This window comes from Oncorhynchus keta, chromosome 26 (genome assembly GCF_023373465.1).
Source record: "Oncorhynchus keta strain PuntledgeMale-10-30-2019 chromosome 26, Oket_V2, whole genome shotgun sequence".
Taxonomy (NCBI): Eukaryota; Metazoa; Chordata; class Actinopteri; order Salmoniformes; family Salmonidae; genus Oncorhynchus; species Oncorhynchus keta.
In genome coordinates, this window is record NC_068446.1 from 3,360,415 (window position 1) to 3,431,592 (window position 71,178).

The 71,178-nt window shown below is 42.1% G+C and overlaps 5 protein-coding genes and 1 non-coding gene across 13 annotated transcripts in view; 3 read left to right on the forward strand and 3 right to left on the reverse strand.

Moving 5' to 3' along the window:
* LOC118358837 (uridine-cytidine kinase 2-A) overlaps positions 1–16,293 on the reverse strand; it is a 25,464-nt gene extending 9,171 nt beyond the window's left edge. The window contains exons 1-3 of one of the 2 annotated variants that reach the window (XM_035736772.2): positions 16,039–16,293; positions 15,609–15,968; positions 1–57 (exon numbers count right to left, since the gene is read on the reverse strand). The exon at positions 1–57 is cut by the window's left edge and continues 103 nt beyond it. In XM_035736772.2, coding sequence (XP_035592665.1) covers positions 1–57; positions 15,609–15,782 — 231 coding nt within the window. In that variant the 5' untranslated portion in view covers positions 15,783–15,968; positions 16,039–16,293. Of the gene's footprint in view, positions 58–4,073; positions 4,364–15,608; positions 15,969–16,038 lie in introns of those variants that run through there. The other variant, XM_035736773.2, reaches the window with a different exon arrangement.
* Positions 16,294–16,685: 392 nt separating this feature from the next.
* Positions 16,686–25,479, forward strand: LOC118358836 (aldo-keto reductase family 1 member A1-B-like). The gene is made up of 9 exons (XM_035736771.2): positions 16,686–16,845; positions 17,648–17,749; positions 17,911–18,030; positions 21,272–21,423; positions 21,671–21,866; positions 23,769–23,968; positions 24,403–24,475; positions 24,658–24,744; positions 25,062–25,479. Exons 2-9 carry the CDS (start codon positions 17,654–17,656, stop codon positions 25,125–25,127), a joined length of 990 nt encoding a protein of 329 aa, XP_035592664.1. The 5' UTR covers positions 16,686–16,845; positions 17,648–17,653; the 3' UTR covers positions 25,128–25,479.
* Positions 25,480–30,207: 4,728 nt separating this feature from the next.
* LOC118358838 (histone-binding protein N1/N2-like) lies at positions 30,208–44,161 on the forward strand. 4 transcript variants are annotated; one of them, XM_035736775.2, is made up of 15 exons: positions 30,208–30,402; positions 31,774–31,818; positions 31,986–32,099; positions 36,404–36,484; positions 36,786–36,904; positions 37,254–37,625; positions 37,971–38,011; positions 39,121–39,188; positions 39,294–39,367; positions 39,571–39,759; positions 40,216–40,385; positions 42,636–42,740; positions 42,881–42,958; positions 43,385–43,513; positions 43,976–44,161. In XM_035736775.2, the coding sequence occupies exons 1-15, from the start codon at positions 30,344–30,346 to the stop codon at positions 44,012–44,014; spliced, it is 1,683 nt and encodes a 560-aa protein (XP_035592668.1). In that variant the 5' UTR covers positions 30,208–30,343; the 3' UTR covers positions 44,015–44,161. The 4 variants fall into 4 exon arrangements, with proteins under 4 accessions (XP_035592668.1, XP_035592671.1, XP_035592667.1 ...); XM_035736774.2 differs by lacking the exon at positions 30,208–30,402 and adding an exon at positions 30,816–30,850; XM_035736778.2 differs by lacking the exon at positions 37,254–37,625 and having other exon boundaries at positions 30,209–30,402.
* On the forward strand, positions 39,981–40,114 carry LOC118359398 (small nucleolar RNA SNORA16B/SNORA16A family). Its single transcript, XR_004820652.1, has one exon. It is a non-coding gene; the product is annotated as a small nucleolar RNA SNORA16B/SNORA16A family (small nucleolar RNA).
* A 2,383-nt stretch (positions 44,162–46,544) lies between the features above and the next one.
* Positions 46,545–55,615, reverse strand: ccdc17 (coiled-coil domain containing 17). Of its 4 annotated transcripts, none has more exons than XM_052480059.1 (13): positions 55,209–55,615; positions 55,020–55,142; positions 54,698–54,902; positions 53,519–53,663; positions 50,577–50,684; positions 49,944–50,113; positions 49,579–49,728; positions 49,203–49,405; positions 49,031–49,107; positions 48,651–48,866; positions 47,784–48,006; positions 47,461–47,571; positions 46,545–46,859 (listed from the first exon to the last, which is right to left on the reverse strand). In XM_052480059.1, exons 1-13 carry the CDS (start codon positions 55,407–55,409, stop codon positions 46,713–46,715), a joined length of 2,079 nt encoding a protein of 692 aa, XP_052336019.1. In that variant the 5' UTR covers positions 55,410–55,615; the 3' UTR covers positions 46,545–46,712. The 4 variants fall into 4 exon arrangements, with proteins under 4 accessions (XP_052336019.1, XP_052336021.1, XP_052336020.1 ...); XM_052480061.1 differs by having other exon boundaries at positions 49,977–50,113; positions 55,209–55,614; XM_052480060.1 differs by having other exon boundaries at positions 49,606–49,728; positions 55,209–55,614.
* Positions 55,616–62,065: 6,450 nt separating this feature from the next.
* Positions 62,066–71,178, reverse strand: part of LOC118358840 (fibronectin type III domain-containing protein 7-like) — a 15,118-nt gene continuing 6,005 nt past the window's right edge. The window contains exons 12-14 of the mRNA XM_035736784.2: positions 71,104–71,133; positions 70,901–70,938; positions 62,066–62,978 (exon numbers count right to left, since the gene is read on the reverse strand). Coding sequence (XP_035592677.1) covers positions 70,907–70,938; positions 71,104–71,133 — 62 coding nt within the window. The 3' untranslated portion in view covers positions 62,066–62,978; positions 70,901–70,906. The remainder of the gene's footprint in view (positions 62,979–70,900; positions 70,939–71,103; positions 71,134–71,178) is intronic.

Genomic DNA, 71,178 nt, shown 5'->3' on the forward strand with positions numbered 1-71,178 from the left:
GTGATGGTCAATCTTGTTCTGGCCAAGCAGCTCCATGATCTTACCGCAGACAGACGACTGGCCATGGGCAGAGGGAGGAGCGAGAATGACAGTTAAGTCAGTCAGATAGATAACACTATCTGAAGTAAATTGTGACCCATAAAGATGTAAGAGTGGAGTTGTGTTCACTGATCTATGGAGATACTGAATATATTGGTACCAGACTATTACATAGACGTACAGACAGTACAGAAGAAGCCAAATCTGCAGCAATGTGCAATAGCTCTCATTTAAAAATGTTCTTAGATGTTTGCAATACTCTCTGACCTATTTTACAACTAGAATCCTCACTTACTCATAGGGCCTCTCTATGACTTAGGGCCCCTGGGTGTGGTCACCTTGCTGGCTTCTAGTCGACTACGTCACACGTGGCTAACCTCTGCACTTCCTAAACGAACAAGGAGGAAGTGACAGCGTTTTTTTTACATTGGAAAATAAACTAATATTAGTAACTCCAAAAGGGCACTACCCCATCCCTACTGATCTCGCAGTACAGCCCAAAAGACATGTCGCTATGGTTCATTGGGCCAATTCAAGGAAGAGGAGAATGGACCTACAGCAAATAGGATAATAAGATCAGTAATGAGGATCTCACATTATGACAACACTGTTGGATGGAACTTAAAAAAATATAAAAAAAATAGTTCAACACATGAAGTCTTGTAACATTATTTACCACATGAAGTCCGAACCAGACTTGTGTCATTGAGAACAGCAAGGCTGCTACTGACCAAGTCTGAGGCCACACCACAGTAGACAGGATGTCGGTCAGTCAATATCGAGGTGCTATTCTTAGACCACTGCACCTACACGTGTCACCAGCCATGATAATCTAACTGCTTGCTCCAGGCCTAATAGAGGACAGAATAAGAGATGACTGGCAACAGACATTAGGGTCAAGTTGAACTTGCTGTTAGAGAAGGGAAAATGTATTGCAGCAGAAGAGGAAAATGCATGCTAGCAACCGGTGAAAAATGCATTAGTGTCTCCTTGAAAAGTGCTCAGGCAGGGCAAAGATAATACAAGACGATGAAGCAGAACACATTTGTCTGGAGTCGATCCACGTTTATAAATGAGTCTACAGTCAGAGGGAATAGTTCAAGGATGACAAAGGGGCATTACAAGATCTTCATGCAGCCACAATGTTATGTGATGAGACTCACTGTACTTAGTCACCAGTCCGGGTCACACTCAATCCATTTAACTAATAATCCGCAAGTTGGGCCTGGGCCCTACAGACTTCATACACAGCCTAAACTGAAACGGCATTGTCTCTCCAGACTTCCCAGAAAAGTTTGTCAGAAGAAGAAAAAAAAAAAACACTGTCGGATAAACAGGTGGCTCTACTGGTAGTTTCTCGCTTTCGTTTGTTGTGGGGTATGATACCAAGAAATATTACACGCAAAGGAACGTCAAGTGGACCACAATTCATGCTCTAGAACAGCCTTTCATAGAGGATGTGAATTACTCAACTTCTTATCTGCATTTATTTTCTTTCAAAACCTTCTACAAAATAATCTACAAAAAATGACAAAGCAAACAAATGTTAGCAAGATGATTGTCAGGTTAGTGCTTGTGAGGTTTCTGAGAGCTCGAACTCTCCCAATACCAGACCCCTTTGTCGTTTCACATTTCTTCCAAGCCCTTAATTAAAACAGTGATTGCCGAAACTGCTCTTGGTTACAAAAGACCAGGCCAGGTCTCTTACCCAAGCTTGGGTCAGTCAGACATACATTCAAAGTCTGCCTCTTCTATTGCCAACGCTGACTAAACATTCCCCTGCCCCAGTTAAAAATTCTATTGTGTCCAAAAAAGCTCAACTGCAGTTTACCCAGCAATCCTACGTCAGAGGTACATAAAGACAATTGAAAAGCTATGTCATGATCAGTTACAGTGGGTATAGAAAAACGTTTTTAGGGGAGAAAAATCAGGACATTTTTTTCTTCTGCATGGTTAGCGCACTAGCTGTTATGACAAAACACAGCTGAAGGTAAAATAAACGCCGCTTGGAAGGAACAGTAAAATTGTGCCCGACTGACAGTATGCCTACTAGTGATGGGGGATTATTATTTTGGATGACAAAAAGTATCATTTTGACCATATTGCAATATTATTTTTGCGCTGGTTTACTGTGCTCTAGTATTTTTCCTTCATAGCTTATACTCCATCTTATTTTATTTTTTAAAATAGGGAGCCCATTTGTTTTCAGAACTTTTATTTCTCTCGTCACTCTGCAGTAGACATATGGTGAGCAATATGTTTGGAACATCAAATCACAATAAAATTACAGAATCGAATTGCTATATATGGTATTGCAATACATAATGTAAATGAAGCTCTCTCCAGCTCAGTAGGCCTATAGTGTATACAGTTCCACAATATGACCCAAGAAATGGGTTTGACCATAATAAATCCTCCCTTTTCTTATTAAATACTATTCAAAACATGATTTTAAAAAATAACGTATGAAACCTTCAAAAAAGATAGAGGGATACTCATTCAAAACTTTGAGACAGCAGACTACACAATACAGCAGAGGACATAGCTGCAAGGCCATCAGCCATTTCAGGGGACTGTTTAGGACTATCTCAGGTAGACAGTGAAAAACAGAAAAACAAGAGATAACAGTCACTTTCTTCAGAGGGGTGGGGGAGGTGCATTTGAAAGGCCATATGTTTAGACTACCTAACCAGACAGACAATTGTGGATATAAGTGTGCTAGATTATAAAGTGATGTCTGTATTATTCACAATATGACTTTGGCATGGTTGAATTCTTGATTCTGGAGAGAACACGTATTATTTACTGTACCATGATGAACAGTAGCATACATGGAAAAAGCGGCAACACATTGACGTAGACTGAGGCTCACCTCCTTACACGTTATGAGGTAAGATGTGACACATATTAGGCAAGACAGTAGGCTACAGTATGAAGATGGGCTAAAACTGCTTTTCCAATCGAAACTCCAGTTTACACTGAAGGCGATGTCATGGCGACACTGGATAGCTAAACGCATGCGTAGTAACACGTCGTATCGCGCATGTGCAAGCCGTCAACTCAAGACACTCCGGACCGAAGCTGTTTGACAAAAATGAAAATGTTCAGTTTGTCCCTTTGGAGTAATAACATGTTCAGATAAAGACATTACCTCGAATCTACTTCGTGCCTTTTGATTTCTAGAAAACGAACTAAGATTTTTTTTTTTTTACTTCTCTCATTGCCTTTTCAAACCCCAAACCCTGACCAAGTCTGTTTGGCAAGTGTACCCGGAAGTCTCGCGATGTTGCGCCTCTGGGTTTATACATTTTATTTATTTTCCTGTGCGGCGAATTATGCGCAGAGGCAGTTTTCACTGCTTGCCAGGTGTAATCAGCTGGTCCTGTCGACGCATTAGAAAGTGAATATTAACAGTGGGCGGACTGGAGCTCGAGGTCCCTTTTTTATGAATAAGAAAACTACCGATTTCAGCACCCGTTCTGAAATCAGTAGTTTTGTGATAAACTAAAATGGTATATGCTGTTTTAGCTCCAGTCCGCACACACTAGTCGCCGCTCAACTCCATCGTAAATCGCTGAGTTTAGTTGGCTAAGCAAAGTATTGCTTTTCGGTTCTGTCGGTTGTCATAAATGCCCTTTTTGAATTGAATAAACCACAGGAGTAGATTCCTCTCAAATCCTTGTTTCATATAGGTTTGTATTAATATTTAATTATTTGTACACGAATTGATAGGGCTATAGATGTTATAGACAAAGACATGAATGCAAGTTGGATTAAGGTCAGTTCTCTACAGCCACATAAGTGGGTTAAATTATTGCCAAACAGGGCCCATTCCTATACACGCTTTAAAAATGTCAATGTTTTTCCAGAAATTATTAAAAAACAAACTAGCTTTAATGGAACAAATTAATTCATTGGTCTGTCATGACAGGAGCCACGCGGTCAATGAGTTCTCATCTTTCAACCACGTTGACAATTTAGTGTTTCAAATAAAAACATGACATTTCTAATTCATTAAAAATCACAATGCCAACCTTGCCGCTGGCAGTCCCTCCGGCTACCCCGATGAGGAAAGGTTGCCGAATAGCATTCTCGTGTTCGGCTTGACTGTCCACCCTTGTCTCGCTGTCGCCTGCCATGCTTGCTATAAACGCATACAGAAGCACGGAGGTGGTTTTTGCCCCAATTGCGCTCCTCCCCTCTCTTCAGTTGTGCGTTTGCTTTGATGCTATGACTAAGCCTGGATATCAATCCGTTCTTTTGTAAGCTACTTGAAATGTAGAACCTTCACATCAGGTTATGTGTTATTGCAATTCAGTTATCAGACTCTAGGCCCATATATCAGATTTCTGGAAATGTTGTGGCCTACATTTATATCAGCTCAGTTAAAGATGCACTCCCGGATCTTAAAAGGTGACAGGCAAAGGGCTCCATAAATACCTTAACACTTAATAACAATGCTCATGCAGGCTTCATTAAAAAGTCCTCAACAGCATTTTTGTGTATCACAAAACTTTTCATTTCTAGTTTTTGGTGAAGATGTCATTTTCTGGGCATAAAATGCAATGAAGACATCATTATTAGGCAAAAAGAAACAATGCCCTTACTGCAAGCAACACAAGCTACAGACATGGCTTTTGTGAGCCCTTTTCTGGATCAGAAATTAAACAAATTATACTGACACGATGTGAGAAGACACTTGTACATCTGGGGAAAATACATGCATGTCAACAACGATCCCTCATATGCAGATAATGAGATCTGGCTAGTTAGCTAGCTATAGCCAGTCAGTGAATTCCCAATCAATCTGATGTTGTGGCTGCAGTTCAATCAGCCAATACGAGCTAGCTAAAGTTTTGAGTTGATAATAAGTTATTGGATGACACAACACATGTATAAATTGGCTAGCTAATACATTTAGCAGAAATAGCTATTGCTTCCCTAGAATATAACTATAGGCTATAGCTAGCTATAGTCATTGATGCTGTGGCAGCTAACTAACTAACTAACCAAAACGTGGCTAACTACCACATGAAAATAATACAGCTATGGTAATTCTGGTTAGCTAAATGTTACCATATAGCTAGACCCTTTCTGTTAAATGTACTGGTTAGCTTGCTAGCAAATGTTAGCTAGCCCAAATGTGTATAGATTATAGTTAGCTAGCATAGAAATCCCCGGCAATAATCCATGTGCCTACAATAAATACTCAGTTTAATTCACACTTAATAGACAACCAACAAATTTGAATTTGTTTTGTGACAGCAATATTACAGACAAGACAAATTGTAGACTATAGCATGGGATACAACATTACAGTAACATCTAGATAAATACATTAGATACATTGTATATTGTCAAAAGTAGGATATGTCATGTATTTATGTTAGAAATGTGGATCACGTGTAATTATCTATGTAATTAGATAAGGATGTAAGGATAAACATGTATTTAAGCTGTAAATAGTCATCCACCCAAAACAGTTAACATGCATTGATAATAACCACTGACAGGTGGCCACATCAAACATTTATGAGCATGTAGTGCCTTTTGCTTCCAAGAAAACAGAATAAGGTTGTCTCCCACAATGCTTTGGCTCCGACTTGCTCCGACTCCGAGTTGCAGTTGGTGAGGAGCAACAGCAAACATTTCCAGTCGACTGCAGTCGAAATACCCAAATGCAGGACAACGGGATGATTTTGCGGGACTTTCACTGGACAGTGTAGCCTACATTAAATATTTTTTTTGGGGAAGCACCCCCCATCCCAGACACAGAAAAACTGCACTGAACAAGCTAATGGAAGCGCGCCTACAGGCTACTCCTTTGCCCTGCGAAAAATGTGGTCATGTAGGAAATATGGGAGTAATACTAGTCCAAGGAAACAGTTCTGGTTGGTCTCAGGGAATGTAAAACAGTTAGGAAGGCAGTCTTTGAAAACCAGCCTGAGTGAAGTAGCAGCAAACATGTTAAATTAGCATTGAATGAGCATGGAGAGCCTCACAAGTTTGACGAAATCCACCCTATCTTTTCAGTTTAATCACATTATATATTTTTTTCAGTCTAATACAGCTATTTATTTACTTTTGTAAATCTTCCATAGAAGCATGCTTTTTTAACTGTCCTCTCCAAAGTTTAGCTGGAATTTAGACCGAAAGGATTTTACAAATGATTGGGACATTGGCCTATGTATCGCTTGGCGGAATATCAGATCTCAACGATTGGGGAAGTGTTTAACATCACCAGTACCACATCCTTATGATATATATATCTATTCAAAAAGGCAACGTGACTGTAAACAGAGATCTGTATAAAATGACGAAATGCTATTTTCTCCGCCCTGACAATGGGAGTCGTTATCCGACAGGCGGGAAGGCAGGCGAAAACTTTAGGTCCAAAATTAGCTAAAAGAAACGCATTGGGCTTATTTTGAACACATTTTGGCGAGTGAAACCTCTCGCTTCACCTCATCCTCTCTGCAAAACAGACATGAGCCTGAATGAAATACGGAACAAATCTACCTTTTTTTGGAAATTAGTGGTGTTTTTTTTTTAAATAAAAATGTATTGATTGAATTGATTAGACAATTTAAAAAAAGTATAATACATAAGGGCGCTCCAGCTGGTGACGCCTCCACATACAATTTAAGAAAATCATTAAGGACTTCATCACGCCATCCAAAAAAACATGGCGGAAGAATTTAAAATGTTAATATCTTCAGCTGTCAGTGATGAAAAACAAATTGGCCTTAATTCAATGGATGTTTTGTGCACAAAGGTAATGACTAAAGTGTCTTATTATGAAGTTTCAAATCTGTCTTCTCTATGTGGCCATGTATGGAAATTGTCTTTCTGGGCCAGGTGTCAGTTAAACTGGAGTACCGAAGCATAACTGTAGGAGCAGTCGAAACCATGCTTCTAGACCGGAACCCTGTGTCATTGGTCATACAAATCAAATCAAAGTTTATTTGCCACGTGCGCCGAATACAACAGGTGTAGTAGACCTTACAGTGAAATTCTTACTTACAGGCTCTAACCAATAGTGCAAAAAAAAAGGTATTAGGTGAACAATAGGTAAGTAAAGAAATATGCAGTCGACATCACCGAGGTATAATAAAAAACTGGAGACTGCGTCCAAGATGTCTGACCATTGTTTTCAAGGTAATCTACTAACATTCACATATGCCGATTCATGGACCGTCTATATCCGGGTTACATCTGGTTTATATGGACCAACATCACATGCGCACAAGCACACAGGAAGTAGTGGCGACAGCAACACTTCATCCAAAAAACATGGCAGACATTGTATGAATATAACACACAGGAAGTAGTGGCGACAGCAACACTTCATCCAAAAAACATGGCAGACATTGTATGAATATAACACACAGGAAGTAGTGGCGACAGCAACACTTCATCAAAAAACATGGCAGACATTGTATGAATATAACACACAGGAAGTAGTGGCGACAGCAACACTTCATCCAAAAAACATGGCAGACATTGTATGAATATAACACACAGGAAGTAGTGGCGACAGCAACACTTCATCCAAAAAACATGGCAGACATTGTATGAATATAACACACAGGAAGTAGTGGCGACAGCAACACTTCATCCAAAAAACATGGCAGACATTGTATGAATATAACACACAGGAAGTAGTGGCGACAGCAACACTTCATCCAAAAAACATGGCAGACATTGTATGAATATAAAATGTTAATATCTTCAGCTGCGAGTGATGGAAAACAAAAATCGGCCTCAGCTACAATTATTTGAATAATGAAATGTATGTCTTGTGCATATGTTTTATTTGCATATTTCCATTAGGGACCGCCTCATCTGTGAAGTGCGGGTGTGCAGAAATTAAATTCGACCTTGCACTCCTAGGAAACTTTGGCAAAGCATCAAGTCTATAAAACGTAGTGCACTGTCTTGGTAACAGATTCTAGTTTTGTGAACATAAAAATGTATTGAGATCAGATTAGGTGCATACATCGCCACCTACTATACTGGTGTGTGAGGCCATTCACAGCCTACCTACATTAAATTATTTCAAACAATAATTCAAAACTAACAACTATTAGCACTCTCTAAAAAAACTAACACCACATTTCACCATTTAACCAACGGTCTGAGAGGACATAACACTGTCATTCAACACCCCCTGCAGCTGTTTTGCTATAAATCCTTGCAATCCCAAGTACTTCTCTGGCACTACAACCTCTATTTTCTGTTAGTTTCGATCCATTTCTGCAGATCAATTGACAACCGTGGCTATAAATGCTACAATGCCCACCTTACAGAAGCACATATTCATCCCATCACTCTCTTGGTCTCTGCCTACTCACAGGAATCCTCTCAGGATCCCTCACCCTGTACCCACCTTCCTCTGCCACTCTTCACTGCTTCAGCATACAACACTTTCTATACTACTCTAATCCGGCAACCTCGGTCTGCCTTTCTCTCACCGGACACCTTCAATCTGCAGCCCCATGGGCACCTCCACAACTAGCACACATAACTTTCGCCACCAATATAACACATTCCACATACTTCTCATATCTAGGCATCTGCCTCATACACACTGCTGCAACATGTCCATAAACTTGATACTTAAACCACCCGTGGCTGCGGCCCTGCCCAGTCATGTGAAATCCATAGATTTGGGCAAAATTAATTCATTTCAATTGACTGATTTCCTTATATGAACTGTAACTCAGTAAAATCGTTGAAATTGTTGCATGTTGAGTTTATATTTTTGTTCTATATAGACTCAGCCGCAGGACAATTTATTCTTGAGCGGATGGTCTGGGGCGAAGACACAATTACAAATAATTGTAGACAACAATTTGACTACAAGAAGCCCAAACAGATATAATTGTCACGCCTACTCCCGCTCCCCCTCTCTGGTGCTCGAGGGCACCAGGTGGGCCCTCATTACGCACACCTGGTTCCATCATTACGCGCATTAGCTCTCCATTGGAGTCACCTGGACTCCTTCACTTTGTTGATTGCCTACTCTAAATCTGTCTTATCCTCAGTTTGATCCTTGTGTCAGCGTTAATATTGTTTTGTTCCCCCTGTCCAGACGCAGTCAGTGTTTCGTTTCATGTCCGTTATTCATTAAATGTTCACTCCCTGTACTTGCTTCTCATCTGTCCTCACAATAATGTTTGACTAAAACATAATCATTTCAAACCTTGCTTACATTTGTACACGGTCACATAGCTCTCTCTATTATGTGTGGGAATACGTTGGAACAAATGTCTTATATTAAAATCACTTGGAGCTGATTTTCTGGAGTTTTTAGTCTATTATGTCCAACAATAAAAAAATACACATTGTTGTTTTTTTTCTCAGAAAAATTAGGGGGCCAAATAAAACCGCCAGTTGGGGCACACTGCTTTACAGCCATGACCATGTAACGAAAGACAGACAACACACTTTGAAAACGGTGACCAATGTTGGTCAACAACTGGACAAGTGATCCACACTATTTTCTCAGATTTCCTCTCAGTTTGCACTGTGCAGTTGATAACCAAAGGAATAAACGCTACAAAGTCCACAGTCTTAACATGCAACATGTCAGGATCCCTGTTGACATGAAACTTCATCTTGTATCGCTACTCCTACTACAGTATCATTACTTCTTCAACTTCCTGCCTTTCTTCCACTCTTCTCAATTCCTCCGGACAGGAGGAATTCTATACAGCCCTTATTCTTGCCACCTCCCGTCTCCTTCACCCTAACAGGACACTTCAGAAATGTGGGTGTGTCTCCCGAGTAGCGCAGCGTTCTAAGGCACTGCATTGCAGTGTTCGATCCCAGGCTGGGAGGGTTTGGTCTGCCGGGGTTTCCTTGTGCCATGGCGCTCTAGCAACTCCTTGTGGCGGGCTGGGCCGGCTGCCTGCAAGCTGACACTGGTCGCCAGCTGGACGGTGTCCCTTCCGACACATTGGTGCGGCTGGCTTCCGGGTTAAGCGAGCAGTGTGTCAAGAAGCAGTGCAGCTTGGCAGGGTCGTGTTTTGGAGGATGCATGGCTTTCGAGCTTCGCCTCTCCCGAGTCCGTAGGGGAGTTGCAGCGATCAGACAAGACTGTAACTACCAATTGGATATCACAAAATTGAGGAGAAAAAGGGGTAAAAGCTCAAATAAAAATAAAGAAAGGAATGCGGGTGCATGTTCACCACCACAATTGCAGCATTTAGGCTCAGCTGGCATATAATACTCCTACATACACTTGACACATGCCCAAATCATTTACATTCATCACACTGCATGGGTTTGGGCACTCACAGGTAATCTCATATAACCCAAATACACGTGAGAAGGGAGACCCTTCATCTAAAAAAACAAGATCGATCCAAAGATTTACTAGTTTCCACTACCACTTTACTTCTCTTTTTACAATAATATCGCCACTGTAATCCAATTCTTCTCCCTCTCATCTACACTTGACACGCAATCTGAAACAGAACATCCGCTTCCGCCATTTTCCCAAAGCACCCCCCTCAAAACATCTGAGATGACCGGCTAGCTAGCCTTGCACAGAATAGAGATCCTATTAAATTACTAAAGGGGCTATGTCATGAACCCCAAAAAGCTACATATTGGGGCGAAAATGGTAGCCATCTTGGTCAAGGAGAAATCCAAAAACCTGTCTAATGGCGAACGTGCATAAAGATGGCAGAATTCACTTTGTTATGTAGCACTATATTGGATCACTCCAATATGGTATCCGTCCGCGCGGCAGGATACATTCTGAGTAAGAATTTCCGATTAGTCCCGTACACTGGGTAGTGCTGCGGCGGACCCCCTTTTAAATTGCTGCCATCGCACTACTTCAACCTTTTCTATGATGATTCCAGAGTGGATTCGCTTGATAAGAGGTTATGTTAGTGTATAAGCGCAGAAATAAACCTGCAGCTATTCAGTAGCAAATTATCAGTGGTAGTTGTATCTATCATTTCTATTTATCTGACATACACACTCTTTCAAACATGATTATTTGGTAATGTTATCAGGGGTAGTAACTAGCATAATTTATTTGACTTTCTTTCACACACACACACCTCATTGGCTAGGTTAGCTAGCTAGCTAACTAGCCACATCTAGCACAAGCTCACTACTAAACTGACCTGGCAATCCTACTATCATGGACACTTGTCTCCAAGCAGCATTTTGTTGTGTTTATGTCCCTGTAGCGGTCGGCAGTTGTGTCAAAAAGACACGGTTTTGAGGATACTGAGAAAATTATTCTCTGCTCCATGTGTCCCAACCGCATGTGACCATCTGCAAAAGATACCTGCATCAGTATAGTTGCCTAGTTACGCAAAATGTTATGCAGCAGTGATGCATGACGCAGTAGGTGTGTTCAAAGCGTTAGGAGAATTTACAGAGCAGGTTAGAATAATTAGGCTTGAGCAAATGGTTGGGTTTGCTAAAATGCAAAAACATTTCAACTTTTGGCTTAAAATCTGCAATATGTAACTTTTTGAGCAACCAGAGTAAATTCACATAGACTTTTGAGTTATACATCTGTAATTCTCGTTGAAAGCAAGTCTAAGAAGCAGTAGATATGTTATGTGCACTATTTCTTTGCTTCCCAGTCTTAAGTTTCATTTTTGCATCTTTTACTTTCAGTTTTGGACACCAGCTTCAAACAGCTGAAAATACAATATTTGGGGTTTATTGAAAGTATTGTAATGACCTGACTAGATCACAAAGGAACAATTTTCCAGACAGAGGGTTGAGTTTACGAATTGACGGTTTCTTAACCCAACTTTACACAGGCTACTGTTTGGCCGTAGCCCACGCCAAATAAACGAAAGATACCCCACAAACCAACCGTGACCTTCTCTTGTGAAGCCCAGACGTAAGAGAGAGAGAACAAAGGCTAAACCTGGTCTTAACTTCCAATGCTCCATCCCCCTGCCCAACCCCCCTCCACGCCACTCAGCCAACCACCAGGATGCCCGGCATCAGAACATCCCAGGCATTCCCGTGATTGGCAGATAGCAGGTTGATTGGCATGTCGGACCCCGCGAACACTGGGTACTGGTAAGTACAACACAACCACCTACTAGCCTAACACAACACTGTGCGGGTCGCAACAGTATATTTCACAACGGTTTAGATGGTACAATGATTCTTTACAGTCTCAATGCTTGTTATGTCACATAAATTGAAATGAAGCAAACTATTAGAATTTTAGCAACCAGGAAATTAGTGATTTCTGCATAGTGCATCTTAAATTAGGCAAAATCGGGGATCCCTTCTAGCGATTTCTGCATAGTGCATCTTAAATTAGGCAAAATCGGGGATCCCTTCTAGTGATTTCTGCATAGTGCATCTTAAATTAGGCAAAATCGGGGATCCCTTCTAGCGATTTCTGCATAGTGCATCTTAAATTAGGCAAAATCGGGGATCCCTTCTAGCCATAACCAGAGTAAGATGCCACCACTATTTCGATGTATTTTCCTGTACTAGAGGAAATGCACGTTTAGGTTCCACCTCCTGAAGAACGAGGTTACCACAAGCATGAAGTAAAAATGAGCTATATCGTCAAAATGTATGCAAACAAAAATGTAAGGGTATGGTTTATGACTGACTTTTTATGACTTCGGAAGAATGATGAAGGTTACTTCACAGGAGGTTTGTGGATCTTAATTGGTATAGACGGGCTCGTGGTAATGACTGGAGCGGAATTAGTGGAATGGTATCAAATACATCAAGCACATGGTTTGATACCATTCCACTTGCTCGGTTCCAGTCTTTATTATGAGCCATCCTCCCCTCAGCAGCCTCCACTGCTAGTTATACATATTCACAAATTGAGTGTGGGAATCTCCACATGGAGTCAAGTAGGGCACTGACAGCTATCACTGTAGCGAGCTAGCATTAACCTTATCTAGCTAGTTATCTGCCATCTGGCTAGTCTTATCTAGCTAACCTTATCTGGCTAGTTATCTGGCTAGTCTTATCTGGATATCTTATCTGGCTAACCTTATCTGGCTAGTCTTATCTGGCTAACCTTATCTGGCTAACCTTATCTGGCTAACCTTATCTGGCTGGTCTTATCTGGCTAGTCTTATCTAACCTTATCTGGCTAGTTATCTGGCTAGTCTTATCTGGCTAGTCTTATCTGGATAGTCTTATCTGGCTAACCTTATCTGGCTAACTTATCTGGCTAACCTTATCTAGCTAGTTATCTGGCTAACCTTATCTGGCTAGTTATCTGTCTAACCTTATCTGGCTAGTTATCTGGCTAACCTTATCTGGCTAGTTATCTGGCTAACCTTATCTGGCTAGTTATCTGGCTAGTTATCTGGCTAACTATCTGGTTAGTTATCTGTTGTTGCTATTTTTTTTTTTACTACACCATATTCCAAAGATTAGCCAGCTTGATCTATGGCTGGCTCTGGAGCTGGATTTAGGGAAAACTTCACCACAGATGGAAACCACTGGCCTTGCCAGAAGATACCAACTCTACCGGTACGCTTGTTTACACTGAGCTGCACTGGGGTCGGAATGCAATCATGGTTACATTAAGACACCATCAAATTTGGAGTATAGTGGCATATCCCATCCCTGCATTGAGGTATGTATTCCAACCAATATCTCGCACCGGCTCCACGGTGTCACAATGTAACCATGATTGCATTCCAACCCCAATGTAAAATGCAATTTTATGGACAATGGTGGATGGTTCTTAAAATAATCTTTGTGTTAGGGGGCTCTTAAAAGAGCAGTTTCACTCCACGGCATACTGCCAATGGACTTCACCTTCTGGCGATGAGAAGTAGGTGGTCAGCTTCTCCCTCACCTGGAGTTCCTGTCTACGGGCGTTGTTAGACATCGGGTAGGTGACCATTTGGCGTTCCCATCTCCATCCCAAACGGCTCCTGAAATTACCTCCGCAGGTAGTTGTAGACAACACATGTGGCCTTCACGCAGGCATTGACATTTGAGAGGCTGAGACCAAGCACTCTCCGATACATTCTCCACCGGGCTGCCAGAATCCCAAAGGCGCATTCAACAACTAACCTTGCCCCGGACAGTAGTTTGTTAAAGATCCTTACAGGCTTTGGCAATGGCAGCTGGCGTACAGTGTAGGGCCTCATGAGGTTGGGTCTCGAAGGGAAGGCCTCGTCATCGACGAAGACGTGGGGAACAGGTCCCAGGTCTTCAGCCCCAGGGAGTGATGCAGGTGGTGGAATCTCCAGGGTGCCATCCTGAAGTGCCTGGCTGAAGGCAGAGTCCCGGAGGGTCCCGCCATCACTTCCCTTGCCGTAAGCACCAACATCGACAACACGGAAATAGTAGATTGCATCTACAACAGCCAAGAGTACAACTGAATATGTACCCTTGTAGTTGTAGAACTGCGAACCCGAGCACAGTGGAGCCAGGATTACTACATGTTTCCCGTCAATGGAGCCAAGACAGCAGCGATGGCCCTCCAGTCTTCCTCCTTGGGGACAGGCATGTATTCACCAACCAGACAGTCCCAAATGGCTTGTGCCACCGTGGACCGTTCAACTCGGAAGCTGAATCCCACTGGTACTGTAAGAGTACCCTGTCGACAAGAATCTAAAATATAATGATCAATATTGTGTGTAACTTGAATTCCACCCACATATTATATCCATTTACCTCCCTTATCTCACCTCATTTGCTCACATCGTATATAGACTTGTTTCTACTGTATTATTGACTGTATGTTTGTTTTTACTCCATGCGTAACTCTGTGTCGTTGTATGTGTCGAACTGCTTTGCTTTATCTTGGCCAGGTCGCAATTGTAAATGAGAACTTGTCCTCAACTTGCCAACCTGGTTAAATAAAAGGTGAAATATATATATATTTTTTAATTATATCTCGTCATATAGCTACCTCATTACTCATTACTGCTCTACTAATTATATTGTAATACTCATCAACCATCATTAACAATTCCATGAAACAGTACAATTCAGTCTACGACTATATCAATAAACTGTAGCACAGGGAACTCTACTCTTAGAAAGAATGGTACTGTCTACTTAAAAAGGGTTCTCAGGCTGTCCCCATAGGAGAACCCTTTTAGGTTCCAGGTTGTACCCTTTTGGGTTCCAAGTAGAACCCTATTGGGTTCCATGTATAACCTTTTCCCCAAAGGGTTCTACCTGGAACTATAAAGGGTTATCCTATGGAAAAAGCAGAAGGACACTTTTGGAACCTTTTTCTCTAAGAGTGTATGTGAGTCCAATAAGAATGTAATGAATGACTGTAACTGTCTTGAACAACAACGGGTCCTGGAGAAGACTAGTCTACCTTCATCGGGGCAGAAGGCACCTCAACTTTTATTTTAATTGGGTAACATTGCATAATTAAAAAAGGATTTATAAACCAACTTTGGGAAAAGTTAGTGTCCTAATGAACATTCTGTGAACGGATATCTGACGTCAAATAGGGACTATTAACTGGAGAGGCCTTTAGCTAGCTAGGTTGCACATAAAAACTATGTATCAAATATCAATCGATTATGGTATCGAATGCTTTAAAAATGTACTTGAATTTAGCTTACCGGAGACAAATCGTCAGGGCTGATGGACTCCCGGGCGATCCTGGCTCCAACCATCTGGAGCAGGTGATCGAACTGGCTTCGGTCCAGACGAAAGTAATGTCGGAATTCCTCTCCAGTCGAAGGTCTTGAATGAGACCGTGGAACTCCCCCGGCTGCTTTCGGGACTTTAACCATCTCTAGACCTCTGCTTTCGGCGGGGCTGGTCACGGCCCAACAGGCGCGATCAAGACCAACTTCCTCAACGTTGGTCTCACTGTTGACTATTTATTATTGCATTTCGCTCCAAAACTGCATTTTGGAGGGAAATTATATTATAGGCTCTCATAATTAATTTGTGGATGTCATCGAATAAATTATATACTTGGCAAATAAATTAATAAAACATTTAAATAAATTATACAGTCAAACTGTTTTTATTATGTTATCCCACATTTGTTTACTGGATGTGTGCATCAAAAATTCAACATTCACATTTTGCTGCTTTCTGTCAAGTAAATCCACGCATACAATTTGATGCATACGTTCGATAAATCCATGCTGCAAGGCCAACGCAGGTTCCATTGGAAATGAATGTACTTCTGGTGTATCAAAACGCAAAACACAGTCGGTGTGTTCGAAGCGTAAAACGAAAAGTCAAATTTGAAGTTATTTGGACACATATTGGATCCCTTCTAGCAAAGACAAAAGTTGGATCCCGTCTACCCATGACCACTTCCTGTTCCTTGCACAGCGGAGACAAATGAGCCCTATCTGTGGACAGTCTACGATCATTCTTTATGCCGCATTCAAATCAACTGGGAACTCGAAAAACGGGGGAAAAAATAATTCCAATTGGTAAAATCGTTTTAATGGTCATACAACTCGGAAATCCAAGTCGGGAACTCTGGCCTCTTTCGAGAGCTCCAACTCTCCGTCCTGAAGGTCACTGACGTCATGATTTGACCTCGTTTTTCCGAGTTCAAATCAGTGATCTTCAGGTTGGAAAATCGGAGCTCTAAGAAAGAGGCTCGAGTTGGATGACAGTTCAAATCAAATTTCCCAGTCGGATCTCGCTTTTTGTGAATTCCCAGTTTTTTTGAACGCGGCATTATAACTCAGTGTAAAAAATGCGATCAAACCCCGGAAACGGAAATCTTAGCAAAATGAATTCAGATTATTTAAACAGCTAATTATTTTATATTTGTGACCGGGCCGTTGAAGATTATATAGGTTGTTTTACAGATTGATACCTGTAACAGTAAGTGGGAACTGTTTGAATACAGCTGCTTGTCGTTTTGTTATGGCATTGTATTGTTTTTTTGATATAAATTACTGTAGGTGGAAGTGGGTAGAAAATCTGCAAATAAAATATAATTGGAATAGATTCTTTTCTCAATCGTGTCAAATGTAATGTAACACAGGTGAGATGATTAAAGAGATACATTACGTTAAACGTAATGTAGGCGAAGGGAATGTAAGTGAAATTAAAAATGACACCGAAAACATCATCATGTACTGACATTTGGGTTGCTTATTCCAGTATTCATGGTTATTGCACAATGCAGTGCCATTGCGTGTCCGTTTGTTGGAGGATTGCCTAATAACTGGCATTGTAAATCTGACAGACCGCAACAGTTATACAGTTGTCCACCCTACCTCGTTTATTGCAAGTTGATTGCAGACAGGCTTTGTTTAACTGCAGCCGGCTTCCGATTGCACACCTTGATTTTTAAGAGTCGCCATGTCTACTGGGAAAGTGGAGCGATTATTGGACTAATTTCACTGTGACTTTAGTTCCATCTATTAGAAGCGGGTCTTATTTCGAGTATGGAGTATTAGCTAAGAAAAGGTGCAATAGGCTAGCCTATTGTAGCCAGTGATTCTAGATGACTAAACTCAACTGCATGGCGAATGAAGTAGTTCTAGACCAGTGATAAGGTACTGGTTAGGTTTTCAACATGATCATGGAGAGGACACAATAATAGCTACTTAACACTATTGAGATGCTCAATGTGAATATCCCAACGGCTGTGGCATCTGTCTTCTGCCCTGTCTTTCAGGTACACATGGCAGTGGCAGGTAAAAATGACTTTGCAGTTCTCAACACCGGGCGGAAAATGCCTCTCATCGGTCTAGGAACATGGAAGAGCGAACCTGGCAAGGTAGGTGCCTCACACGTGATTGATTAACCATTCATCTTTTGGTTCAAATATTTAACCCGGCTAATTTAGGTTTTTATCAAAATGGAGTGTACTATCAATATGGGCTTGCTGTTGGGGTCTTTGTAACAATGGCTGTCGTCTTGGGTTGTGCTGTATTCCAGGTAAAACAGGCAGTGGTGTGGGCTTTGCAGGCTGGCTACCGTCACATCGACTGTGCTGCCATCTATGGCAACGAGGTGGAGATTGGCGAGGCTCTGCAGGAGACACTTGGCCCTGACAAAGTAAGCCAACAGCAAGGAACATGGTAGCTCTGGTCCAGGGCGTTACATGCGGGTTGAGTCGTCTTCTTATTTAATGGTTGTTGAAGAAGGCTCAATCGAACACTTAACACCCTGGCCCAGAGCTACGAGTATGGTATCTAAGGCTTATCAATGTGGATACCATAGACATCATCGGGAGATACTGAGAAGGACAGAGATGTGCTAGTCCAGTGGTAGCTGCTGATTGGCTGAATACCCCGGGGTGTGAGGTGGTTGGAGTTGTCAACAAAGCAGCATGACAGAATAATGGTGCCAAGTTTTCAAACTACTGGTAGTTTGAGAAGATCTATAAATCGATCTGTGCATTTGAACAACAGCATAAATACACATATTTCACTTTGAATGTCAAACTGAATGACAACTGCAGCATTTGCTGCCACAGTTTTGAACAGATTAGATTATACTATTTAGAATGAACAGCATTCAGATCCCTTGAATTTTTCCACATTTTTTAAAGTTAGTCTTATTCTAAAATGGATTTGTTTTTTTTCTCCCAGGATGCACCTGAGCTCAATTGAGTCTCATAAGCAAAGGGTCTAAATACTTATGTAAATAAAGTATATAATTATTTTTTATACATTTGCACAAATTTATAAACTGTTTTTGCTTTGTCATTATGGGGTATTGTGTGTATATTGCTGAGATTTATTTATTTAATCCATTTTAGAATAAGCCTGTAATGTAACAAAATTTGGAAATGTCAAGGGGTCTGAATACTTTCTGAAGGCACTGTACATATCAAATTGTATTAGTCACATATGCCGAATACAACAGCTGTCGTAGACCTTAAAGTGAAATGCTTACTTACGAGCCCCTAACCAACACGTTTCAAAAAGTACAGTTGAGTATAAGAGATAATAGTTACAAGTAATTAAAGAGCAGCAGTGAAATAACAATAGTGAGACTATATACAGGGGGGTACCGATACAGAGTCAATGTGCAGGGGGCACTGGTTATTTGAGTTAGTATGTACATGTAGGTAGAGTTGTTAAAGTGACTGCATAGATGACAACAGAGAGTAGCAGTGGTGTGAGGGGGGGCACTCGTTCACACTACCCTCTGTAGTCCGACCGCAAGGCACCCGATGGTGCAGCTGTAGAACCTTTTTGAGGATCTGAGCACCCATGCCGAATCTTTTCGGTCTCCTGAGGGGGAATAGGTTTTGTCGTGCCCTCTTCACGGCTGTCTTGGTATGCTTGGCCCATGTTAGTTTGTTGGTAATCTGAACACCAAGGAACTTGAAGCTCTCAACCTGCTCCACTGCAGCCCTGTTGATGAGAACGGGGGTGTGCTCGGTCCTCTTTTTCCTGTCGTCCACAACCATCTCCTTTGTCTTGATCGTGTTGAGGGAGAGGTTGTTGTCCTGGCACCACACGGCCAGGTCTCTGACCTCCTCCTTATAGGCTGTCTTGTCGTTGTCGATGATCAGACCTACCACTTGTGTCATCGGCAAATTGAATGCGTTTGAGTCGTGCCTGGCCATGCAGTCATGCATGAACAGGGAGTACAGGAGGGGACTGAGCACGTACCCCTGAGGAACCCCTGTGTTGAGGATCAGCATGGTGGATGTGTTGTTACCTAACCTTACCACCTGGGGGTGGCCCATCAGGAAGTACAGGATCCAGTTGCAGAGGGAGGTGTTTAGTCCCAGGGTCCTTAGCTTATTGATGAGCTTTGAGGGCACTATGGTGTTGAACGCTGAGCTGTAGTCGTATGTATGTATGTATGTATGTATGTATGTATGTATGTATGTATGTATGTATCAGCGCGCTGCTGCTTCCAAACACACACACGCGTGTGTACCGAAGTATGTGAACACCCCTTCAAAATGGGTTGATTCGCTATTGCATTTGCTGACAGGTGACTTTTAACGTGGCACTGTCATAGGATGCCACCTTTCCAGCAAGTCATTTCATCAAAGTAGTGCCCTGCTAGAGCTGCCCCGGGCAACTGTAAGTGCTGTTATTGTGAAGTGGAAACGTCTAGGAGCAACAACGGCTCAGCCACAAAGTGGTAGGCCACACAAGCTCACAGAACGGGATCGGCGAGTTCTGAAGCGCGTAGCGCGTAAAAATCGTTGACATCAGCAAACCCCTCACCCACAGGACTCCCTACACGCCGTCTGCCCGGTTAAGTTGAAACTGGGATTCATCCGTGAAGATGCGTGCCAGTGGCCATCGAAGGTGAGCATTTTCCCACGGAAGTTGATTACGACACCAAACTGCAGTCAGTTCAAGACCCTGCGGAGGACGATGAGCATGCAGATGAGCTTCTCTGAAATGGTTTCTGACAGTTTGTGCAGAAATTCTTCATTTGTGCAAACCCACAGTTTCATCAGTTGTCCAGGTGGCTGATCTTAGACGATCCCGCAAGTGAAGAAGCCAGATGTGGAGGTCTTGGGCTGGTGTGCTGATGCGTGGTCTGCAGTTGAGGCCGGTTGGACGTACTGCCAAATTCTCTAAAACGGCATTGAAGGCGGCTTATGGTAGAGAAATTAACATTTTAAATTCTCTGGCAAGTGCTCTGGGGGACATTCCTGCCGTCAGCATGACAATTGCACGTTCCCTTAACTTGAGGCATCTGTGGCACTGTGTTGTGTGACAAAACGGCACAGTTTAGAGTGGCCTTTTGTTGTCCTCAGCACGAGGTGCACTTGTGTAATGATCATGCTGTTTTATCAGCTTCTTGATATGCCACAGATGTTTTTTTGTGCACATGGAAAATGTCTGATCTTTTATTTCAGCTCATGAAAAATGGGACCAACACTTGTTACATGTTACATGCATAACTACAAAGGTATGATCTTTGTCCCCATGTGCAGTTGCAAACTGTAGTCTGGCCTTTTTTAAGGCGGTTTTATAGCAGCCTTTCAGGTTATGTTGATATAGGACTCGTTTTACTGTGGATATAGATACTTTTGTACCTGTTTCCTACAGCATCTTCACAAGGTCCATTCCATTGTGTAGTGCTCACAGTAGATGTCCAAATCAACTTGCCAAAACTATAGTTAACAAGAAATATATGTTCTAACGACTCCAACGTAATTTATGTACATTTCTGACTTCAACTGTATGGATGTATGTATATTTATTTTATGTTTATTTTTTGGGACTTGTCACACAAGTTATCCATTGTGCTACTAGCCCAACGATAGGGTCAAGTAAAGGGGTGTGTTTCTGTTTACACCTGTCTCTGTTTACAGGCCCTGAGGCGAGAGGATGTGTATATCACCTCCAAGCTGTGGAACACACAGCATCACCCAGAGGATGTTGAGCCCGCTCTGCTGAAGACACTGAAGGAGCTGAGGCTGGAGTACCTGGATCTCTACCTCATCCACTGGCCCTACGCTTTCCAGTGAGTAGCCTCCATCATGGGTTCTGGAGAGGCACTAGCCTCACTGAACATGATACAGTAAAACATTTATAGGATTGCCAGACACTAGCAGAATTTCCTTTTTTAAATTAATTTCAATCTGGGTATTAAACTTGCTATAATAATTTTAATGATCAATTCACATTACAGGGGTTGTGTAACAAACTGTATGGGCATCCTACTGTTCAGTGGTAATTGTGCCCGTACTTCTCCTTTACCGTTCCCACAGACAAGGTGACGCTCCTTTCCCCAAGTCAGAGGACGGCACCCTGCTGTATGACGACATCGACTACAAGCTGACTTGGGCTGCCATGGAGAAGCTGGTGGGAAAGGGCATGATCAGGGCTATCGGCCTGTCCAACTTCAACAGCAGACAGATAGACGACGTGCTGTCTGTAGCCAACATCAAACCCACTGTGCTCCAGGTAAGGAGAAGATGTGTTGACTGTGCGTACATTGTACCTAGCTAACCAGGATTTCCATTATGAAAATGCAATTTAATTTACCGGGACAGTTGAGAAATGTACCAGACCATATACATTGGGTACGTAACCTGATTAGGGTCTCCACCCACCGTGCTCAGAATGATAGAAATCACATTTGATATAATTCATCTTAACAGAACATGTAAGTCGAGGATGAGGTCCTTACTGCACATGTTGAAGATGGTATAACTGTCCATTTTACTTTTCCTCAGCCAACAAGATGAGTAACAAACAGAAAAATCACTAGCCTACTGTATGCTTAGGCGGCGCACAACTTTCACGTTTGGGGAAGCAATTTTTCATCCATCTAAACTGGAGGAGGAAATTATTGTCCAAAAACTTAAGAGGCACTGACCCAACAATAACGAGTGAGTGCACACTCACCGGAGATATAGCCGATGCTCTCAGTTGGTGCCAATGAGATGGGCTATAGGTCTACTGTTGTTCGCTCAATTAAGTTGAGAATTTTTATTACTAAAAGACATGTCTTTTCATTGTCTCCTCTTTACAGCAATAGCCATTTACTTTCCAAACTGTCTGGCTACTGGACAATGAAAGAGAAATTAAAAACAAAAGAACATGAGAGAAATAGGCTACTGGTTTCAATGGCATATGGAAGTCTATATAAAATAATTGCCTCCACGGATATGCTAAGATTTTGCCTAGGCTACTTTGAAGCAAGGTAAAACATGCCTCCTAATATTTTGTAAAACATTCAAGTTTCAAACAATTTAAGTAGCTATATGTTTTAAAAAATGCATACTGCCACCAGCTCATCCAAAGAGGTGTGATGCGCTGATGAAGCCTGCCTTCCGTTGACTATGCATTTGAGTGGCGAATGGGAAGAATGCCTCAATTAGCGGCTGAGAAATACAAATATTAGCTATTTTTAACACACAATTTCAATTAGAATTATTGCGCTTAAAACCATGTCTGACAGATTTTCTGCTTGAAGGCTGTATCTGTATGCTGTGCATAAGATGCATAACGAATAAATATTCCACAAAAGTATGCAAATGAACCCATAGACCAATAAGCATGACTGGTCAAATGTTTTTCCATCAACTGGTGTTCCAATCAATGAATAGGCTAAAAAGCATTAAATGGCTGAAAGCCGGCTGTTTTCAGCTAACGGAAACCCTGCTAGCTACCTACCTGAAGATCAGTTGAGAAACTATTTTTGTTTATTTAACTAGGCATGTCAGTTCAGAATTACAGTTAAGAACAAATTCTTATTTACAATGACGGCCTAACCTGGCTAATAATTGTAACTGTAGACCCCTACCCTAACCCGGACGACGCTGGGCCAATTGTGCGCCGCCCTATGGGACTCCCGATCACGGCCAATTGTGATACAGCCCGGGATCGAACCAGGGTCTGTAGTGACACTCTGGAGCAAGGAGTCAAATCTAGAATGTTCTGATCTGTAATCAGGTGCGCTATCCATTGTGCCACTAGCCCGCTGAAAGGGGTGGCGTTTGTATGTTTGTCACTACCACAACCAGTCTTCTCACAGTCCATCGCTCCTCCAATATCCTTGCATACAAACCTCCCCCTACTGTTTCTTCGTGTCCCTGTCAGAAATACAGCAAGTGTTTGTTTGTTGACAGTTAAATATTAGAATATACAAGTTTGTTTTTGTTTGGTTTGAGTTTTTCTAGGTAGGGAGGTCTTGATATGTGGCATGTGCTGTGTGTACATTATTCCTCCTTACCTAAAGATCAGTTGGTAAAATATTGAAAAAGTTTAAAAGCTGGACAGGAGTTAAACGTAGAATATTCTGATCCATAGTCATCCATTGCTAGCCCGCTGACAGTTGTGGTTTCTGTTTCTATTATTCAGGTGGAAAGCCATCCATATCTGGCTCAGGTGTTGTTGCTGCAACACTGCCGGGACAGGGGCCTGGTGATGACAGCGTACAGCCCACTGGGGTCACCGGATCGGGCATGGAAGCATCCTGACGAGCCCGTCCTCCTGGATGAACCAGCCATCGGCACCTTGGCCAAGAAGTACAACAAGTCCCCAGCACAAATTATCATTAGGTGAGTAATGTTATATAATGTTCTAGCCTAGTACTCTTTACTCAATGATAACCCAGCATCCCCATCCCCAGAGGTGATGAACCCATCCTCTTGCATCTGTACAGTGAAACAGGTGTAAAATAAATAAACAAACAAAACCACACACCTTGCCTTGACCCAATCTGCGTGCTAGTGGCACAATGGATGACAGTGTGTCTGATTACGGATCAAAAGATTCTAGATTCGACTCCTGTTTAAATCGTAACTTTTTTTCAAAATCCCAATTTCTCTTTTAGGTAGGCAGAATAAATGTATCAGTACGATATATCAAGACCTCCTGAATTTAGCACAATAATTCCTCAAATAAATTAATAAAACACTCATATGGTGATTAGATCTTGCTTTTCATGTAACCTATTTGATCTCAGACCAAACCATGTACATATTGTCTCTAGATGGCAGACGCAGCGAGGAGTGGTGACGATCCCTAAAAGTGTGACTGAGGCTCGGATCAAAGAGAATATCCAGGTGGGTTATTCTGTTTGACGATCTATAATTGTAAATTGCTGCACGATTCAGTTTACTGCTGCAAGAAACCACAGCTCCTATTACTACTATTTCTACCCATCAAAACTGTTTTCATAATTCCCATCGTGTAATTATTTGATTACTGAGTGGACTCTTAATCTAAAATGCGTGTGTATCCTCAGGTGTTTGACTTTACCCTTGCAGCAGAAGAGATGAAGTGTATAACAGCATTGAACAAAGGCTGGCGCTACATTGTACCAACCATCACAGTGAGTGACTTTAGAGCTCCCTCTACTGGTACATGTGTACAATGGATGTGAGACTAGAGAATGTTATTGAAGTTCTATGGGTTATGTGATAGCCAGCTCACAAAGATTAAATGTTTCATAGACGGCTAATGCTATATATGCTGTATGTAATCAGTTGGTTGAATTAAGCAACCAAAATGTAGTGTCTCTGTTGATATTCTACCATAGCAGTTGTCAGTGGGCTAGTGGGGCAATGGATGACACGTCTGACTACGGATCAGAAGATTCTATGTCCGACTGCTGGCAAGCTTGTGACATTTTTCCAATTGTTGTTGCAGGTTGATGGGAAGCCTGTCCCCAGGGATGCAGGACATCCACACTACCCCTTTATTGACCCCTACTGAGTAAATCCCCAACTGCTGCCCACTTGTGCCTTGGGAACCCCCTCCCCTTCCTCAACCCCATCCTAGGCTGTGTCCCAATTCAATTAAATAGCTTCATTTTGTCATAATCCTCCTGAGTGACAACTGATTTGAGAAGTTTTATTTTTTAGGGGAAAGAAGGTTGGTAGAAAAAAGTCCAGCTCCTGCCAGATCAGTCGTCATGGTGGCGGGGAAACATTTAACATTTACATTTAAGTCATTTAGCAGACGCTCTTATCCAGAGCGACTTACAAATTGTAAAGAGTGCTTTAGAGTGTATTAGGACATAGCATCTGTGTTCTTCGTAATAAAAATGTTTTGTTACTGCCCTTGATTTATTTGCTTCGACTGATTGGTAATTAAAATGCATCTTCACTTGGAGGGAAAACTAGTCTAAACAATAGTGTAAATACCAAACTAATTTACTTTCTGACTCAGGCTACACAAAAGCTCTGATGTGAAATGTTTATGGAAATGCAGTGTTATAAACCATTTTACAGCTGTGTTTTGTAATGTATTTATCCCATCTTTCACCAAGCACAGTACCTGCATCCCACTAACTCAACATGTGTAAATAACAATGTATATGTAGAGACTAGTATACAGCTGCAGCAGTTTTATGCTCTTGTCCTAGACAGACAGATATCCCAGCTAGACAGACGGATATCCTGTTGGACTTCCTGTTGCACACAACAAACCCGGACCACCTGGATGGAAAGAAGGATTCTGATTATGAGTTGTTTTGATTAAATTTACTAATCGTGCTAGGTGGGGAGCTTTTTATATAAATGTTGCACGTTCAAAAGTACATTTTGATTATTCCTATCTACCTAAAGACCAGTTGGGAAGTGAAAAATGTATTAGATAGCCAGGAGTCCAACCTACAATCTAATGATCCGTAGTCAGCCGTGTAAAATTACGTTGTCAGGGGCGCCAACATGGGATCAATATCATGTCAAATGTAAATCACTATCCACAAACACCCTTTGATTTGTAAATCGAGGGCCTTAAGTAAAATGAATGCCATAGAGATATGTGCAAACATGACATATGGCAAACCTGCAACTCCATATTTGGAAGCGCTTAGGTCACCTGACTTTTGGAATGAATTTGACAAGAAGAAAAGATAACGCCTAGACGAAGTTCTCACACAATTGTTTCTATCCCGATAGAAAGTGTTAGGGTTGCGTCAATTCGAATCTGGTATCAGGATAAATATGACATTGCGTCACCGATTGTATACAATTAATTTTTTATTAACTAAGCAATAAGTGGTAAATGCAATTTTTGTATATACGGGCTCTCTGTCCCACCTCACAGGGCAAACCGAGAACTGAACCGTTCCTGACAAAGATATTATAATATACTCTGAACAGAGGTAGTTCCTGCTTCCGAGCCGGCCTGTCACAGAGTAGAGACTGGGTGTGGTTTAGACTCACCCAGCCTATCGTTGATTGTTGGGAGTGTAACCGGTGTGAAATGGCTAGCTAGTTAGCGGTGCGGAAATGCCCTTGACCACAGAGTGAATTGCACACTGCAGTCAGGGGTACTTGGCTGTGCACACCAATAGCGTTTCAATCGGTGACGTCACTCGCTCTGAGACCTTGGAAATAGGTGTTTCCTTACTATTAAATGATAGTTAAGTTTGAGGTTAAAGATCTGCTTTCACACTTTTGGTAAAGGGCTTGTGGAGAAAAATGTTATTGCAAAAACTGGGAGCTCTTTAAATTTGAGGTGTCCAAATACCTTAGAAAATATGGTAGTAATCTTGCTAAGACCAGAAGAGCCGAGGAGGAAAAGGTGATCATTAAGATAACTTCCCTTTCTCAGAGGTCCCCAGTCGGCCTCTCGGGGAGGAGAATATGGAACTAATTGAGTTACAAAAATAAACTGGATAATATATATCGATTAAAAGCAGAAGGAGCCTTTATTAGATCTAGGGGGAAAATGGATTGAGGAGGGAGAACAGAATTCATCCTAATTCTTTAGACTTCAGAAATGTTCTTCTAAAAATAACACAATCCATAAGTTAAACATCGATGGTGTCATTACAGATGACCAAAAATGAATGGCTAAATACTGTAGCAGTTTTTACAGAAAGTTGTATAGCTCTACGTACTGTCAGGAATCCACAGATATGATTTTTTAACTCACTGAATAATGTTAACTCTATCAGTGATATAGAATCTAAACAGTGTGATGAACCCATCAAAGTTGAAGAGATTATAGAGTCTATCAAACATCTAAAGAACAATAAATCACCAGGTGTTGATGGAATTCCATCAGAATTTTACAAATTATTTTCTGAATAAGTAGCTCCCTATTTGAAGTCTTTTTTTAGAGAGTATTAAAAACAATGTTCTCCCTCACAATGAGTCAGGGGTTAATAACACTGATACCTGTAAGCCTAAAAAATAAGTGCTGCTCATCGATAACTGGCATCCAATTTGTCTTCTTAATTAATAATGACTATATGATATTAGCCTTACTACTTGCAAAAATAATTAAAGTCCTGAATGCAATCATTGATGAAACACAGTCTGGCTTTATGAGGAACAGACATATTTCTAACAATGTCAGACTAGTATTAGACATACTTGACTACTCAGACCTAATAACCGAGACTAGCTTCATATTATTTTTAGATTTTTATAAAGCATTTGACACAGTAGAGCATCAGTTCCTCTTCTACTCCCTTGAGAGACTTGGCTTTGGGGATTTTTTCTGTAAGGCTCTATACAATGGTAACAGCTCTATCAAATTGAAATATGGCACCTCACCTAGATTTGAGTTAAAGAGAGGAATTAGGCAAGGTTGTCCTATCTCTCCATACCTGTTTTTATTAATCACCAAACTTCTTACAAATTCTTTAAATAATAGTCCTGTACAAGGTATTTCCATAGCTGGTAAATAAATTATTATAAGCCAGCTGGCTGACAATACTACACTTTTTCTGAAAGACCCTAACCAAATTCCCATATCGATCAATCGATCAATGTAATAAATGTGAACTCATGGCTGTCAAAGATTGTGTGACACCTTCATATTATGATATTCCAGTAAAAGAAGAACTTACATATTTAGGCATAACCACTACAAAGGATCAGAAGTCTAGAGGCTTACTCAATTTTAATCCTCTCATTAAAAAAGCCCAGAAGAAGCCAAATCATTGGCTACAGGGGGACTTATCTTTAAAAGGAAGAGTCCTAATAACCAAGGCTGAAGGTATGTCTAGACTAACATATGGTGCTCTATCTTTATATCTCGACAGTAAAATAAGCAAGGAGATAGACCAGATGCTTTTCAACTTTCTGTGGAGAAACCGTAAACATTACATTAGGAAAACTGTTGTAATGAACACTTATGAGAATGGTGGGCTGAATTTTCTGGACTTTACTACCTTAAATAATACTTTTAAGATCAATTGGATAAAACAATTCCTAAGAAGACCCACTTCTATGTGGAATTGTATTCCTCATCATGTCTTCTCTACTTTTGGTGGCCTTAACTTCATGTTGGTTTGCAATTATAATATTGGCAAAGTTCCAGTGAAACTTTCTGCTTTTCATCGGCAGGTTTTCTTGTCATGGTCCTTAATTTATAAGCATAATTTTTCTCCACACAGATATTATAAAAATTTAATAGTCGGGATATATTGTATAAAAAAAAAACTTTGTTTTTAGAATATTGGTTCCGAATTACTATCCTATTGGTGAGACAACTCTACCTTCCGTAGACCCTGTTGACTCATCAGTAGGAAATATTTGTTTCTCTTTTGGTCCATTCAACAACAGAGCGATATGAACCTTGTTTCTGCAGGAACGGTGTATCTATCTATATCTTATGTCATGCCTTATTGGAATGGATTTATTTATAATATCTGTTGGAAAAGAAGTTTGGATGTTGGTTCACACATACCTACCTACTTGTTAAGAAAATGAAGGAAGTTTCCTTTAAAATGATTCATAAATATTATCCTGCCAACCACTACATGAAGAAGTTTATGGAAAACATTAACTCAAATTGCTCCTTTTGTAATGACCGCCCAGAAACAGTGTTGCATCTTTTTTGGCATTGTATTCATGTAAGAAAACTGTGGCAAGACATCAGTAGATTTATAATTGAACACATTTATGAAGATCTTAAACTATTGTGGAGAGATGCACTGCTTGGATTCTTGACCTATGATAGAAATAAGATGAAACATTTTCATGTAATTAATTTCATTATTCTTTTGGCCAAATTTCATATTCACAAATGTAAATGTACAAAAAAACAAAAACAAATGTTCTTAACTAACAAAAATAAATTGAACTATATTTTAAGACAATTTAAATACTCTACTAACAAAAAAGCTGTTAGAATTATAAGTGTATGTATGTCCCTTAAGGTCCTTGTATAATGTGATATTGTACCCCCTAGCCCAATTGTCCATAGTATATTATTCATATATACTTGTGTTTCCACATGTACTTCCTGTATTGATTTGTTGTTAATAAAAAATAAAAGGTGTTTCCCTACTCTGCAAGGGCCGCGTCTTTTTTTGGAGCGATGGGTAACGATGCTTCGAGGGTGACTTTTCGATGTGTTTAGAGGGTCCCTGGTTCAAGCGAGGAGAGGGACGGAAGCAATACGGTTACAAAGTCTGACCCCATAACCTACACCACCCCTCTTCCTTTTGCATGCCTCTCCAGGGGAAAGTCCCATACAGGGGAAGAAATGCACCCTTTTTAAACAAAGCCCTCTCTACATGCAATGGATTGATTTCATTTTTTTTTATTACCAGTTGAACGGCATTCTAGAACGTTACATTCGCAGGTAGCCTATTGGTTAGAGCGTCGAGCCAGTAAACCGGAAGGTTGCTTAATCGAATGCCCGAGCTGACAAGGTAAAAATATGTCGTTTATGCCCCTGAACAAGGCAGTTAACCCACTGTTCATAGGAAGTCGTTGTAAATAAGAATTTGTTTTCTTAACTGACTTGCCTGCTTAAATTAAAGAAAATAAAAATTGTATCATGTTACTTTCCCTTTAATATTTTCTCCCGCGTTTAATCAAGTTGAAAGGTCAACGGAAGTGTGCACGCACGGTTGTCAGCAAACGCGCCAACAAAGAATAGTGTCAGTGAAATAAAAAAAAACTGACATTTTCCTATAAAACCTGTTCATTTAGCTAGCTACACAGTTTACACTACGTTGTATGCCGAGTCAGTCACGTAACATGACAGAGGAAACAGCAGTTGCTTCAAGCTCAGGAAGGTGAGACATTTTGTAGGACATTTGTTTGTGTGCCTTCGCCTATTTCCCCTGGTGTGTTAGCTAGAAGCTAGCTCACCTGTGTTTTGATTAACTACCTACAGTATCTAGCTAATCACCCGTGTCTTTAATCCGTTGTGTACTAGCGAGTTAGCCGAAACGTGTTCATGTTCCCATTCAATACACAATGCAATATATAGCAAGCTAACTATAAGTTCCGCTCCAACACCCGACCAGCTACTTAAAGGTGCGTTCGTAAATTCGCTGTAGTTATACTGTAATTTCGGAACAGTTTCGTCAGTGCCGGACCGAGCGCAGAATAACTGATGAATTTAACACCCGTTGACTATAGCCGGTGTCAGTACACGTCGTCAAAAAGCTTAATTAAATTGCTGCCAGCAACACGGTTAGTAGCCAGCACTCGGGATAACATGGAACCAGCTCTACTAGGGTGAGTAAGAAGGTCAGAAAGCACGGATCTACTCCTCGGCTAGAGGAGCGTCTATTTGTGCGCTTCCAATAGCGAAATACTGTGAATTTTACAAACGGACAACATGACAATGCTCTGAATTTACGAACGCCCACAGCGCACTCCCGATTGACTTTACGAACACACCCTTAGTTAGCACAATTGATGCTATTCGTGGGTGGTTAACCGTACGCAGCTAATATTCGTTAACTGCGTTACACTATCCTCTAGCTAACGGTACCGATTATTAGCTAGCTACCTCGAATTGAACGTGACGATCTGTTGCACTTGCTAGCTAACGTTAGTTTTCTTCGCCAAGGTAGCTAGTTAGAGCTAACTAGTTAGCCCAAAATTGTTAGCTAATTGGCTAGTGAACTAGCTAGCAAAGCGTGAAGCAATTCGCCTACTTCCTGGTACTCAAATGCACGTGCTTGCTGGCGTGACATAGCTATGATGCTAACTAGAAACATTTTCCCAAAGCTTTCTATAGCTGAACGAACGCCACTTTTTTTTTTTTTGCAATCCAGCTCACCAGTTCAATTCAACGTTATTGTCAAGACACGCCAGTGTCAATTTGCAAAACGTTTTTTTTTTTTTTTTTACACTAACGTTACCTGGATGGCTCTTATCTCCTAGAAGCAACACTTCCGTTCGAAACAGGATATAATAATAGTCACTGGCATACTGAGACTACCAGGGGGGCGGGGTGTCTGACTAAATTAATAAAGTCGCGTTGCTCGAAGGACATTTTAACCCCTCCTGCACTTGGAGGTTTAACCCTAGCCTCATGACCTCTGCTAAAACTATTTAGTGTTCACAATAATGTAAATGTACCTAAACGTACTTGACTAGACAATATTTTGTAGCCTTTATTCTATAATTGACTGCATGTGTCACTGTTTCAGCATGGATGAAAAGCCTGGGTCATCAAGTACTATGGCAGCAGACAGGTGAGGAACTGTGCTTTTTGATTTTGCTGGTTTGAATTTATACAGCTTTTATGGTAAGGTTCCTCTTGTACCTTTTTTAGTCTCAACTCCACACTGATTTATCATGCAATAGGTTTGTTTGAGTGAAGTACAAAATATGTATTGTGGCTGTCTTGTCTGTACCACAGCTCTGTCGATGTGATGGCGGAGGCAAAGAAGCTTATCGGCGCAGGGAACAGGCACCTGGTGATGGGAGATGTTGTTTCTGCAGTCCATGTGTTCCAGGAGGCTTGTGGCATGCTGTGAGTACTGAGAACAAATGGCTTGGATCCAGGGCAGTCACCCGAGTTTCATAACATTCGTAACTCAGTCCTGAAGACCAGGGGTTTGTGGGTCTTAGGGAAAAAAAAGCCTTTTCTAAAATAATTTTCTTTAATCTGTCATTTTACATGACTGCAGACATTACAATATGTTTTGTTTTTATACCACGCAAATTATCAAAATGACAAGCTCCTCCTGACATTTGCATACTGAGATCAATAAATGACCCATGCCTTAAGTGTAGCCAATAGCATGGGCCAATGAAGAGTGGATACACTGATGTTAGGCCTATAATATGAGGAGGAAATTATAGTCCACCAACTTTCCAGTGGCACTCACCTGTTCAAACAGATTTTTCCCTAAATTGTGTTTTGAAATATTGCCAAACAGCTTCTAGCCGCAGTGTCTCTTATGCTGGTGTAGTATTTTCAATGATTTAATTTATTAATGGACAGGTGTAGCCTAATTATATCATTATTTTGCAAATGTATTTCAATTTATCTCCAGCACCCCTTTCTGCAACATTGTTTTCAATTAAGGCCAAATAAGTTAATCAACACTTATTAATTCAATCAATTGCGGTCAGTAACCCCATATGAGGTTGTGTAGGTAGGCCTACTGTTAAAATAATCAGCAAGTATCCTAGTAGCCTACAATTATGAGAATTAATTCAGTAAGTCAATGAAGCGTGGTTTCAGTTATTGTTATTGAAACAATGTAGGTCTTTTGGAACAATGCAAACATATCAAATTACTTGAGCTTATGTACAAATGTTTATTTGCATCAATAGGCTAACTGACTGAAAAGTATCAATGTTCAGGGAAGCTCATCAGGTAGGCTATAAGACTGGAGGTTGACCGAATCGGAATGGCTGATTAATTAGGGCAGATTTCAAGTTTTCATAACAATCGGAAATCTGTATTTTTGTACGCCTATTTATATATATTTTTGTACACCTTTTATTTAACTAGGCAAGTCCAGTTAAGAACACATTCTTATTTTCAATGATGGCCTAGGAACGGTGGGTTAACTGCCTCGTTCAGGGGCAGAACGACAGATTTTCACCTTGTCAGCTCGTGGGATCCAATCTTGCAACCTTACAGTTAACTAGTCCAACGCAATAATGACCTGCCCCTCTCGTTGCACTCCACAAGGAGACAGCCTGTTACGCGAATTCAGTAAGCCAAGGTAAGTTGCTAGCTAGCATTAAACTTATCTTATAAAAAAACAATCATAATCACTAGTTAACTACACATTGTTGATATTATCTAGCGTGTCCTGTGTTGCATATAATCTGACTGAGCATACAAGTATCTGACTGAGAGGTGGTGCGCAGAAGCAGGCGTGTAAACTTTAATTCAAACCAGCAGTGCGTTTTGCCAGCAGCTCTTTGTTGTGCGTCAAGCATTGTGCTGTTTATGACTTACAAGCCTATCAACTCCCGAGATGAGGCTGGTGTAACTGAAGTGAAATGGCTGGCTAGTTAGCGCTCGCTAATAGCGTTTCAAACGTCACTCGCTCTGAGCCTTCTAGTAGTTGTTCCCCTTGCTCTGCATGGGTAACGCTGCTTCGATGGTGTCTGTTGTCGATGTGTTGCTGGTTCGAGCCCAGGAAAGGGCGAGGAGCGGGACGGAAGCTATACTGTTACACCGGCAATACTAAAGTGCCTATAAGAACATCTAATAGTCAAAGGTTAATGAAATACAAATGGTATAGAGGGGAAATAGTCCTATAACTACAACTTAAAACTTCTTACCTGGGAATATTGAAGACTCATGTTAAAAGGAACCACCAGCTTTCATATGTTCTCATGTTCTGAGCAAGGAACTGAAACGGTAGCTTTTTTACATGGCACATATTGCACTTTTACTTCTCCCAACACTTTGTTTTTGCATTATGTAAACCAAATTAATTATGTTTTATTTATTTTGGGCTAAATTGATTTTATTGATGTATTCGATTAAGTTAAAATAAGTGTTCATTCAGTATTGTTGTAATTGTCATTATTATAAATACATTTTAAAAATCGGCCGATTTTTAATTGGTATCGGCTTTTTGTCCTCCAATAATCTGTATCGGCGTTAAAATCATAATCGATCGACTTCTACTATAGACCTAGTGTGTGTGTGGAGAAGATATGCATTGCTTTCAATTGCTATAATCAAATTTATTTATTCTGATATCTAAAAGTGCTGTACAGAAACCCAGCCTAAAACCCCAAACGGCAAGCAAGACAGGTATAGAAGCAGTGTTCAGGAAAACTCTGTAGAAGGGCCAAAGCCTGGTTCCTCTCTAGGTTATGAGGGGTGGCCAGTCCTCTTCTGGCTGTGTCGGGTGGCGATTATAATAGAACATGTTCATAAATGACCAGCATGGTCAAATAATAATACTCACAGTAGTTGTCGAGGGTGCAACAGGTCAGCACCTCGGGAGTAACTGTTAGTTGGCTTTTCATAGCTGATCACTGAGAGTATCTCTACCGCTCCTGCTGTCTCTAGAGAGTTGAAAACAGCAGGTCTGGGACAGGTAGCAGGTCTGGGACAGGTAGCAGGTCCGGTGAACAGGTCAGTGTTCCATAGCCGCTGGCAGAACAGTTGAAACTGGAGCAGCAGCACAATCAGGTGGACCGGGGACAGCAAGGAGTCATCATGCCAGGTAGTCCTGAGGCATGGTCCTAGGGCTCAGGTCCTCCGAGAGATAAAGAGAAATAATTAGAGAGCATACTTAGTCACACAGGACACCGGATAAGACAGGAGAAATACTCCAGATATGACTGACCCTAGCCCCCCCCGACACAAACTACTGCAGCATAAATACTGGAGGCTGAGGGGTATAATCATCAGAATAATGAGAATGATCAGAATAATGATCAGAAGCGCTCACCTTCAATTTATCTAATGTTTTCCAGCCTAATTATAACCAAACATTGACAGATTCAGTGGTGTAAAACATCTGACATTGATGCTGGTCTCAGAGCAGCGCAATGCCGTTGTCCCATCAAAGCGGTGCTGGAATTATCAGTTGACCACACATGGCAGTTGCGTTACATTTATTATAACCAGTGGTATTCTTTTAGCCTGCCAGAGCATTATTATTAAGCAATCATTCTGAATGAACCATATAAAAAAATAATTTTAGAATATAGGCTACATACAATGCATCATGCATGATTGCCTACACATACTGTGACTAATCCTAAAACACAATTAGGCCTACCTTATTATAAATCGGGCCTTCACTGTCAGTTGATAACTATTCATGTTGTACAGATGAAATGCCCATGCTGCATGCATGCCAACTATTTGATAACAATCAGTTTCATGGTGTTAGGTTCTACATTTTCAGAGTAAATAACTCACGGACCCTAGACCCTTAACCAAGTTTAATTATTCCCAAAGGGTCTTTACAGCTGTAATTCAGGCAGACATGTTCTCACCATCGTATATATATATATTACACCTCATCCCCCTCCTTCGCCTAATCCACAGATGTCCATCCATTTCCCCTAAAGCAATCCTGTGACCACCTCCTGTCCACCCAACACATTCCAAAGCCATCTGTCTTTCTACAGAGACCCATTCCCTTCTGACATAAAACCCAGTCTTTTTCACTTCTTATACACTATGTGTCTGATCTGTCATGACTTTGATCTCTCAATGGTCAAAGTTTACCCGACTCCCAACAATGGGAATATGTGTTTCGACCTTCTTGAATGATGTACGGGTGGCTAACCAGCTGAGCTAATCCACTTTTTACAGCAGATGGAGTTAATCACAGCCACATCATGATTGGGGGGGTGCAATATTTCAGCACAATCATCCTAAATTGTCATAATAAGTTACATGGTGTTTCTGGTATAACAGTAGCCTGACACGATCACGCTGTTATATTCGGTTTGTTATGTAGGATACTAATTCATCATGAAGTGATCTTGTGAGACACTGCTCCATCCTGAGACGTGGCGGAGCACCGGGAGCACTACACCCCTGATTTATAACTGTTGAATAACTTCGAGTTTAACGTAACCACATCTCTATGAACTAAGTGGCACATTCAGTTGACTACAATTTATTTACACCATTGCAGCAGTGCCAAAGATTTGGGCCTGACACAAAATGATTTGGTGCTAAAGCCCTCGAAAGCCAGGTCCTGGTGAAGTCATGCTTGGATTGACTGGATTTGTAATGCTCTGAGGGTCATGTATTGATTGTGATATTTCAAGGAATTATTTAATTTATTCTTTACCTGACCTCAACCAGCTAATCTGACATCTCTTGTCCTTCAGGGCTGCGAGGTATGGGGACACCGCAGATGAGTGTGGAGAGGCCTTCTTTCTGTGTGGGAAGTCTCTACTGGAGCTTGCCAGGTAAGTGGGAGAATGATACTGTATGGGTCTTTGACACATTTTTCTAGTTACATTTTAGCAGACTTTATCCAAAGTGACTGGAAGAACTGTTGAGAATGAGTGACTTGTGTATTCACTATACATGGGGTATGTCCGGGTTTGGCTGGTGTAGGCAGTCATTGTAAATAATTTGTTCTTAACCTTTTTATTTAACTAGGCAAGTCAGTTGTGGCCCATGTGGGATTCAAACCCACAAGCATGCTGTTACCAGGACAATGCTCTGAGTTATGAATATTTGAATTAAATGGCTGTGGCATTTCAGGGTGGAGAACACTGTCCTAGGTAATGCTCTTGAGGGAGTCCCTGAGGAGTCCTCTGAGGAGGAAGGAGAGGGAGAGAAGCTGGACAACTCAAAGATTGAGAGTGCTGACAACTTGGAAGGTGAGGAGTAGCCCATCTTAACCTGACCATCACTGTTTATGGCTGCTTGTCACTCAACTCCTAGCTAGCTAGGACAATTGACTTGTGCTGGAGCAAAAACTAACAATTGTTAATTTTTTTTCATTGGCATTAGTAGGTGTCTTCAACATGATATCAAGTATTTACATGCCCCCTGTCAATGGGCTTATCTAACGTGGGAATAGGGAATGACCCAGTCAGCTCTGTTCAGTGAGGGGGAAAAAGGCTGGTTCATGCGATGGTCACAGATTGATCATTTATTTTGACATGCACTCTTTTTGGGGAGAATGATTTAACATAAGTTTTAATGCCCCATGTATCTCTGGTGTAGACAAAACAAGGGATGAGCTTCGAGTGCAGGTTTATGATGTGATAGCAGAGAAAAAAACTGATGGGGAGGTTGGCAAAACTGAGCCAAAGGAGGAAGGGAAGAGTGAATCTGAGGCAGTGGCAGAGGGGAAGAAAGAAACCATGGAAACGGAAGCAAAGGAAGAGGACGCTGCCAAGCCTCCTGCCAAGAACGGGCGTGATGAGAAGTCTAAGCCTCTTGTGGATGGGGTGGAGGAGACTCTTTTTGCTCCTGAAGATGAAGCTAGAAAAGATAAGGAGGCTGGGCAAGAGGAAGCTCTGAAGAAGATTGGCGTGAAGGCTTCTGAAGCGCGGAATGGAGAGGAGGCTGCAGAGGAGAAGATGGAGGAAGAGGGTGAAGTTAAACTTATGTCCTGTGTAGGAATCTGTTTGGGTGCACAAAGTGGATTGGGACTAAAAGACTATAAGAATGGCTGTTAAACAAATAGTTGTTGAACCTGCAGTAGGGCTGTAAAGGGATTGTAAACTCAAGTCTCACTTCTCTTGCTAATGGAAGTTTAAGCTGCACTGTTGGGAATGGCCGCCGTCACATTATTACTGGAATCACAAGCTCTTCCTCTTCCACTTGTCTTTCCTAGTGAACTATCAAACTCTGGTTTTGTACAGTGTCTTTGGTTTTCCTGAAGTGAAGGACTGCTGCAGTTTAGGCTTACTGTATTCTCTTGGCCTCCACTCTTAGATGATGACGACGATGAAGGGGAAGGCACTGGTGAAGACAAAGTAAGTTATCCTTTAACCTCACTAGGGGGTGAGGCCAGGGGGTTGGCTAGCATCCCACCTGGCCAACATCCAGTGAAATTGCAGAGCACCACAAACAGAAATACTCATAAAAATTAATCAAACTTACGAGTGTTATACATCGGTTTAAAGATGAACTTCTTGTTAATCCAACCACTGTCAGATTTCAAAAAGGCTTTACGGCGAAAGCATACCATACGATTATCTGAGAACAGCGCCCAGCAGACAAATCATTACAGTTAACAGCCAAGTAGAGGAGTAACAAAAGTCAGAAATAGCGATAAAATGTATCACTTATCTTTGCTCTTCATATGGTGGCACTCCGAAGACTCCATGTGACAACAATAGATGTTTGTTGTGTTCGATAGTGTCCCTGTTTATGTCCAAAAACCTCAATTTTGTTCAGCAATCCTTTGGAACAAAGCGCAGTCACAGACAGACGAAAAATCTAAAAAGTACCATGAAAGTTCGTAAACATGTCAAACGATGTTTTGTCATAAATAATCAATAATATTTAAACTGGACGACAGCTTCGTCAATAGAAAAGGAGAAACAAGAAAGGCGCGTTCCCGATCGTGCACTGGACTCGTGTCTGGAAATTTCCACTGTCCGCTCATTGAACGTGCTGTATCGCCCTCATTTTTCAGAGTGAAAGCCCGAAACGATGCCTGAAGACTGGCCACGTGTAGAGGAAGCCATGGAGATCGTAAACTGGGTCTTAAGTGGTTATGGTTGATAGGCTTTCAATGGAAAAACAGCCTTTCAAAATAATAGTACTTCCTGGATGGATTTTCCTCAGGTTTTCGCCTGCCATATCAGTTCTGTTATACTCACAGACATTATTTTGACAGTTTTGAGAACTGTTTTTTTTTTTTTTTTCTATACAAATCTACTAATTATATGCATATCCTAGCTTCTGGGCCTGAGTAGCAGGCAGTTTACTTTAGGTGCACTTTTCATCCCAAATTCCGAATGCTGCCCCCTACCCTAGTGAAGTTAAACAAAGTCCCTTTGTCACAATGTACTTATTTTGTATGAAAATATTTCACGAACATCTAACCTTTTTGTTTGCTTCTTCCCATCTCTTGTAGGAGGAGGAAGTGGGTAACCTGCAGCTGGCTTGGGAAATGCTGGAGGTCGCTAAGGTCATCTACAAAAGGTAAACAAACGCTCCCTGTAGAAAGCTACCATGAAACTGTTTTGGGTATACATTATTCCAATGGACTACCTTTTCACCTGTTTCCCTCTCTCCTTATACAAACAGAAAGGAGAACAAGGAGGACCAGTTGATGGCTGCCCAGGCCTATCTGAAGCTGGGAGAAGTTGGAGCTGAATCTGGTATGATCTCCATTTGCTTTTTTCTTTTATTTTTGGCTCAATGCAAAATGTTTTGCTACGGCTTGCCCTACTGAAAACGCACGTAGTTAATGTTGACTTTATACATCTCATTTCTGATCACCTTGCCCTTCCCTCAGGTGTTAGACCCTTGCGCCACACACTACAGATGTTTGTTTCATATTCACGTGCCTTCCCTCTTCTAGGTAACTACTCTGCAGCTGTGGAGGACTTCCAGGACTGCCTGTCCTTGCAGCTGAAGCACTTGCCCCCCCACAGCCGCCTGGTGGCCGAGACCCACTACCAACTGGGCATGACCTACTGCATCACAGGCCAATACAGCCAGGCCATCCAGCACTACAGCAGCTCAGTCAAAGTCATTGAGAGCCGCCTGGGTAAGGTGGATAAATAAAATGATACATGCCACGTATCTATGCATTTTAGTATTTGAACCTCCAACCTAGCCGTCGCCATGTTACCAATTTGGCCTTACAGGATGGATGGCGGGAGTGGGGTCTAGGGGACTCCCCTCTGACCTTCTCCGATGGGTTTTAAGGAGGAGAGAGAGAACGTGACGAGTATGCAGTTGAGATTTTCCCTAAGTTTTAAGGAACTGACTGGCCCTCATCGATGCCGATTTGGCATACTCTCAGCGGCGTCTGTTAACAAAGGAGCTAAAAGCGTCTTTTACCGACAACCGCTGATTAGATCTCTTGTAGCTTATCAGCAACAGTTTGGGAAAGAACAACTTTTTGCGCTTGATTCGAAGCTACCTGCAGTCACTACTGCACTAGGTATGACTTGTCAACCTCTGACCTGTCACTTACAAACCTTGTTTTTCTGGTTTCTAGCCATGCTCCAGGAGGTGATAGACAAGGCGGAAGGTGAAGACGGAGCCAAAGAGAAGATAGAGCTGGAGGACCTGAAGCAGCTGCTGCCTGAAGTCGCTGAGAAGGTAGAGGATGCCAAGGAGAGCCAGAGTATGGCAGGATCAGCCTCTGTGGCCATACAGCAGACATTGGTGAGTCCCTGTGGGATATTGGCTCATCTCAGGGTTGTGTTTATTAGTCACCAAACAGACTGAAACTGGCAGGAACTTGTCCCAGTAAATGCTCCTTTTAACCCTCCTGTTGTGTTAGTTTCATGTTAACTTCTTACGTCTCAAATCCCTCTAACGGGGTCGGTATGACAACAGCTAGTGAAAGTGCAGGGCGCCAAATTCAAACAAATCTCATTAATTAATATTCCTCAAACGTACAAGTATTTTAAAGAAACTTAGTGTCCGATTTTCCAAAAGACTTTACGACGAAAAGCACACCGAACGATTGTTAGGTCAGCACCTAGTCACAGAAAAACACTGCAATTGTTCCAGCCAAAGAGAGAAAATGAATCGCAAACCTTTGGTCTTCATCAGATGACACTCATAGGACTTCATGTTACACAATACATGTATGTTTTGTTCGATAAAGTTCATATTTATATCCAAAAATCTGTTTACATTGGTGTGTTATGTTCAGTAATGTTTTTCTTCCAAAACATCTGGTTTTGCAGAGCCCCCTCAATTTACAGAAATACTCATAATAAACATTGATAAAAGATACAACTGTTATGCATGGCATTATATAGATCCACTTCTCCTTAATGCAACCGCTGTGTCAGATTTCCAAAACTTTGAAAAAAGCACACCACGCAATAATCTGAGTACAGCGCTCAGACACAAAAACAAGCCATGTTGTGGTGACAACAGAAGTCAGAAATAGCATTATAAATATTCACTTACCTTTGATCTTCATCAGAATGCACTCCCAGGAATCCCAGTTCCACAAATGTTTGTTTTGTCCAAATACCTCCCTTTTTTGTTCGTGTTCAGTTCACAAATCCAAATTCATGAGGCGGGAGCACTAGGTCCAGACAAGGTCAAAAAGTTCCATTACAGTTCGTAGAAACATGTCAAACGATGTATAGAATCAATCTTTAGGATGTTTTTAACATATCTTCAGTAGTGTTTCAACCAGAGAATTCCTTTGTCTTTAGAAATGCAATGCAATGGAATGCAGCTAACTCTCATGGGTGTGCGTGAGACTGAGCTCATGGCACTCGTGCCAGACACCTGGTTGAAACTGCTCTCATTCTCTCCCCCCTTCAGTAGAAGCCTCAAACAAGGTTCGAAAGGCTGTTGACATCCAGTGGAAGCCTTAGGAAGTGCAATTTGACCCCATAGACACTGTATATTCGATAGGGGATGACTTGCGCCCAGCCATAAATTAATTAATTCTGTGTTCTCGGTCCAAAATGACCACCCCATTATAGCTGATTCTAAATCTATACTAATACATGTTATCACCTGATGTTGTGTTCTTTTTTTTATCAACTTAAAGTTGAGTTTTGAACTTCTATTTGCTATTTATGGCCTGTAGGCCTCATTGACCTGAGCTCACAACTTGTTTTTGAGATGATGATTAAAAAAAGCGGTGTATGGATTATTTTCACTGTAACAAATACTCAGATGAACCTTCTAATATTTATCACAGGCTGCTTTGTGTCAAAGTTTGACAAGGACTCTCGCCTCACCCGTGTCATGATCAAGAGCCTCACATACAGTACATTGTTTGGTCATTGTGCTACCACAGAATGAATTGTGAGCACGGCCTCAATCTTTATATACCAGAGCTGTGAGAAGTTCTATATAATGTTGTTCCCGTGTGGGAAAGATCCCCAATAAAATAGGTTCCCATGGGGGTTGCCATGGAAACCAAGAAGGGGAGTGCGGTGTGTGTGTGTGTGCGTGCGCTCAAACACACATTGCATGTAGTGGTCTGAAAGAGGAAGTGTGTCCATCTGATGAATGGGAATGTGCCTGAACTCAATGTTATACTATAATTGTAGTCTCACCCATTCATTTCTAATGACCGGGAACACCACAGGTGTACAGAAGTTAAATAAAACACCCAAAATGTAATGAAAATCATCATGTATTTTGTGTGTTCATATGCCCCTGTGTGGACAAAGTCATTGTAAATCGGTCCAATTTGACCAGAACGCAGCAGGAGGGTTAATTTACTGTTGTAGAGTGTTTTGATAAATGTTCTAATGAATGACTTAGTATAGCAGGTCTAATAAATGTTTATCACCAAGCAAGGAACAAGTTCAGTCCACTTCTCAATTGCTAATGAGAAGAGAAGTTGCCATGACTATTTGGCCAGCTTGTTTATGCCATTGATCTGTGGATGTACTGTCTTTTCTTCTACCGATAATGTCTGATCTCTTCCAGGCTGGAGCTTCTACTTTGTCAGCATTCCCATCCTCTTCCTCATCAGCGTTTGCAGAAAATGGTGGACCTTCATCTTCCTGTTCATCAGCATTTGGAACCAGTCAGGTAACTACAGTCTGTACATTTTTTTTTTTTTTATTGCACCTGGAATGAAACCTCGTGCTAATTCAAACAAATGACTTGGATGTCATTTAACTTCAGTAAGCAGCAGCTCTCATGACCAATTCCCTTGTCCTGCGTTTTAGATTTCTGTCAGATCGGCAGCCGATGGTGCATCACCCTCCAAATCTGCATCAGACATTTCCCACCTGGTCAGGAAAAAGGTGAGATCCCTCCCCACCACCGCTGCGTGCTACCACACCCAATCCCAGCCTAACAGGTGGGGAGGCTGCGCATACCCTGGTCTATACATCAATGTTGTACCCCTCCTTTGTCAAATCGGTTCATGCCCCCATTCCTAGTATGCTCATGTTGCATGAATTTCTTGCTTGCTCTTCGTTGCAAGGGTGACTCTTTCTCTCTCTTTTTAATGGCGTCTTAACTACTTCGCTTTCCATTTTAATCTCTCCTTTTGCGGTTGAGCGTTATGCATGTTTAGTACATGTTTTGATCGGGCTTGAATTCTGATGGCTGTGTGTGTATAGTTGTGATTGTGTAGCGGTGACTTTTGTGATTTGTGTGGGTAATGTTAGAGTAGATTGTGAGGGAGGTCATGTTGAGAAGTGACTTTGGTTTGTATTCCTGAACAGAGGAAAACAACTGAGAAGAGCCCCGTAAAGGACACTGATGCTAAAAAGACCAAGCAGGAAACTACAGTTAATGGCAGCGGCGATTCCGGCTCTGGCAGTAATGGAGTCCAGGAGAAAGGGGCACAGGAGGCGAGTTGATAGGTTTTATAACTCATTCTCAGAAGGGTTCGGTGCAGCAGAGGAAGTTTGTATTGGTGGCATCATGTGAAAGGGGGACCTTGAATTGTCATTTTTAAACATTTGAACAGACTGGAGTGCTATGACATAACAGACTGGAGTGCTATGACATAACAGACTGGAGTGCTATGACATAACAGACTGGAGTGCTATGACATAACAGACTGGAGTGCTATGACATAACAGACTGGAGTGCTATGACATGGCAGACTGGAGTGCTATGACATATTTGACCAAGACTCATACAGGGGGTTTAAGTTCTCAAACTGATTAATCTCTACAGTGTTAATGGACCCCTGATAAGAATGGCAGGTTTGTATATGTGGATTAAAGCAGAGTCCAGGCATTTAACATTCTAATCTACTTCTGCTGTCAGATTGGATGACACTTCCCCCTTGTTATTTATTTGTATAGCCCGGCAAGCTGTCCGCCTCTGTGGAATCCTCGGTGTGAAGTAACTTCCTCTCCCTGATCTTCCAGCCAGCAGAGCAGGCCTGCCCCTTACGCCCATTTACACTTTTGTTTCTGTAAATATGACAATTTTTCACATTTGTTTGTCTAGTTTTTGTATACTTGTTGTAATAAAAGTTCATTAGAGTATTTGCAAATGTGAATCACTTGTATTTGGAATTAATTCCACTTTTGCCACAGCTAATGGAGATGAGGCATCTTTTGTCTGATCTCCACTAGCTGTGCTGTTTGGCCACGGCATCACTGTAGGGCTCAAAGGGATTCCTCAGGCTAACAAGCTGATGTAGACACCCAAATATGAGAATGTTATCCATGGAATGGTTGCCCACCTTAAAGACAATATTTAACTGGGGCAATATGTGTGAGGTTTACCAGAGTAGTGAGAGCCATGCCCCCCCCCCAGACTGTTAGGAGCTCCCCCCTCTTGGCCAGGTTCCTTGGGTTAAATGCAAGAGGTGTTCCCCGACCTGACCTGGACCCAGTACCTCCTCCCACGGAGGAGCCTCTTTGTGTGACCATCGCACTCCAGGAAACGCTGCTCTCTGCTGACTAGTGGTAGATGCACAGAATCAGAACCATGTCCTTGCCAGGTGAGAGCCCACCAAGATAAATCTGAGGGGCGGGGAGAAAGGAGCTCTGTATGAAACAGTCAACCAAGTGCGATTCTAAGTAGGTACTGGCACATTGCTAAAAATGAAGTCGCAATAAGTGATGGAGTAGCTTGCTGTGGAAGTGCAGCAGTGGAATACTGAGTCCCCGCAACAGGGAGGGAAGAGTCACTGCCTGCCTGATAAGACAGATCTACTGTCTTACTAGTAGACAGGTTTTTAGAAATGTTTGCAAATAAAAACCTTATTTACAAAAGTATTTAGACCCTCTTGCTATGAGACTCAAAATTGAGATCAGGTGCATTGTGTTTCCATTGATAATCCTTGATGTTTCTAAAGCTTGACTGGAGTCCACCTGTGGTAAATTCTATTGATTGGACATGCTTTTGGAAAGGCACACACCTGTCTATATAAGGTCACACAGTTGACCGTGCACGTCAGAGCACAAACCAAGCCATGAGGTGAAATAATTGTCCGTAGCCCTCTTGAGACAGGATTGTGTCGAGGCACCGATCTGGGGAAGGGTACCAACAAATGTCTGCAGCATCGAAGGTCCCCAAGAACACTTAAATGGAAGACGTTCGGCACAACTAAAACTCTTCCCAGACCTGTCCACCTTGCCAAACTTGGCGATCGAGGGAGAAGGGCCTTGGTCAGGGAGGTGACCAAGAACCCGATGGTCACTCTGACAGGGCTCTAGAGTTCCTCTGTGGAGATGGGAGAACCTTCCAGAAGGACAACCAAGAGACAAACACCTTTGCTCACCTTTCCAGTCTTTTTGGCTGTAGCCAATCAAATGCTTCCTTCTCCCTGACGGGACACTCAACCCTTCTACCTCCTTGTCCTCCAAAAAGAACGGATTGATCTCACTGAAACCCAAGTGCAGTAACCGAGCAAGGTTGGTTGGTGTGCATTGTGGAAATATATTAGATTCCAGAAATTATATTGAACAAAAATATGGATGCCATGTGTAAAGTATTGGTTTCATGAGCTGATCTAAAATATCCCAGAAATGTTCCATATGTCAAACTGTGTTTTGATCACTGTTAGCATTTCTCTTTTGTCAAGATAGGCCACACCTGACAGGTGTGGCCTATCAAGAAACTGATTAAACAGCATGATCATAACACAGGTGCACAGGACAATAAAAGGCCACTCTAAAATGTAGTCTTGCCACAACATAATACCACAGATGTATCAAGTTTTGAGGGAGCGTGCGATTGGCAGTCTGATTGCGGGAATGTCATTGTATGCCGCAGCATTAAAATTTCCCTTCACTTGAATTAAGGGGCCTTGCCTGAACCATGAATAACAGCCCCAGACCATTATTCCTCTTCCACCAAACTTTTGTCCGTCAGACTGCCAGATGGTGATTCACCACTCCAGAGCCCAATGGCGGAGAGCTTTACACCATTCCAGCCAAAGCTTGGCTTTGTGCATGTTGATCTTAGGCTTGTGTGCGGCTGCTCGGCCATGGGAACCCATTTAATGAAGCTCCCAACGAACAGTTCTTGTGCTGACGTTGCTCCCAGAGGCAGTTTGGAACTCAGTGAGTATTAAAACCCGAGGACAGACGATTTTTACGCGCTTCAGCACTTGGCGGTCTTGTTCTGTGAGCTTGTGTGGTCTACCACTTCACAATAACAGCATTTACAGTTGACAGGGGCAGAAATTTAACAAACTGACTTGGAAGGGTGACCTATGCCGGTGCCACGTTGAAAGTCACTGAGCTCTTCAGTAAGCAAATGTTTTTAGCCATGGAGATTGCATGTCTGTGTGCTCGATTTTACACACCTGTCAGGAATGGGTGTGGCTGAAATAGCCAAACCCGCATACCTTTGTGTAGTGTGTGTTAACGGTCTTCATCATAATACCATCATTGAAAACAGTGGAGAAAAAAAGAGTCATGGGTTTTTTTTGTGTCTTTATTTGCACATTGTAAATGAACAACACATCCAGACAACTTACAACAATCAAAGGTCAAATGAAGTAACGTGTGCTCTCTCTCCTAAATAATCGCAGTGATTATTGTACTTATTTCCATGCACTAAAATCATCAGCGTCATCATCAATCACCTCTGATTGGGTTCCTCCATGGGGGGAGGGTCTTCGTGATCAGTGTAGGGAAGGAGAGAAAAAAGGTTATTGGCTGCGGAGGGCTGTAACGTTGACAAGGAAAGGGGTCTACTTCCTTGAAGAGTTGCAGGGATATTGGACACCTGTAATGACAGAGTACACACAACTATCAACAAAATAAACTCTGAAGCTTTATGTAGGACTGAACACACCAGGTCAGGATCTACAGCATGTTTTAAATGCGTATGTAGTATGCGTATTTAATTTTTTGATTTTTAAATTTTACCTTTATTTAACCAGGCAAGTCAGTTAAGAACACATTCTTATTTTCAATGACGGCCTGGGAACAGTGGGTTAACTGCCTGTTCAGGGGCAGAACGACAGATTTGTACCTTGTCAGCTCAGGGGTTTGAACTCGCAACCTTCTGGTTACTAGTCCAACTCTCTAACCACTAGGCTACGCTGCCGCCCCGCTTATGTAAATGTGATATTTCCATTTATTTTTACAACCCTGTTTTTGCTTTGTCATTATGGGGTATTGTGTGTAGATTTGAGAGGGGAAAGAAAATCATTTTAATACATTTTAGAATATGGCTGTAACCTAACAAAATGTGGAAAAAGTCAAGGGGTCTGAATACTTTCCCGAAGGTAAGTCACCACACAACTGGCAAACAGAGTCATGTTGAAACCGTACAATGATGTAGTCAGAGAAGGGTGATTTTCGGAGAATATAATGAAATGTACCATGGAGGGGTACGTATAGTGGCTGGTGTTGCTTGGGTCAATCTTGGCGAGGGACTGCACATCCCGGTCCCGAGCATTGACCACCCGTAAACACAGCTCCATGTTGCCCACCTAGAAAACACAGACACACGACTTCGACGTCTGATCCCTTCGTGTGTGTTTCATCATGTGTCATTGCATCTCGCATGGCTTTCGCACCTCATGACTTTTGACTCATGAATTGTATGTCATCCTCAACAGATATTGTCATTTTTAAGACATTATGTATAATGGATTTTCAATCCAACTTCATTCTAACCAGTGAGACGGGTGTCTGCCCTCACCTGGGGGACTGAGTTGAGCTGGACTGGACTGAGGGATGGTCGGATGGGGAGGGCACGTACTGGCACTCTCCAGTATCCGCTCTGAACCTGATTGTGCTGGTCGAAGAGCTCCAGCCGTGCCCAGCCCCGGGACACCATCCTCTGGACCTCCTGCCCGTAGGCGTCCAGACCTCCGGCAGCTTGAAGCTCAACCACCAGAGACAGGGAGGGAGACGGCTGCATCCTGAAGGTAGAGAGTTTTTGTATTTTATTATTATTAATATTTATATATATACATATACACACACACACACTACCGTTCAAAAGTTGGGGGTCACTTAGAAATGTCCTTTTTTTTGTCCATTTAAAATACTATCAAATTGATCAGAAATACAGTGTAGACATTGTTAATGTTGTAAATTACTATGTTGTAAATGATCCACTAGAACGCGATGGGACATGGACATCCCGGCAGACCAAACCCTCCCCTAATCCGGACGACGCTGGGCCAATTATGGGCCGCCTCATGGGTCTCCCGGTCGCGGCTGGCTACAGACCCGGGATCAAACCCGGGTCTGTAGTGATGCCTCTAGCACTGCGATGCACTGCCTTAGACCTCTGCGCCACTCGGGAGGCAGAGAGTTTTGTCTTAGACAAATGTGAAAGAGTGCATTTTCATTCCACCCCAAGTTGTAGTGAACATGCAACCTTCTGAACAACACCACACACAACTCAAAGGAAACCTTAGCTAACAGAGCACGAGACAAGTCTGTCACTCAGTGAGGGACAATTGCCTTTTGATCTCAGGGAAGGTCACCGATAGACTCCAGCCAACATGCTATGGACGAGTTTCACATGTACTTTTTCTTCTCCGGGTGCGTTGCTTACCTGGGCATAGGCTGTTTGACTGCCAGGAGGGCATAGTTCCCAGGGGGCACAGTTTGACTGTAGGGCTGACCCCCTCCAGGCTGGCACTGTGTAGGGGGCAATGGGGTAGGCCGCCCCACCTCTTGGCCTCCAGAGTAGAGACCAGCCACCGGACGCAGAACCCTCAGCGTGGCATCTACCCCAAGCATCAAGTCATAAAAGACAGCAAAACCAGCCCTGCAAATCAACAGGGTTTAGACTAGTTTAGAGGTACTTCATACCTGCATATCTGAGTTAGTTATATAAATGTGTCTCTAATAATGTATGTGAAGGTAATGTTTTATTTGAATCATAGAAAACTGAAATAGCCAACATAGATGTGCAAGTCATAATGGACTCACGCAGGGTCATAGGGCGCAGGCCCAAGGGAGTTGAGTACATGCCTTTCCTTCAGCGCGGAATGGGGCCTGGGCTGGATCTGCAACAAGAACATATGGAGGATGTACAATATGGGCCTAATGTCGTCAAAGAAAACCAGATAGATAAACAGCAATATTAACATAATAGCTTTACCAGGGCTGGAGGGGCATATATCTGGGCAAGGGGATGCATGGCTGGTGGGGCAGGGAATGGAGGGGGTGGGGGCAGCCTCCTGTCCCTAGGGCCCTCTCTGACTCGCTCTACTTCCCTGCGAAGGCTCTCAAGCTCAGCCTGAATGCTGGCCATGTAGTGGGTGTGTTCTCTTTGGATCTGATGGAGCTCAGACCTCACTGTAACTGGATCAGAGGAATATAGAATCCCATCGAATTAGAATGACTCCACAAGCATTGAAATGGATAGTAATTCTACACATCCCATGGTAGTCACTGTGAATGTGGTTACTCCTAACTGCCATTGTTTATCGGCGATGTTGCTTGTCTATGTATATAATTATGTGCGTGTTAATCACAGAGATGAGATGGAGAGGACAACCCACTGTCTTCCCGGCGCTGTTTGTCTCTGGCCAACTGGATTCTGAAGATCTCTTCCTCCAGTCTCTGGTTCTCTTGCTCCACAGCCAGCACCTCTGAGTTCCCAGCCTGCTGAGGAGGCTTCGTCCCTGGGCAGAGAGAGCGGGAGAGAAGGGGTGGTTAGAGAGGCACCAAAGTTAAGAGGAGACAGTACTTTTTTTCTTTAAAAAACAAACAGTATACAGTTATTTGTCTCTTAAAGATAACAGAAAGACAAATAGGTGCAGGCACAGGCATAAACATGCACAACAGAAACAAATCACTCAAGGTGGCACTAAAGCACCAAATGTGACATCCTCCATACCCCAATGAAGGACCATGCAGGACTGACACTCACTCTTCCTCCTGCCATTGTTCTCAGCCGCAGATTGGGCCTGTTGCTCCAGAGTGTGGGCCTCTGCCTGCATGTCATGCATCTGGGCCAGGACAGCCGGCTCAGAACCACCTGACTGCATGTAGTCCAGCCTCAGAGCTCTGTCACACCAACAGACACAGTCAAACACAGACATAGATACAGATATGTTGCAGGATAGTAATACCGTACATTGTTACTACTAACACTACAGCAACTATTTAACCAGGTTAGCCATTGAGAACACATTTTCTTGTAGAATAATGACCTGACGTCTACTTACTTGCTCTATGATTACAGCTTCTAATATCACCAACAATGGTGCTAATAGCTTTAGATGCACTATTGTAAAGTGACTATTCTACTGGATGTCATAAGGTGAATGCACCAATTTGTAAGTCGCTCTGGATAAGAGCGTCTGCTAAATGATCCATTTAGCTGACAACTTAAGTCATGGTGCATACATTCTAATAATAATGGCGTTACAAGCGCCATGCTCTACCAACTGAGCCACAGAAGGACCAATAATGTGTACTTTTTGTACTATGAGGTGTAGCTACACTAAGACATACAAATATGACTTACCTTATTTGGGTGGAGAGGGGTCCATCCACAGAGGATATTAGGTCAAAGTTGGCATTATGTCCCTTCCTGTGGTCAGGGTTGGGTGAGTCAAACGTGACCTCTTTGACCCTATGAAAAGCACAGAAGATATTAGGTCAAAGTTGGCATTATGTCCCTTCCTGTGGTCAGGGTTGGGTGAGTCAAACGTGACCTCTTTGACCCTATGAAAAGCACAGAAGAACATCTTTGTTTGTTGCTTTTTTTCTTCTAGTTTATAACCATGTCTATTTATAACTTATAACTCATCACTTACAGTTGAAGTCGGAAGATTACATACCCGTTTTTCAGCCACTGCACAAATTTCTTGTCAACAAAATCATTTTGGCAAGTCGGTTAGGACATCTACTTTGTGCAAAACACAAGTATTTTTTTTATTTTTTTATTTCCAGACAGATTAATTAACTGGATCACAATTCCAATTGGTCAGAAGTTTACTTGCACTAAGTTGACTGTGACTTTAAACAGCTTGGACAATTCCAGAAAATGATGTCATGGCTTTAAAAGCTTCTGATAGGCTAATTTACATAATTTAAGTCAATTGGAGGTGTACCTGTGGATGTATTTTAAGGCCTACCTTCAAACTCAGTACCTTCACACTCAGTGCCTCTTTGCTTGACATCATGGGAAAATGAAAAGAAATCAGCCAAGACCTCAGGAAAAAAATTGTAGACCTCCACAAGTCTGGTTCATATTTGGGAGCAATTTCCAAACGCCTGAAGGTACCACGTTCATCTGTACAAACAATAGTACGCAAGTATAAACACCATGGGACCACCTAGCCGTCATACCGCACAGGAAGGAGACACGTTCTGTCCCCTAGAGATGAACGTACTTTGGTGCGAAAAGTACAAATCAATCCCAGAACAACAGCAAAGGACCTCGTGAAGATGCTGGAGGAAACAGGTACAGAAATATCCATATCCACAGTAAAACGAGTTCTATATCGACAACCTGAAAGGCCGCTCAGCAAGGAAGAAGCCACTCCTCCAAAACCGCCATTAAAAAAAACAGACTATGGTTTGCAACTGCACACGTGGACAAAGATGGTACTTTTTGGAGAAATGTTCTCTGTTCTGATGAAACAAAAATAGAACTGTTTGGCCATAATGACCATTGTTATGTTTGGAGGAAAAAGGGGGAGACTTGCAAGCTGAAGAACACCATCCCAACCGTGAAGCACAGGGGTGGCAGCATCATGCTGTGGGGGTGCTTTGCTGCAGGAGGGACTGGTGCACTTCACAAAATAGATGGCTCATGAGGATGGAAAATTATGTGCATATATTGAAGCAACATCTCAAGACATCAGTCAGGAAGTTAAAGCTTGGTCGCAAATGGGTCTTCCAAATGGACAATGACCTCAAGGATACTTCCAAAGTTATGGCAAAACGACTTAAGGACAATGAAGTCAAGGTATTGGAGTGGCCATCACAAAGCCCTGACCTCAATCCCATAGAACATTTGTGGGCAGAACTGAAAAACTGAAAAGGCGTGTGCGAGCAAGGTGGCCTACAAACCTGACTCAGTTACACCAGCTCTGTCAGGAGGAATGGGCCAAAATTCACCCAACTTATTGTGGGAAGCTTGTGAAAGGCTACCTGAAACGTTTGACCCAAGTTAAACAGTTTATAGGCAATGCTACCAAATACTAATTGAGTATGTAAACATCTGACCCACTGGGAATGTGATGAAAGAAATAAAAGCTGAAATAAATAATTCTCTCTACTATTATTCTGATATTTTAAATTCTTAAAAATAAAGTGGTGATCCTAACTGACCTAAGACAGGACATTTTTATTATGATTGATGTAAACTTCCGACTTCAACTGTACAGTCATGGCCCAAAGTTTTGAGACTGACACAAATATTAATTTTCACAAAGTTTGCTGCCTCAGTTTGTATGATGGCAATTTGCATATACTCCAGAATGTTATGAAGAGTGATCAGATGAATTGCAATTAATTGCAAAGTCCCTCTTTGCCATGCAAATTAATTGAATCCCCCCAAAACATTTCCACTGCATTTCAGCCCTGCCACAAAAGGACCAGCTGACATCATATCAGTGATTCTCTCATTAACACAGGTGTGAGTGTTGACGAGGACAAGGCTGGAGATCACTCTGTCACACTGATTGAGTTTGAATAACAGACTGGAAGCTTCAAAAGGAGGGTGGTGCTTGGAATCATTGACCTTCCTCTGTCAATCATGGTTACCTGCAAGGAAACACGTGCCGTCATCATTGCTTTGCACAAAAAGGGCTTCACAGGCAAGGATATTGCTGCCAGTAAGATTGCACCTAAATCAACCATTTATCGGATCATCAAGAACTTCAAGGAGAGCGGTTAAATTGATGTGAAGAAGGCTTCAGGGCATCTCTTAAAGTTGATTCAGCTGCAGAATCGGGGCACCACCAGTACAGAGCTTGCTCAGGAATGGCTGCAGGCAGGTGTTAGTGCATCTGCACGCACAATGAGGCGAAGACTTGGCCTGGTGTCAAGAAGGGCAACAAAGAAGCCACTTCTCTCCAGGAAAAACGGCAGGGACAGACTGATATTCTGCACAAGGTACAGGGACTGGACTGCTGAGGACTGGGGTAAAGGGTTTTGTGGCCCATAAGTTAATTGACAGCATGCCAGGGTGGATTGCAGAGGTCTTGAAAAAGAAGGGTCAACACTGCAAATATTGACTCTTTGCATTAACTTCATGTAATTGTCAATAAAAGCATTTGACACTTATGAAATGCCTGTAATTATACCTCAGTATCCATAGTAACATCTGACAAAAATATCTAAAGACACTGAGGCAGCAAACTTTGTGGAAATTAATATTTGTGTCATTCTCAAAACTTTTGGCCACGACTGTATGTGTGTGTGAGATGGTCATTTGCTGCCGTCTAGTGGACTCACCCAGGCTGCAGGGTAGTGATGTGGTCTTTGAGCTGCTGTAGAGCCTCTTCGTTTCTCTCCTCCCGATCCCTCAGCTCCAGCAGCAAGGTCTCCAGTTGGGCCGTGCTACCCTGCCCTGCCAGGGCCCCAAGCTGCCATGCAATGTCTGACACACACACACACACACATACTAAATGTAATCCATTACAGTTACTAGTTAACTGTCCAAAATTGTAATCAGTCATTTAATTTTGGGATTACCCAAATTCAGTTACTTAATTTGAATACTTTACTTTTGGATTACTTTCCCCTTAAGAAAAACACAAATTAACCATCAAGCACATTGGTGTGTCATAATAGTGGTCTCTGACTTGTGGTCAGACACATTGTATATAGACTCCCCTGTTTTACTGTGTTATTGACTTGTTAATTGTTTACTCCATGTGTAACTCTGTGTTGTCTGTTCACACTGCTATGCTTTATCTTGGCCAGGTCGCAGTTGCAAATGAGAACTTGTTCTCAACTAGCCTACCTGGTTAAATAAAGGTGAAATAAATAAAAAAAATTAAGACTCTCAGGTAGAATAAACTTAACTTGAATGTCATTGAGAAAACAGAAAAGTATCAATGTATTTTTTTGTTGCAAATATCCTTTCTGTATAAAAAAATGATACAAGAAGTAATCTATTTTTTTTTTACCCCCTTTTTCTCCCCCTCTTCCGATCTTGTCTTATCGCTGCAACTCCCCAATGGGCTCCAGAGGCAAAGGTCGTGTCATTTGTCCTCCGAAACATGACCGGCCTAACCGTGCTTCTTAACCCGCTTAACCCGGAAGCACCGATGTGTGGAACACTGTTCACCCTGATGACCAAGGTCAGCCTGCAGACGCCCAGCCCAGCACAATGAGTCGCCCGGCCAAACCCTCCCTTAACCCGGACAATTGTGTGCCGCCCTATGGGACTCCCAATCACAGCCAGTTGGATCATACCTAGGTCTGTGTTGACGCCTCTAGCACTGCGATGCAGTGCCTTAGACCGGCTACGCCACTCGGGAGGCAGTAATCTAGTTTTTTTGTATTGTATCTGTAAAGTTACATGTAACTGATCACACTAGCCAATTTAACCTTTTCTACATGAAAATCTGTATAAGAGATTCCTTCCTCCATACCTCTTTGTGTTGGAGGATCTCTATGGCCCCTTACCCTCTCTCTGTTGCTCCAGGAGGTGGTTGTGGGTCTGTATCTCTGCCAGCTCCTGGTTGTGCTGCTCTGCCATCTCTCTCAGCCTCTCCCTGTGGGCACACCTTCTCCCCAACACCTGGACCTGGTCCTCCAGACCTTCGGTCTCAGTAGGCCATTTCGGCAGGTTGGGCATACTCCCCTCAATCGACATCCTCAGCTTGTGAAGCTATAATTTCAAGCATGACATTTGTCTGAGTCTGTTAATTAATATTAAAGGAACTACAAAGGTGGCTATAGGTTATATTGCATGTCTAGATGGTTCAGATTAAGCGTTGGTAGGCACCTCATTAGTAAGGTTCCTCTCTGACACACTGCCCTGTAGGTTATCTTCTTTCCCAGCTCTCAGTTCTGTGTCATTGGTCCTCCCCTGCATGTTCTGTAGCTGCGTACCCCGCTGCTCTCTCAGCTACCAGGAACAATCCATGTTAGACAGACACACTACAAGAGCCACTATAACAGTTAACACACTTACCCTTATGAGATCAGGGGTGCGTGCCGGCTTTGGATAGAGTCCCTTTTGCTCAGGCTGCTCTTGTCTCAGCACCGTAGGGTCTCCAATGCTGCTCCCGATACAGAACGATGCTTTATGCTTCTCCAGAAGGCCATGGGAGCGGAATGCCATACTACACTCCCGACAACGGAACTCTCCCAATGACTCCATCACCGCGTCCATTTTAGTCAAGTTCGCAGGGTAACAACAAAAGGCAAACACCACATGTCCCAATAGTGGAAAAATGAAATGTACTCCTAAATGAGCTAAACGATAATCATTAGACTATTTACCCTTCCCCCCCCCCAAGTAAACATAGGTAGTTATGCGGTTCCTTTTCTCATGTGCGTAACAGGACTGGATATGCTTCTGGTGATTATCCCTGTTGGTTGGTTACTGTCGCCATGTCGACGCCTGTGTTGTGGAGGACGGAGGGCCACAACACGGAATTCTCAAATCAGCTCTATAGTCTTTGACTACGCAAATTGCTTTTACAGGTGTCACTGGATAAGTGTAGTACTAAACATATCACTTCTGTATGATTTTATTATTTTATACAGAGAAGCAGACAACTGTTTGGCAATCTGATGCAAAATATTTATTACAATTTTTTTTTTTTTTAAGATGCAGTAGTTTCTTTCTCGTACAGTACATGACGCCAAATCAGTAAATAATGTTCTCAAAATAATCTGAAATCTTTCAAAAGTCACACTTTTTATATATTTTTTTTACAATTCACCTTGAATAAAGGCTGCAAGAACAATATGCAGACAAAATAAATTAATGTTTCAAAATGTACCAAATTAGAAAATAAAGCCAAAAACAAAGAGCCTTACATTAGTGGTAAAGCAGTCTGAACATTCTACCAGCCAGGATTTATTTCCTTCAAAATCTAGTACTGTAAATGCATACATTTTACAACACCAGTTTCTCGTGTAAGGAAGCAAGCAAGTTGTATCTTAATGCAAGCAGTAAGGAGATTTGGGAGACTAAGTTTACAGTCTATCAACCAAAGAACTTTAATTTTGCATGTCTGCAAATTAAAAAGACAACAGCTACGATGAGAAGTCACACTTAATGTTGGTTAAACATGAAACTGACATTACTTCTGAACTTTTGTTTTATTGTTTATGCCCCAACTGGCTACATTCAAATCCGTATGGAAATAAAATGTTGGTCCATTACAGCAAATGACAGTTTTTCTACCACGTACGAGAAATATAATGATAAGCAAATGCATGCCTTACACTGTTCAAATAAGACAGAGACATTAACATATGTCAACTTTAAAAATCGACCAAAACAAACCTAAATCCTCATAGAAGGGTTATTTAGGGGACAGGAAGCAATGTCAATATCAACCGCTCACAATGATAGTTTCCTCAACACAAATGCTACAAATTGTTTTGGCAAGAGCAGGGGTCAAAGCCACTTTTCAAAATAAACTATTGATTGAAGTAATTTGCCAGTTAAATCATTGTTTTTGATTTGCCAAAACAAAATAACAATTCTGATGTGTTTGGTGTTCATGTAACGGTCGTCGTATGAAGGAGAAGAGGAGGACCAAGGTGCAGCGTGGTATGTGTCCATATTTATTAAAATTAACACAGAAATAGCAAAGAGAAACAACAGGAAACAGTTCTGGCTGGTGCAGACACACAACAGGAAACAGTTCTGGCTGGTGCAGACATACAACAGAAAACAGTTCTGGCTGGTGCAGACACACAACAGGAAACAGTTCTGGCTGGTGCAGACACACAACAGGAAACAGTTCTGGCTGGTGCAGACACACAACAGAAAACAGTTCTGGCTGGTGCAGACACACAACAGAAAACAGTTCTGGCTGGTGCAGACACACAACAGAAAACAGTTCTGGCTGGTGCAGACACACAACAGGAAACAGTTCTGGCTGGTGCAGACACACAACAGGAAACAGTTCTGGCTGGTGCAGACACACAACAGGAAACAGTTCTGGCTGGTGCAGACACACAACAGGAAACAGTTCTGGCTGGTGCAGACACACAACAGGAAACAGTTCTGGCTGGTGCAGACACACAACAGGAAACAGTTCTGGCTGGTGCAGACACACAACAGGAAACAGTTCTGGCTGGTGCAGACACACAACAGGAAACAGTTCTGGCTGGTGCAGACACACAACAGGAAACAGTTCTGGCTGGTGCAGACACACAACAGGAAACAGTTCTGGCTGGTGCAGACACACAACAGGAAACAGTTCTGGCTGGTGCAGACACACAACAGAAAACAGTTCTGGCTGGTGCAGACACACAACAGGAAACAGTTCTGGCTGGTGCAGACACACAACAGGAAACAGTTCTGGCTGGTGCAGACACACAACAGGAAACAGTTCTGGCTGGTGCAGACACACAACAGGAAACAGTTCTGGCTGGTGCAGACACACAACAGGAAACAGTTCTGGCTGGTGCAGACACACAACAGGAAACAGTTCTGGCTGGTGCAGACACACAACAGGAAACAGTTCTGGCTGGTGCAGACACACAACAGGAAACAGTTCTGGCTGGTGCAGACACACAACAGAAAACAGTTCTGGCTGGTGCAGACACACAACAGAATCAGGGACAACGATTGACAGCTGCCTCTGATTGAGAACCATACCAGGCCAAACACAGAAATAGCAAATCATAGAAAAACGAACATAGACAGCCCACTCAACTCACACCCTGACCGTACTAAAACAAAGACATAACAAAAGAACTAAGGTCAGAACGTGACAGTTCAATTGACATTTTAGCTCCTGGGAAGAGACTAAAAAAAAACGTATCGAAAGAAAGAAAAGCCCTTAAGGAAGGCGTCACCTCTGAACCCTCTGTCACACCAGTGTTTGTATGACCAGTCTCTCGTGAATGAGCAGGAAGAGTGCAATTGAGCAAGGCACCGTGATGTGAGGAGGGGTGTAAAGCCACGTTAGGTGTCTGTGTCGTCATCTGATGTCTGGCTGCTACTGGTGCTCTCGGTCTCTGTAACCTCTTCTAATTCAGGCTCTAAAGGGTTTCTCAAGGACAACAGCAGGGGCAGGCCCTTGAGAAGAGGCTTTAGGTGAACACTGTTCTGGCCAAACCTGTTCCTCTTCAACTAGAAAACACAGACAGTTTTGGAACAGGGCAGACAGGGCTGCCTCTTGGGTGCATAAAGTACTTAAGTAAAAATACTTTAAAGTACTACTTAAGTAGTTTTTGGGGGGGTATCTGTCATTTGTATTTGGCAACTTTTACTCCACGACATTCATAAAGAAAATAAATGTACTTTTTACATACATTTTCCCTGACACCAAAAATTCTTGTTACATTTCAAATGCTTATTAGCAGGACAGGAAAATTGTCAAATTCACACACTTATCAAGAGAGAATCCCTGGTCATCTACTGCCTCTGATCTGGCCTGGCTATCTGTAAATTGAAAACAAGAACATTGTGGCGTCTTGTTTGCTTAATGTAAGGAATGTCAAATCAAAATAAAATTGTATTAGTCACATGCACCGAATACTACAGGTGTAGACTTTACAGTGAAATACTGACTTACAAGCCCCTAACCAACAATACAGTTAAAAAAAACATGAGAGAATTAGAAATAAATGTAACAAGTAATTCAAGAGCAGCAGTAAAATAACAATAGCGAGACTATGCACAGGGGGGTACCGGTACAGAGTCAATGATGCGGGTGCACTGGTTAGTTGAGGTAGTATGTACATGTAGGTAGAGTTATTAAAGTGACTGTGACTATGAATAGATAACAGAGAGTAGCAGCGGTGCAAAATAATGGGGGAGGGGGGGGCAATGCAAATAGTCTGGGTAGCCATTTGATTAGATGTTCAGAAGTCTTATGGCTTGGTGGTAGGGAGCTGTTAAGAAGCCTCTTGGACCTAGACTTGGCCCTCCGGTACCGCTTGCTGTGTGGTAGCAGAGAGAACAGTCTATGGCTAGGGTGGCTGGGGTCTTTGACCATTTTTAGGGCCTTCCTCTGACACCGCCTGGTGTAGAGGTCCTGGATGGCAGGAAGCTTGGCCCCAGTGCAGTACGCACTACCCTCTGTAGTGCCTTGCGGCCGGAGGCCGAGCAGTTGCCATACCAGACAGTGATGCAACCAATGCTCTCGATGGTGCAGCTGTACAACCTTTTGAGGATCTGAGGACCCATGACAAATGTTTTCAGTCTCCTGAGGGGGAATAGGTTTTGTCGTTCCCTCTCTTGTCTTGGTGTGCTTGGACCGTGTTCGTTTGTTGTGAAGAGGGCACGACAAAACCCAGTCCTGGAGGGCCGACACACGTGTGGTTTTCATCCTGTCCTTCTAATAAGGGACTCTAATTCAGACCTGGGACACCAGGTGAGTGTAATTCACTACGAGGTAGAAACAAAAAAAAGTGTTTTCAGGCCGTAATTTAACAGCCCTGGAGGCAGGACAAAATCAGTGGCAGAGTAGCAGTTTAAGGGTTAAGTCTCAAGGGCTTAACGGCAGCAGACGGCACCTGAGATTCTGATGTCAGAAACCCCCACTGGTTGCCAGCTCACTCCCACCAAATTTCCCCGTCAGCCCTGGGATTTGAACCGACAACCCTCCGGTTACTGGCACTGGAGATGATGAATACATGACATTATTAATTTTGTTTAAAAGGTTTCATCGCTTTAGAATACGCTTTCTTAGGAGTTATTGCGTTCATGTTTGTACGAAATGCTTATTTGCATTTGATTATGTGATTAAATACATTTCAAGCTGTATGCAGAACAACACAGCATAAACATTTGGAATTGGTTGCAGCCAGGTTGTGGTTTTGTGATCTTCAAAGTTGAGAACCCATAGGACCTTCAGAAGTGTGTCAATGTATTGGAGGAAGTATTAGAGGAAGTCCAGCCATGGTGGATTGGGAGTTGAAGGGAAGTGAGTGGTGATTGGATTGTCCGCAAGTCCATCAAGGAGTGTGGTGCTGGAAGTGAAGCATGATGGGGTTGGGCTTGGAAAGTACTTTTCTATAACAGCCTGAACTCTTTTTATCCATCTCTGAAATTATATTACAAATATCCAAAAAACAAATACTTACTGTAAGAAATGTGTTTTATTGAAAGGAATATGCAACAGTTTTATACAAGTCAAAAAATACATACTCCAAACAGTTTTACTGTTATGGTTCATCCTGGGAATAAATGACAGAACTCAGAGAGGGCTTACAATTAGACAGGTGGAAGATGCAATAGTGTACAACCACCACATAACATAGAGGCAATGTTATGGCAACATTTTGTGGTGGTTGTGTGTTTGTTGGGTTGCTCCTCTTGTCTAATTTGCACAATTCAACACCCATAACATACACCCAGGAGGCAGAATACTTGGGAGTAATCTTTTACTGCAGTGGGCTAAATCAGGGTCACACAGAGCGTTCCTTGGTAGTCTTAAACAAATCTACTTTGAAACAAAAGTATACACCTCACATGGTAATGGGATTTTTTATTTTTTTAACAAACCCTGTACCATGTCAGATATGAGTTGGAATGCATTCAATTTTGAGTTTGCATCCCAATATTACATTTTATATACAGTACATTTGGAAAGTATTCAGAACGCTTCACTTTTTCTACATTTTGTTACGTTACAGCTTTATTATGAAATTGATTCAATCGTTTTTTTCCCCTCATCAATCGAAACACAATACAATGTAATGACAAAGCAAAAACAGGTTTAAAAAAATGTATGAAAATGTATACAACAATTTAAACTGAAATATCACATTTATATAAGTATTCAGACCCTTTACTCGGTACTTTGTTGAAGCACCTTTGGCAGTGACTACAGCCTAGTCTTCATGGGTATGATGCTACAAGCTTGGCACACCTGTATTTGGGGAGTTTCTCCCATTCTTCTCTGCAGATCCTCTCAAGCTCTGTCAGGTTGGATGGGGAGCAACCATCGAGTCTGAGCTATGGCTGGGCCACTGAAGGATATTCAGAGACTTGTCCCGAAGCCACTCCTGCGTTGTCTTGGCTGTGTGCTTAGGGTCGTTGTCCTGTTGGAAGGTGAACCTTCGCCCCAATCTGAGGTCCAAAGCGCTCTGGAGCAGGTTTTCATCTAGGATCTCTCTGTACTTTGCTTCGTTCATCTTTCCCTCAATCCTGACTAGTCTCCCAATCCCTGCTGCTGAAAAACATCCCCACAGCATGCTGGGGATGTGCCAGGTTTCCTCCAGACGTGACGCTTGGCATTCAGGCCAAAGAGTTCAATCTCATGGTCTGAGTGTCCTTTAGGTGCCTTTTGGCAAACTCAAAGCAGGCTGTCATGTGCCTTTTACTGAGGAGTGGCTTCCGTCTGGCCACCCTACCATAAAGGCCTGATTGGTGGAATGCTGCAGAGATTGTTGTCCTTCTGGAAGGTTCTCCCATCTCCACAGAGGAACTCTGGAGCTAAATCAGTGACCATTGGGTTCTTGGTCACCTCCCTGACCAAGGCCATTCTTCCCCAAATACTCAGTTTGGCTGGGCGGCCAGCTATAGGAAAAGTGGTTCCAAACTTCTTCCATTTAAGAATGATGGGAACACTGTATTCTCGCTGACATTCAATTCTGCAGAAATGTTTTGGTACCCTTCCCCAGATCTGTGCCTCAACACAATTCTGTCTCGAAGCTCTACAGATAATTTCTTCGAACTCATGGCTTGGTTTTTGCTCTGACATGCACGGTCAACCTTTTGACCTTATATAGACAGGTGTGTGCCTTTCCAAGTCATGTCCAATCAATTGAATTTACCACAGGTGGACTCCAATCAAGTTGTAGAAACATCTCAAGGGTGATCAATGGAAAGAGGATGTGCCTGAGCCAATTGAGTCTCATAGCAAAGGGTCTGAATACTTATTTATTTGTAATACATTTGCAAACATTTTTAAAAAACCTGTTTTAGCTTTGTCATAAAAGGAGTATTGTGTGTAGATTGATGAGGAACATTTTATTTAATCCACTTTAGAATAAGGCTGTAACGTAACAAAATGTGGAAAAAGTCAAGGGGTCTGAATACTTTCCGAATGTAAATCACAGAAGACTAAAATATAACGAAACTGTTTGACATTGAAACACCGGATTTTCGGCTTCAAATTTCCATTAAACATGTTAATAACATTCCACCCAGGAAGTCATACGATTTGGCCATTTGACTGCGTCAATTATTCAATGTTGGTCATTGTTTTTTACATTTCCAATTAATGATCGATAGTTGAGTTTGAGTTTTAATAACAAACATTTCAATTACTGTGCATGATGTACAATTCTGTGAAAACCTTTGTACGATCAATACAAATATTTAAATGTGGAACATTTCACCTCCTTAATTCTGAACACACATCTACTTTAATACATTTAATCCACATGTAGTCTGGTAACTACTTATCTTTTAAGTAGCAGTAGTAGTAGGTACTGTTTATTGCATTTTGCTGACATATATCCATATAAAAACATTTAATTTCTCATTCTTATTAAAAACGATGCAATCACTTAATAAAAGAAGTGTTAGATAAAAATAAAGCTACTTATTCAGGATGAATTTGTTGTTTAATTCAGTATATTTGTTCAGATCAGTAACTGTAGATGTTTTGCACATCTGAAAAAACAGGTCTTAAACTAAACTATAATTTAGTCTGGGATATTTTGTAGAGAGGTTCACTTCCTCTTGGGGATTAGGTAGACTTGTTGGGGGAAATGAGAAGCTTGTTTCTGCTCCTCCTGATATCTACGGGACTGGGAACTGTGAAAGCAGAGAAGAATAACATGAAGAAGAAAAAACATTTATTATGCATGTTAAAAGGGCAATTGCACTTCCTGATTTGGCCCGGTTTTGAAGATTGCTCATTAAGTAATGATGGCGGCCATGACTGAAGCCAAACGAGAGTTGTCTTGGTGGTGTGGTTTGATGTGGGTATGTCATATTTGGATATTGTACCCTGGCAGGTTCTATTTGTCCCTCCTGAGTCACCATAGCAACAGCATAGCCACTTCTTTAAAATAGCCAGAATTAATTTAAGATTAATCAAAAAAGCTGTAACTAATTTAGACGTTTTAGAGGTCTTAGCAGTGCAATTTGACATCGAGTTAAGGTCTTTGGTGCAGTATTTCTGAAGTTAAAACATGTGCACACACTGCTTAGCATTCTTTCGAGTCGGGAAAGTTTGGCTGCGTGCTCAGGACTGATTTCTGAGAACAATAACATGTCTACAACTTCATAATCGGCAAGCAGTAAAACTATCATAGATAAAGCACAAGCTACACACTTTATCAGTACCTGAATCACTTAATAGCTAGCTAAGTTCCAACTGTTTGTCAATGAAGCTAGCAAGTAGTAGCGAGCAGGCACATTGAGCAGCCAGGCCACAATCAACTTATTAAGTCAATGGCGACTATACTTCAGTGCTGTTTAAAAAAAAAAAAAACGTTTACACTATCTATTATAGTCCTGCCGACTTTTGAAGATAGCTTGGAGTGAAATTTCCTATCTTGAATGTCAATGCTCCTCCCCTAGCCGGATCAGCACCCCTACTTCCCGTGGTTATGAATGCAACAGGTGGATTGATGTGAATATAATGTAGCCTATGGATCTGGGCTAATGCAAGTGGTGGGTTAAATCACAAGTAAGCCTAGTAGGCTGTATAGCCTGTTGTCACATACTGTCATAAGCAGGGATGTAGTGCTGCCATAGCGGGAGGAAGAGGTGTCACTTTTTTCAGTTTGACAATACACGGAGCTGCATGGTAAAATAATTGATGGAAAATTGATTCTGATAAATTCTAAATCAAATATATTTAGGCCTGATTTCCACTAAAATTCCATGAAAATGATAGAACGCCAAACTAAATAAATATGTAGGCTATAGATGCCTATTGGTAGCTAACCTAAATGGCAGTCTGGTGTCATAGACTGGACCTAACATAGTAAACATAAATCCCGGAGACTCAAATTAGTTTGATATGTTGCGTTTGCTATGGTTACATAAGACAGATGGTTACTTAAGGCAAAAACGAAAGTAGGGTGGTTGCTCGGGGTGGAAGGTGGTTGTATAAAATGAACGTCTAGCAAACAGAAGTTTACGAGTTTGAATCTTATCATGGACAACTTTAGCATTTTAGCTAATTAACTTTACAACTACTTATTACTTTTTATCTACTTTGCAACTACTTAGCATGTTAGATAACCCTTTCCGTAACCTTAACCCTTTTAGCTAACCCTAACCTTAACCCTTTAAACTTAACCTCGCTTTCGTATCGTCTGAGATTCCCATAGATTGGAAAGCTGCCTCGGTCATCCCCCTCTTCAAAGGGGGAGACACTCTAGACCCAAACTGCTACAGACGTATATTTATCCTACCCTGCTTTTCTAAGGTCTTCGAAAGCCAAGTTAACAAACAGATCACCGACCATTTCGAATCCCACCGTACCTTCTTTGCTATGCAATCTTGTTTCAGAGCTGGTCATGGGTGCAGCTCAGCTACGCTCAAGGTCCTAAACGACATCATAACCACCATCGATAAGAGACATTACAGTGCAGCAGTATTCATCGACCTGGCCAAGGCTTTCGACTCTGTCAATCATCACATTCTTATCGGCAGACTCAACAGCCTTGGTTTCTCAAATGATCGCCTCGCCTGGTTCACCAACTACTTCTCTGATAGAGTTCAGTGTGTCAAATCGGAGGGCCTATTGTCCGGACCTCTGGCAGTCTCTATGGGGGTGCCACAGGGATCAATTCTCGGGCCGACTCTCTTTTCTGTATACATCAATGATGTCGCTCTTGCTGCTGGTGATTCTCTGATCCACTTCTACTCATACGATACCATTCTGTATACCTCTGGCCCTTCTTTGGACACTGTGTTATCTATCCTCCATACGAGCTTCAATGCCATACAACTCTCCTTCCGTGGCCTCAAACTGCTCTTAAATGCAAGTAAAACTAAATGCATGTTCTTCAACCGATCGCTGCCCACACCTGGCCGCCCATCCAACATCACTACTCTGGACAGTTCTGACTTAGAATATGTGGACAAACATACCCTCGTAAAACTGACCATCCTACCAATCCTTGACTTTGGCGATGTCATTTACAAAATAGCCTCCAACACTCTGCTCAGCAAACTGGATGCAGTCTATCTCAGTGCCATCCATTTAGTCACCAAAGCCCCATATACTACCCACCACTGCGATCTGTACGCTCTCGTTGGCTGGCCCTCGCTTCACATTCCTCGCCAAACCCATTGGCTCCAGGTCATCTACAAGTCTCTGCAAGGTAAAGCCCCACCTTATCTCAGCTCACTGGTCACCATAGCAGCACCCACCCGTAGCACGTGCTCCAGCAGGTATATCTCACTGGTCACCCCCAAAGCCAATTCTATCTTTGGCCGCCTTTCATTCCAGTTCTCTGCTGCCAATGACTGGAACAAACTGCAAAAATCACTGAGACTCATATCTCACTCACTAGCTTTAAGCACCAGCTGCCAGAGCAGCTCACACACAGATCACTGCACCTGTACATAGCCCATCCAACTACCTCACCCTCCCTTATCCCACCTCATTTGCACATGCTGTATATAGACTTTTATACTGTATTATTGACTGTATGTTTGTGTATTCCATGTGTAACTCTGTGTTGTTGTATGTGTCAAACTGCTTTGCTTTATCTACGGCCAGGTTGCAGTTGCAAATGAGAACTTCCTGGTTCCTGGTTAAATAAAGGTGGAGGGAAAAAATCCTAACCCCTAGCCTAGCTAACGTTAGCCAGCTAGCTCACTTTAGCCACCTAGCTAGAATTCATAACATATCGTACGTTTTTGAAAATGAATGAGCATCTCGAATTTATGCACAGAATAATACGAAATGCTCTGAGACCAGGTTTTAAATGGTGGTTTCTTCCATGTATTCTCTCTCTATGGCGGTGGCACAAATGATGAACTGTAGGCATGTAAAGACCAATCAATCGCAGGCTTGACCACTGTGTGGACCAAATCCAACGTAACAAGAACATCCACAGGCAGAAAACTCCACCGGGGGGCTAAAATGGCTGTCCTCAAAAGAGTCTTCTACAACGCACTTGAACTCGCCCTACTGTCCGAGTACTGTCCTTACACCAACGAGATCTAGGATCCAATTCCCCGCGTGTCTGCCATGAAGTTCCTAAAACTCCATAGACCCCCTTGCGCAGTGGAACCCAGAACGATACGCTGCCTTTCAGCACCACAATTCAAAGGCTGCTCAAATCGTTTAAAATAACCCTTAAAACCTTTTGTGACTAGGGGGCAGTATTTTCATTTTTGGAAAAATAACGTTCCCGTAGTAAACAGGATATTTTGTCAGGACAAGATGCTAGAATATGCATATAATTGACAGCTTAGGATAGAAAATACTCTAAAGTTTCCAAAACTGTAAAAATATTGTCTGTGAGTATAACAGAACTGATATTGCAGGCGAAAGCCTGAGAAAAATCCAATCCGGAAGTGCCTCATGTTTTGAAAGCGCTGCATTCCAATGCGTCCCTATTGAGCAGTGAATGGGCTATCAACCAGATTACTTTTTCTCCGTATTCCCCAAGGTGTCTACAGCATTGTGATGTAGTTTTACGCATTTATGTTGAAGAATACCCGTAAGCGGCTACATTGCGCAAGTGGTCACCTGATGCTCTCAGAGTGATTCTCGTGTAAAATACAGAGGTAGCCATTATTCCAATCGGTCATACTGAAAAACCAATTGTCCCGGTGGATATATTATCGAATATATATTTGAAAAACACCTTGAGGATTGATTATAAACAACGTTTGCCATGTTTCTGTCGATATTATGGAGCTAATTTGGAATATTTTTCGGTGTTTTCGTGACTGCAATTTCTGGGTGATTTCTCAGCCAAATGTGAAGAACAAACGGAGCTATTTCGCCTACAAAAATAATATTTGGGGAAAAAAGGAGCATTGGCTATCTAACTGGGAGTCTCGTGAGTGAAAACATCCGAAGCTCATCAAAGGTAAACAATTTAATTTGATTGCTTTTCTGATTTCCGTGACCAAGTTACCTGCTGCTAGCTGGTCAAAATGCTATGCTAGGCTATCGATAAACTTACACAAATGCTTGTCTAGCTTTGGCTGTAAAGCATATTTTGAAAATCTGAGATGACAGGGTGATTAGCAAAAGGCTAAGCTGTGTCTCAATATATTTCACTTGTGATTTTCATGAATAGGAATATTTTTTAGGAATATTTATGTCTGTTGCGTTATGCTAATTAGTGTCAGTCGATGATTACAATGATTACCCTCATGTGGAATGGGGAGTCACTAGAGTAACACTAGTAGGCGTAGGCCTCCTCACTTATTATTATTATTACTAGCAATACAAATATGATCACTTCTCATAATGGTGCTTGCTGCTCATTTAATAAAGTTAAATCAAAGCTGAATCAGATTCTGGCAAGATCACATAATGATAAATTAGTATTTTACATAACAGATCCAAATATAATAGCATATAAGCAGGGGCACAAATTTCACTGGGGATGGGGACAAACCCCCAAAAGAGCAAGCAATGCAGAAGCACAGTGGCTAATAAAAACTCCCCAGAAGGCTATTATTGCTTCTATAATCAGCACTACAGCTTTCAGCTGTGCTAACATAATTGCAAAATGTTTTTCTAATGATCAATTAGCCTTTTAAAAGGATAAACTTGGATTAGCTAACACAACGTGCCATTGGAACACAGCAGTGATGGTTGCTGATATTGGGCCTTTGTACGCCTATGTAGATATTCCATTAAAAATCATCCGTTTCCAGCTACAATTGTCATTTACATTGCTTTTCTTTCAAAAACAAGGACATTTATTTCTAAATGACCCCGAACTTTGGAACGGTAGTGTATGTGCTGTCTTTGCAATTGATGTAATCTTTTCAAACAAAATATTAATTTGAAAGAATCTAAAGACTTTCACAGTGTAGGTCTGTTGTTTTAACAATGTAATAACAATTTCTAATGTTATAAGTGTCTTTAACATTCAGTAACAGTAATAATACGTTTATAGCAGTGATCTACCAATCAGCATGGGGGACAGTGTCATCTAGAGGAATAGAAATTAAACTATTACTCAGATATTATTTAATGAACATTACTGAACTTCCAATCATTAATTCCTTTTCAACTAATTCATATTTAGCTTCTTTTTTTTTTAATACACATTTTGATGTCCCCTGATTTACATAATGTTAATTACGTTTTTGAACATGTACTGAGGGCATATTTAATTTAATTTACCCACCTTGGCAGAGCGCCTATTTACAAATAACCACCAGAAGTCAACAATAGGCCTCAATAGCGCTAAAATAGCATGAAAAGTAGAGGGTAGGATTAGAGAAACAGAACGCATCTTAAAGCAGCAATCAGCAGCAGAAACAACAGCAAAGTGACTTCACCGTCCGTGGTTCAGTAAAAAGCTGAGGTATGGGGCTGGAGAAATTGTATCACTCAAATTCATAGACAGAGCTATGGATGCAAAGATTGACCATAAATTATATCAATGTTATAGTTTTAACCATGTTTTGAGGCTATATTTTATGTGTTTACATTTTCTTTGTTTACTAACATTGGAGTAAAAAAAAGCTTATGTTTTGGGTTCTGATGGGGTAAGACATTTGAACTAAACTTATTATGAGTTATTTTCTTTTTAAAACAGGCAAAATATACTACGATTTGTGAACTTGTGCACGATGTCGCTGATTTCGCGGAGCTGTTCTAAGGGGCAGTTGACTTTCAAAGAGTCCAGTGAAAATTTCACTGTGAACTCAAAATGTAATGTGAAAATGTTGCCTTCCTTGCAATGTCTGTGTACGATCAGCAGAGGGAAACTGCTACTCTTAAACCCGAGAGAACCATTACAGCAATGCACTCCATAGGACTCACATTTACACCCTAAAGATATGAGTATATTTGTTGGGCCCCCATCCTACACACATTGGTCATTGTAAGGCAGGAGCGGACTCGGACCAGAAATTGGCTATGGCATTTCTAACATACCAGCCCATTTTTCCCTTGAGGCACCCACACTAGACCATTTTCTCCCCTCAAGGCCTCCACACCGGACCATTTTTTTCCCCCTTGAGGCCTGTGTTATTAGCCAGATAATTATAATTTCACCCCCCCAAAAAACTAGTTAGACAGGCCCATTGGGCAAAACATTTGCACAAAATGCCAGATGGCCAGTCTGCTCCTGTTGTAAGGTGGAGGAGACGTGTAGGGAGGTGGCTATCTGAGTCAGTTTTTGTCATTCTCATAATAGTGTTTTATATCAACTATCTATTTCATAGAAAGTTTCATTTTCCCTGTATCGATTATGTTACTTCAACTGTACTACGGCTGTCCCTGTAAAATAACACCTTGATCTGTTGCACCTGTCTTTGTGATCGTCTCCACCCCCCTCCAGGAGTCGCCCATCTTCAACTGTACTACGGCTGTCCCTGTAAAATAACACCTTGATCTGTTGCACCTGTCTTTGTGATCGTCTCCACCCCCCTCCAGGAGTCGCCCATCTTCCCCATTATCCCCTGTGTATTTATACCTGTGTTCTCTGTTTGTCTGTTGCCAGTTCATCTTGTTTGTCAAGTCAACCAGCGTTTTCGTTCTCTGCGCTTGCTTTTCCCAGTCTGTCTTTTTCTCGCACTCCTGGTTTTGACCCTTGCCTGTCCTGACTCTGAGCCCGCCTGCCTGACCACTCTGCCTGTCCTGACTCTGAGCCCGCCTGCCTGACCACTCTGCCTGCCCGTGAGCCTGCCTGCCTGACCACTCTGCCTGCCCGTGAGCCTGCCTGCCTAACCACTCTGCCTGCCCGTGAGCCTGCCTGCCTGACCCATCTGCCTGCCCTGTGAGCCTGCCTGCCTGACCCTCTGCCTGCCCGTGAGCCTGCCTGCCTGACCACTCTGCCTGCCCGTGAGCCTGCCTGCCTAACCACTCTGCCTGCCCGTGAGCCTGCCTGCCTAACCACTCTGCCTGCCCGTGAGCCTGCCTGCCTGAACCCTCTGCCTGCCCGTGAGCCTGCCTGCCTAACCACTCTGCCTGCCCGTGAGCCTGCCTGCCTAACCACTCTGCCTGTCCGTGAGCCTGCCTGCCTAACCACTCTGCCTGTCCGTGAGCCTGCCTGCCTAACCACTCTGCCTGTCCGTGAGCCTGCCTGCCTAACCACTCTGCCTGTCCGTGAGCCTGCCTGCCGACCGGTACCGTTGCCCCACCTCTGGTTTACTGACCCCTGCCAGCCTTGACCTGTCTATTGCACCTGTTGGATTATTAACCTGTTGTTAATTCAACGCTGTCTGCATCTGGGTTTTACCTTCATACCTGGTACACTGGACAGGTGCAGTGAAATGTGTATGTGACAATAAAACTTATAAATACTGTATATAAAGGTCTATGGCTGAAAACCCTATTCACTCTGACAGGGTATTGACCCATAAATTCAGTTTAATACTTCCTGTTGTGCTGTGATTCGATCTGCCACTCAAAGGCTATTTATTCCTAGAGTGTGTTCAGCTGGGATGACACGGGAGCTACTTTGGGAGATAATGGTAAATGCAGTAGTTATAGTATTATGAGTGTATGTTTTGGATTGTGTACTAGGGGTGCTCTGATTCAAACTGATGAGAAATTGCATGATACATACCATCTGCTAGTCCAGACTTCTCTTTCCTCGATAGATTACTGTGGGAAATAATATATTTGAGAAATGTTATAGAGAAGTGAATACATTTTGCACTGATGCATAATATCCCCTCCATTTTATCCCACAAAATACCATAGGCTTGAGTCTGTGAAAACCAATACTAGGCTACAGATAATTTATGAAAAAAAACCTCAAAAACATACCCATTCCAACATTGCTTCCCGAGCAGGAAACTGAAATCAGAAAAGAATGTGTATCAATCAATCAATCAATCAATC

Coding starts and splice junctions, on each gene's coding strand:
- LOC118358836 (XM_035736771.2), top strand. CDS start 17,654: ATGGCAGTGGCAGGTAAAAATGACTTTGCAGTTCTCAACACCGGGCGG. Junction 17,750..17,910: donor GGAAGAGCGAACCTGGCAAG/GTAGGTGCCTCA, acceptor GCTGTATTCCAG/GTAAAACAGGCAGTGGTGTG. Junction 23,969..24,402: donor CCAGCACAAATTATCATTAG/GTGAGTAATGTT, acceptor TATTGTCTCTAG/ATGGCAGACGCAGCGAGGAG.
- LOC118358838 (XM_035736775.2), top strand. CDS start 30,344: ATGCCGAGTCAGTCACGTAACATGACAGAGGAAACAGCAGTTGCTTCA. Junction 31,819..31,985: donor AGTACTATGGCAGCAGACAG/GTGAGGAACTGT, acceptor TCTGTACCACAG/CTCTGTCGATGTGATGGCGG. Junction 38,012..39,120: donor AAGGCACTGGTGAAGACAAA/GTAAGTTATCCT, acceptor CATCTCTTGTAG/GAGGAGGAAGTGGGTAACCT.
- ccdc17 (XM_052480059.1), bottom strand. CDS start 55,409: ATGGACGCGGTGATGGAGTCATTGGGAGAGTTCCGTTGTCGGGAGTGT. Junction 50,114..50,576: donor CCCCTCTCCACCCAAATAAG/GTAAGTCATATT, acceptor TTGGTGTGACAG/AGCTCTGAGGCTGGACTACA. Junction 46,860..47,460: donor ACTATACGTACCCCTCCATG/GTACATTTCATT, acceptor CTGTCATTACAG/GTGTCCAATATCCCTGCAAC.